Genomic DNA, 72,089 nt, shown 5'->3' with positions numbered 1-72,089 from the left:
ACTTGGTCTTAGTGTATAATTCCTTTTATACATTGTTGAATTGGAGTTGTAAATTTTTGTTGAAAATTTTTGCAACTATGTTCATGAATATTGGTCTGTAATTTTCTTCTCTTGTGATGTTTGGTTTTGTTGTTAAGGTAATGTTGGCTTCATAGGATAAGTTATGAAGTATTCCTTCTACTTCTGTCTTTGGAAGAGATTGTAGAGAATTTGTGTAATTTCTTCCTTAAATGTTTGGTAGAATTAACCAGTGAACCCATCTGGGCCTCATACTTTCTATTTTGAAAAGTTGTTGATTATTGATTCAATGTCTTTAGTAGATATAGGCCTATTCAAATGGTTTCTTCTTGTGTGAGTTTTGATAGATTGAGTCTTTCAAGGAATTGGTCCATTTCATCTAGGTTATCAAATTTGTGGAAATAGAGTTGTTCATAGTATTCCTTTATTGTTCTTGTAATGTTCATGGGATCATTAATGATATCCCTTCTTTCATTACTGATATTAATAATTTGTGTCTTTTTTTCATAGTTAACTTGTATAGAGGCTTATTAATTTTATTGATCTTTCAAAGAATCACCTTTTCATTTCATTACTTTCTTTTTATTTTCTCTTCAATTTCATTGGTTTCTGTTCTACTATTTATTATTTCTTTTCTTCTGCTTATTTTGGACTTAATTTGCTTGTCTTTTTCTAGTTTTCTATGGTGGAAACTAAGATTATTGATTTTAGAACTTTCTTATTTTCCAATATATGCATCCAGTACTATAAGTTCCCCTCTATGCATCGTTTTCACTACATCTTCAAAATTTTGATAAGTTGTACATTCATTTTCATTTAGCTCAAAATATTTTTGAATTTCTCTTGAAATTTCTCCTTTGATGCACAGGTTATTGAGAAGTGTCTTGTTTAATCTCCAAGTATTTGGGGATTTTCCAGATATCTTTCTGTCACTGGTTTCTAGTTTGATTACATTGTGGTCTGAGAGCAGACACTGTATGATTTCTATTATTTTGAATTTGTGAAGGTATGTGTTATGGCCCAGAATGTGGTCTGTCTTGGTGAATGTTCTATGTGAACTTGAGAAGAATGTATATTTTGCTTTTGTTTGATGAGATAGTCTATAAATGTCAATTATATACAGTTGATTAGTGATACTGTTCAGTTCAACTATGTACTTACTGATTTTCTGTCTTCTGTGTCTGTCCATTTCTGATAAAGGGGTGTTCAAGTCTCCAACTACGATAGTGGCTTCATCTATTTCTCCTTACAATTTTATCAGTTTTTGCCCACATATTTTGACACTTGATTGTTAGGCATAGATACATTAAGGATTATTATGTAAATCAAAACCTTCCTCCAGAGAACTAAGTCAAAGTCTACATTTTCTGTATCAATAAATGCTTTCTGTCAAAAATATATATGAAATATTCCAATTTTCATATATCTTAAATCACACAGAACTATCAGTAATCCTTAACCCTTGCATTTTTCTTAATTTTTTTTTCTAAACTCTATTAGCTATCCTAATGCTTATCTTATAAACAGCCTGAGAGTCTCAAACTAAAATGTAGACATCTATACCTTCAGTAATATTTAATTTTTAATATTTCAGGCAACAGGGCTTTTTAACCTGTCAGTATTTGATATCTGAAATGATTTTAAGAATCCATGAGTCGAGTCTAAAATGATGACACTGGAAGTCAGGATTTTTTGATAGATTTTGTAACTCAGAACCCAAATTTTATTCTTCAAAATGTGTAGATATAATTTTCAGGTCAAATAGGTCTCCTAGCAGCAAAGATCATATCACAGTTATATTGAGTCAAGTCCCAGACCTCAAGAAAGTCCATTCTCCTAATCAGTGCCAAACTGTCTCACTTTTAAGGTTTTTTTTTTTGTTTTTTTTTTTTTTTTTTTTTTTTTTAGTAAGCTCTATACCCAACATGGGGCTTAAACTCATAACCCTGAGACCAAGAGTTGAACATTCCACCAACTGAGCCATCCAGGTGCCCCCACCCCAGACTTTCTCACTTTTAAGGTATCTGTGAATGAGACAGAGGGAGAGAGTTTTAATACAGGGTTGAGTACTTTTTTATGCCAAGCTAAGCACTCTAAATGCATTAGTTCATTCCTTAAATAACCGTTTTAGATAAATTCTGTTACTCTTCCTAGTTTACAGAGGAGGGAACTGAAGTTTAAAGAGGTTATATATGCTGTCTTAGGACACATGCCTTAAAAGTGGCCAAGCAAAGATTTGAACCTGTATCTGACTCCAGCAGAGCTCAGCTATGTTCGATCAAGTACTGCTTTGCTCAGCAGCAATCCTGGATCTATAGGAATGCAGGATAACAGACAGCCTGGATCAATAATTGCAAAATAAGAGTGGAATCCCTATGCTTTTGCTGTTAAATATGACTCTACCAAGGTGCAGGCATATTACTTGAAATTAACATGACACTTGTTCTACAACCCAACCCACAGGTGTCCCTTACTATTTGTAAAGAAAAGCAGTGTTCTTATACATTGCATTCTTACCAACACTGCTTGCTGGATCATCTGCTTTTGCTACTAAGCCCAGCTCTTTCTGCACCCTTTGAGCACCCACTTGTATTTTGTTATCTAGCCCATCATCAGAACCAAACTGCTTTTACAAATTCAGTTGGCTCCTCCACTCAAGACTTCCTGCCTTTAGACAAAGAGACTGACACTCTCTTTCAGAGCTTTCAGAGCTCTCCCAGTATCCTTGCTAAGCCACAGAGCAGACCCTGATTTTGTCCTCATCCCAGTTTTAAGTCCTTCTAAACTTAAGAGGAAAAGGATAGTAAATAGGTCCCCCCACCCTTGTTTTCTTTTTGAGAGAGAGCATGCATGCACGCAAGCAGGGGAGGGGTAGAGGGAAAGGGAGAGAGAGAAAATCCCAAGCAGGCTGCATGCCCAGCACAGAGCCCGATTCGTGACTCGATCTCACAGTTGTGAGATCATGTCTTGAACCGAAATCAAGAGTCAGATGCATAATTGACTGAGCCACCCTGGTGCCCCAGGTTTCCCTTTTTACTAAAGCCAATCATTAGTACGCCCTACTGGCCCACCATATTGAGAGGATTCTAAGACTGTCTAGGCTCACTGGAAAAGAGAATGATGTTTGGCTAGCCATCTGTGGTGGGGTCAGAGAGAAGCAGCACATGTTAACAGGAACTTGCAGTCCCTTAAGGGATTGCTCAAGCACTCCAATTATTGCCTCATGAATTCTCATGGTTCATGAGGAACATGTTAGCAAAGTAAAGTAAAAGGAGCCTGGGTACCATATGTCACTATCTTCTTTTAAACTTTCACTTTTATTCCCAAGGCAATTAATTTAAAAATTCAACAAAAACCCTCTTCCCAGGGTGACTAAAAAGATTTTTTTCCAGAGGTTGAAGGTCATTGCCACACTCAAAGAAGACATAGGACTGACTGCCCTTGACCGCAGGATGACAACAGCTCCCTGAGTCAACCACAGAGCATGTTACAAGTGAAGGAGGGCAATCAGCCAGCATTTTAGGATGTGGTTATGACACTAAGCAGAGTGAGCTCCAGAGCCCTGCCACATGTATAATCAATTCTACAAAGTTCAGCAGAAGGAAGGAGAAGTGGTGTGGACAGCTGACAGACCTGGATTCTCATCCATGCTGTTTCACTGACTGAACTACCTGTTACACATTCATAAAGGAGAAGACTCGATATTGTGAAAATGTGAATTTTCTCCAAATTCATCTATAAATTCCAGATGAGAACCCCAAGAGCATTTTGATGAGCCGACTCTAAAACACATATGGAGGAGCCAAGGACAAAAGTTTTGAGGAAAGTCAGGATGCAGAGTTGGAGCAAAAGGAGCAGGGAGATTTCCTAACTAGATATGAAGAGTTTTTGTATCAAAGCTGTAACAAGGCAGTGGTATATTTGTGCGGGATAAATAATTAAAATGATGGAATAAGAGCTGAGTAACAAACACACATGGGTATGGGAGGCTGATATACTTATATGTACCCATTTATTCATTTTATGTGGATAGAACACCTACCATATGTCAGGTACTGCTCTGGGAGAAGGAGCTAAGCAGTAAAAAATGAGGCAAAAATAGATATAAACCTCTGATTTCATAAAAATTTTGTTGGAATGTGGGAGAAATCAAAATAATATGAAAATACTTTGCATGTTAAATAGCAATGTCTTCGGGAAAAGTGAGGAAGTATTAAGGAGAGCTTGAGACTTTATTTGGGGTTGCCAAGGAAGGCCTCCCTAGGAAAGGGACATTTTTATTTATTAAAAAAACTTTTTTTTTTAATGTTTATTTATTTTTGAGAGAGAGGGAGAGACAGAGTGTGAGCCAAGAAGGGGCAGAGAGAGAGAGGGAGACACAGAATCTGAAGCAGGCTCCAGGTTCTGAGCTGTCAGCACAGAGCCCAATGCGGGGCTCAAACCCACGAACCGTGAAGTCATGACCTGAGCCAAAGTCTGGTGCTTAACCCACCGAACCACCCAGGCACCACAGAGAGGGACATTTTTAAAGGATACCTAAGGAAATAAGGAAACAACCGGCTCCCCCAGGCTTGAAAGAGTGGAACCTTTTCATCTAGCCCCAGCTTTTGGTTCTCAAACTCCTGTGATTGTGTAAGCAGCTGAATATATTTTCAGTGGTTAAGGATGTGCCAAGACCTGTCAGTGTCCCAAAGGGGAGGCTCTAAGCATCTAGATTTAGGCTGACCAGATGCCAGATCCTCAGGCGGCAGCTTATAAAAGTATACAAATATATACAGTTCTGAGGGGCCACAGGCAGAAGCCCTGCTGCCCCCCAGAACCAGGTGATAAAGAGGCATCTCCTGGCAACACAAAAATTGGGATTCCAGACAGGGGAATGGGCTCCTCCCTGGGGTGACACTTTTTATTCCAGTGCCATGTGACAGGAACACAGGCTCCCCTAGCCTCAAAAGCCATGTGATCAAGAGGCAAGCATCCACTGGGCAGCAGCTGCAAAAATCAGGGCCCTAGATGCATGTAAAGGGTCCCTCTTGGGAGACACGGTGGCTCTGGAGCACAGCAAAGGGAGCACAAAGATGGCACCTGCCAGCGTCCGTCCCTGGAGAACATTCCAGTGGTTTCCTGAATGCGTATGCTCAATCAGACGCCAGTTTCTCAGGCAGCGTCTTTAATAGAAGCAGGTGAGCCTCCCTCACTTTGTCTGGGAGCCACGGCCACCTCAGGGCCTGGTGGGGATGTGGGCCCTTTTTAAGAGCCCTTTCTCAGATCACTACTGTTTTGTGGGTCTTGGGACATGAGCCCCTCTGATTTTCAAAATTAGATTTTTTTTTTTTTTGGAGGTTCATCTCTCAAGTGTGTGTCTTCAAAGCTGGGATTCATGATGTGGGGTTTGAGCCCTTTGCTCCTCAGGGAGAAGCTCTGGGTTTTGAGTTCCCATCCAAGTGTGGGTCCCAGTGCCAGGGACAGGATTTATGGTGAGACTGTGTCTCAGCCTCTCTCACCCAGTTTTCTTCTCATTTACCCAATGTATAATCATCACTCAGCCAGCCTTGAGGGATTTTTAAGAGGAGACTGTTCCATATGTAGCTGTAGACTCAGTCTGTGGAGGAGGTGACTTCAGGATCTATGTTGCCAGATGATTTGTAATTGGCTTCTCTGCATCAGTAGGATGGCCTTGGTCCAAGGGGCCATTCTCGCAAGGGAACAGTGTGACAGACAGAATCCTATTTATAGTGCAAGTGTCCCAATGTACAATTAGGGAGTGTGGGTCACTTCCATCTAGATTATGCCTTCTTTTGATGTACAGGCATGATAGAACTCACCATCCATCCATTACGTTCCTGAAAGGTCTCTCACAAAACAGAGGGTGCTTTCAGAATTCCTAGGAAAGTGAGCTGGATGTATATTGAACTTTGGTATTCTTCTGAGCTCATCTTACCCTTTAACTTGTTATATCTACTCAGAGACAATTGGGAAAGTTCTTCCTCTGCTCAGTTCTCACTGGGGTTTTAGTGATTCTATTTCCCTGTCCCCATTAGGAAATAACTATGTCTTAAATAGCTGGCCAAAGAAGAAGATGAAATGAATTAGAGTTTAAATAAGATCTTCTGAGTTTAATTTTTTTTAGTAGGTAAAACCTTCCTTATATTTTACATGAGAGGGGACTTATTAAAAAACCTGAAAACTCTATTTTTTCTTTTAAAAAAAATTTTTTTTAACATTTATTTATTTTTGAGACAGAGAGAGACAGAGCATGAATGGGGGAGGGTCAGAGAGAGGGAGACACAGAATCTGAAACAGGCTCCAGGCTCTGAGCTGTCAGCACAGAGACTGATGTGGGGCTCAAACTCACGGACCGCGAGATCATGACCTGAGCCGAAGTCAGCTGCTTAACTGACTGAGCCACAAAACTCTGTTTTTTCAAGTAGTCTCAATAATTTGATAGGTCTAGGAGAATGGCTGGGCTATTCAGTTTGAAGCAGGCTGATTTTCTAGGGTCCAGATCACATAGCCAAGAGTTTATAGAGATTCCGGCACCTCTGACAATCATGAAAAGGCGACTTCTACACAAAATGCCATGGCGTGGGTGCAGGGACAGCCTCTGACCAGGCTAAAACCCTACAATTAGAGATTCATTACTTTGGCTGAAGATTTTTAACACTCAGCAAATAAAAAAACAAAACAAAACACATGTCAGAGTTGGCATGGTCAATGTGATGAATTTATCAAAACCTTTAATGAGAGCAGGTCTTGATATTGATGGATGGAACAAAACAGACAGCTAGGCACTGAGAGAAGGGATTGACAATGGCAGGGAAGTCAGGGCAGGGGAAGGGGAGCTTGGAAGGAAGGCTGAGAAAGGGCAGCTGGGGATGGGGAAGGGTGTAAGAACATGAAAGATAAATTTCACCTGTTTTGTTCATTTGTTTATTCAACAAAGATTAGCTAAGAATCTACTTTGTTGATTGAGAAGCACGGGGGCTGGGGAAGAAATAATCATGCTCGTAGGGGGTGCAGGTGTAGGGGAGAGGCAGCCATATCAGCTGGTGTGGAAAGCACAATGTACAAACTCATAAAATGGGGCAGAGAGGGTGGTGTGATCCCAGAAGAAGTATGTGGGGGATGGAGTGACAGAGAGCCATCTCAGAGACACTGATGTTTGCATTTGGTTTTAGGACAAATCGAAAGGTTTACCTGGAGGGCTATAGACAGGAGCAGCCTCTGTAAGCTGAGGGGTAGTCTGGGCAAAGGGCATAGAGATGAACAAGAGTTTATGTAGGAGGTTAAGATGAGCCATTCCACGAGGCTGGAAATCGTGAGGTGCATGGGGCGGCTGGGGAAGCCGGTGAAACCCAGGCCAAAACACTGTGGCAGCCCTTCATCCTTCTTACAGTGCTTGAACTTGATTCTGTAATTGATAGGGAGCTTCTGACTGAGCAAGGGGCTGGCCAGATTTGCATTATTGAGAAATGGCTTCTGGCACATTCTACAGCTTGAGGCTACGCTGAAAAGAGGAATAGGACTGCCTAAAAGCTGTGTCTATAGGCAGATATACACAAGCCTCAAGCAGTTGTACAGTTGTGTCTAAGTTGCTAGTGTGTGACTTTTAAGCTCTACAATTCAAAGCCTCACAAAACCAGGAAGAGATAATAGAACAAAATAATGCAATGATTTAAATCTTGAATGAGTTATACAGGTTTATGCACAAGTGTTATTATCTGTATATTCATACTGAACATTTTCAGGTTGTTATTATCACGTTTGAATAGTCCATCAACACGAGACACAAGAAATAACAATAAAGTGAAAGTTTGTTAAGCCCACTCAAAAGTAAATGTAATCCTAAGACTGAACACTTCAAGTGTGCCAAATAAAAGACTCTAATGTTTAGTAAAAACTTGTTTTTTAAAAATTTTTTTAATGTTTATTTTTGAGAGAGAGAGAGAGAGCACAAGTAGGGGAGGGGCAGAGAGAGAGGGAGACACAGAATCTGAAACAGGCTTGAGGCTCTGAGCTGTCAGCACAGAGTCCAACACGGGGCTCGAACCCACAAGCCATGAGATCATGGACCTGAGCTGAAGTCAGATGCTTAACCGACTGAGCCACCCAGGTGCCCCAGTAAAAACTTGGTTTTAATACAAAACATGATTTTTAGATGCAGTTTCACAAAATGATATGATTTCCCAATCCAAAAGACACAGTCTGATTTGAGGTTGCGTTGTCCCTGCTGAAGCCAGGAGCTTTCTGTCATTTCCCACCCTCATCTGGAATGTTTCCATGGCTCAGACTCAGTGAGGTATGAGCTCGTGGACCAAGGCTCCTGTGACAGTCATACTACGCCAAGGGTAAGAGGCAGATCATGGGAAAAGAAATGTTTAAAAGGGAACAATGTTGCAAACAGAGAGAGAGAGAGACAGAGAGAGAGACAGAGAGGGAGAGGCAAGCCAGATCCTCTTACTCTGATTACGAGATAAAGTCACAGCAGGTGCTGGGACTTAGGTCAAAATTATAAATAGAATGGAAATTCTAATGAGACTAGCAAAGGATGCTGAAGTTGAGAGCTAAGACCAGCTTATGGAGGCCTCGTGATCTCAGATAGCATTTTTTCATGATAGCACTTTCCTCATTTCCCAGCTCTACTTTCCTCTCCTCCTGCCTTTATACTTCATTTCAACAATTATTTACCCTCCTATGCACATTGTTAGATTTAGGCTGACTATTCCAATGAGTCTACCAAGGTGTTTATTTATCCCTTCTTTTGTCCAAAACAAGATTTAAGTTGGAGCTACGTGGTAAGTCCCTTTAGGACAGGGGAGGTATGGTACTTATATTGGTTTCCTGATAGTTCACGACCTACTGTGCATTAGGCGCTTTGTACAGAATGGCTGAAGATAACTTGGCTTCTGAGAGGTTTGATTTCCTGCTCTGCCACTCACAGCATGTGACCTGAGGCAAGGAGTTTAACCCCACTAAACCTCAGCTATCTCACTGTGTTCTTATAATACATGAAATAATATATTTTTAAAAGATCCCCAGTACCTAGCACATAGTATGAGCTTAATAATTGGGTAATATTATTATAATTGTGTATAGTTTTAAAATTACAATAAACAGTAAAACAATTTTATTCCGTTATACCACTCCTACAAGTAGATCATGTTATTTTTACAAAATGAGACCAAAATACTCTACCTAACAGAATTAACAACACACTAATTTTAGTGGGTATTCAAGTGAATAAAAAAGTCATGGTTATACTACCCAAAGAAGTGACAGAAGAAGGAATTGATTTTTAGATAACCTGAGAAGTTCACTGGAGTTACAGAGGGCCCCAACCCAGACTGTTAGTAATGAAAACAATCCTGCCTATTTGCACTTTTCAAAGGACTTCCCCACTTCACAAAGCCTCATTATTTGATGGCTGACAAGATCTGAATTCTCTAGGAAATATCTATAATGTCGTTGGCACACAGGCAATTTTCTCAGTGTCCTTGATTACTGGAAACAAGGGCATTCTGTTTGGGCCTCAGGTTCCCTATGCAACTTCAGATAGAATCTACTTTTCTCCTATCAGTCCCAATCCTTCTTCAGAAAGTAAGAACCATGGAATGACTAAGAATATGGGCTTTGAAATGATTTTGGGTCACCCTGGGGGATCTTACCAGGCTCTGGGACGAAAAGCTTGTATTCAGCTTTTAATTTGGACTTCACACAACCTTGTGAAGTAGGTAAGTATTATTTCTCCCTCTTTCCAAGAGCGGAAATTCAGGTGCAAAGATGAAATAGTTTCTGTAAGACCACACAGCTCATATGTGGAAAGGCTGGGGTTTGAACCCAGGTTGGTCTCCAAAAGCTAGCTCATAACCGCTATGCAAAGCTGCCTTCCCTAATACCTGGGTGTGCCAGTCACCAGCTGGTTGACACTGGATGAGGCATTAAATCTCCCAGAGCTTTCTTATTTGCACAACTTAGGTAATATTTTATAAGGCTTTTGTGAGAATAAATTTAGGTGGCATTTATGGATGAGTGTGTGTATCTACTAATGGGCAGCTCTTGAGGTTTGAGTGGGAGTTTTGAAGAGAGACATCTTAGGTAGTCAAATCCTGCTCACACTTCCCCATGGCACCAAGGATCACAAAACCACAGGGGACCGTGTGGTGATGGAGAGCAAGCATGTGTCTAGCACCTACCTCAGTGCTTGGCCCAGACTGGGTGCCCATTAAATGTCTGCTGGATGAATTGATTCAGCATCCGTGTTACTTGCGATTCAGATGCAGCAGGAGAAATAGTTTCTCACCTCCAGAAACGGAGTCCTAAACACAAGGAGACAAGGCAACAGAAAATAAAATAGTTTAATATGTGAGCGAGAGTCAGGAAGGCAGTTGGTAAAGGACTCTGGGCACTGAATCTTGGAGGATACCTGGGAGTCCGTTATGTGAAGACAGGAACATGTATAGATATCAGTATGTTCAAAGGCACTTGGACATGAGGCCATTGTAAGAAGTACAAATTGTTCTGTGAGGACAGAACATGTGGTGAGTAGTGAGGGGTGGTGAGGTGTGGTCCTAGCTCTGAATGCTGCCCTGAGGAATTGGGATTGCATCCTGAGGGTAATGTGTGGAGCCTGGACCTTAATACAGGCAATGTCAAGAGCACATTTCCATTTTGGAAAATTTAGTGTGCAGTATGGTTGGATTAGGAAGAGGTTGAATATACAAGTTAAAGGGTTATGATAGTAGAAAAGACATTTAGCTATTGCAGCAGGGATGGGAAGGTGGAAATGGATTTTAACTGTATTTAGGAGGTGGAGTTAATTGGACATAAAGTCAGGTTACAAAGAAAAGGAGGAATGCTGTCTAAGGTACCCACTTCATTTGAGCAATTACATATATGGTGGTTCCATTTATAATACTAGCTACCATTTATGGAGTGCTTTATTATATACCTGGCATACTGCTTTGCATGCATTATTCCATTTCATCCTCATATCAGTCTGCAAAGTAGTGATCATCTCCATTTTATGGATGAAAAATGTGGGGTTCAGAGCAATTAGGAAGCTTGCCAATATTTCATATGGAGCAAATGGAGTTGGGATTTGAACTCGGTATTTGTCTCCCAAGCCCATGCCATCAGTCACTGTGGCAGGTACAGACACTTCCTGTGCTGAGGGACCAGGAAGAGAAGGTTTGGAGAAGGGACGGGAGAAGATGGTGATCACATGGCATAAGTATGTTCCCACATAAACCTAACCTGGCAAGTTCTGTGCTGGGTTTTGCTTGCATGGAAGCAGCATTTCTCTTATCTGGGGGTATTGGTGAGTGGGGGGGGGGTAGGAGGTGCCAGGAAGGTGCTCCCTATCAGCATCCTGCTGACATCATGGTGCTCTCCTGCCTCCTCCAGAGTAGCTGTTGATAAAAGAGAGATTAAGGAGAAGGATTCTTCAGGTCAGTGTTTCCAGCTTTAATGGAAATGCCAACAGAAAAAGAGGCCCAGCATCTGAAGCTATAGGCAAGGGAGCCCAGGGCTCCAGGGAGGTAGACACAGCCAACATTTCTTGGTTAAGGACATTACCCCCATAGTCTCCTTTAACTGCTGAAATCAGAGCAAATAAACATGCTGCCACAGCAACCAATAAATACATATTGGTGGAACGGATGTCAGTGAAACGTAAGCAATGAGCTGATAGTTGGTTCTTTTGGCATTTGGCCAATTCAAGAGCCAATTCGGAGCCAATTCGGAGCCAATTCAAGAATGTGTGTGAATCCTAGGGTGAGGCAGGCATAATTTCAGAGGCTCCAAGCAGACCTTTCCCCTGTCCCTGTCCTTTTAGCTGCAGAGACCTGCTGCTCTTTATTCTAAACAAGGGCCCACTTACAGCCTCATTAGTCATTTTGTGTCTTTAGGCTCCTTTCTTGTGAACACTTTTTGAGGGAAGGGTGGGAGAGAATACAGTGCCTGTCAGCAGGGAGAGGAAGGAAGCCTGACTTGGGAAATGCACACTAACTGATCAGGGTTTAACCATTATGCTGTTTTTATGCAGTTCAGTACGGGTTGCTCAGTAAATGACGGGCTGATAGAAATTTATTTCACGAATTTATTTATCTTTCTTTGCCATAACTTAGGCTAACTAGAGAAAAAAACATATCTGGAACCATGACTTCTCAGTGTCCCTCCGTGTGCTTGAACTTCAGCACTGTTAGGAGGGTCATTTATGACTCTACCATCGAAACTCCAACATCTTTGAAGGTATACTGTTGTTACGTGGACACGTTAGTACTTTTGCTTTCTCACCCTATGGCATGTGTTTGTGTACATGGAGGGGTATTGGGCAGGATGGAGAGTGTCAAGAATTAATGGGGGGCGCCTGGGTGGCGCAGTCGGTTAAGCGTCCGACTTCAGCCAGGTCACGATCTCGCGGTCCGTGAGTTCGAGCCCCGTGTCGGGCTCTGGGCTGATGGCTCGGAGCCTGGAGCCTGTTTCGGATTCTGTGTCTCCCTCTCTCTCTGCCCCTCCCCCGTTCATGCTCTGTCTCTCTCTGTCCCAAAAATAAATAAATGTTGAAAAAAAAAATTAAAAAAAAAAAAAAAAGAATTAATGGGCATTGCCCAAGAAAATGAATCAGTTGACTATTTAGTGAGCACTATCTACCTGGAAGTAAAAATAACTGTGGAGCAGAAAATCTTATTATCACACATATCATAATTACTATCTGGGACACAAAATGACAAGAATGTGTGCCGTGTCCATTTGGCTACTGGTTTTTCTATTCCCTGCCCCCAGGCAACCTAGGAGGAGTCTCATTCTTTCCCCTTGCAAAAGTGCCAAGGATTTCTGCTTCAGCAGTGATTGGGGGCTCCCCCACCTTGGTGTTTTACTAACCACACCACCCACAGCAAGCCACGAATCTGAGGAGCTAGGCAAAGAGTCCGAATCTTCTGGTGGTATTCCCAGGAGCTAGGACACAGGGAATGAACCAATCAGATTATCAACATCAGGCCACATTTGTCCCTTTCCCCCAATCCTTTTTAATTGGGCAAAGTATTTATCTTAAAATATAGCATGTATGGGGTGCCTGAATGGCTCCGTTGGTTAAGCGTCTGACTCTTGATTTTAGCTCAGGTCATGATCTCACGGTTAGTGAGTTTGAGCCCCGCATTGGGCTCTGCTCTAACGGCACAGAGCCTGCTTGGGATTCTCCCTCTCCTTCTCTCTCTCTGCCCCTCCTGTGCTCTCTCTCTCTCTCTCTCTCTCAATAAATAAATAAAATAAAAAAAAATCTAGCAAGTATGATACAAATCAGACATCTAACAATAATATCTATAAAAAAATCATCAAAGAAATCAGTATTTCTGTCCAGCGTTAACAGAGGATTAACATAGCTCCTTTTCCTAAGAGTTTTTCTTTAAACTAGGCAGCAGTAACCAAGGATAAAACAACCATGACCACAACAGTGGTGTTAAAGGTTAAACAACCTTCTACTGCCCTTGTTTATGTTTTATCATCAGGTGAGCCTTCCTTCCCTTCAAAGGCCTGTACAAATGGCTGGCGACTTTCAATCATCAAATCAAAGCCCTTTGTCACAATCATTTCTTTGGTGTAATGCAAGATATGCTGTGAGTAATTTGATCGGCTCCGTCATTTCCATAATTAGAACAAGAGCAGTCTTCGTGAAGTATGTGCTCATACCATGGTGTGAAGTCACACAGAAGTGAGCGCACAAAGCCCTTAAGTTGTATGGACCTAACATAGGAGCTATTTTTAGAAATAAATTTATTTATTTACTTACTTGTCTCTAGCAGTTTGTCCACCACCCAGCTAGACATCTTTACCTTTCTACTCTCCATTTGGCGTATCTCTTGATGACCAATGAAATGCAAGTCAGAGCGTTTCACTTTAAACACATTATTTCGCTGTGTTTAGATAACACACTGTTATCTATGGGCAGTGAGTGATGGTAGAGACAGAATAGGATATGTAGCCAACCTGTATATAACCTTGGGTAAGGCCAATAAATCCTGTGAGTCTCTGTTTGTTCATCTGTGAAATGGGGGATAAAATATATGTAAAGTGCCTGGCAGTTGATAGACATTGGCTGTGATTTATTATCCATTTGGAGCTATATGAGCTTGCGTTTATCGTTTGTTACTTTGAAAATCTTCATGGCTGTTTCATGGGCAGTTCCCAGACAATTGTTAAGTTCCTCTAAAGACAGCTTTCATTTATTTTGCATCACTTCCTAGGTCTTTTGTTAATAGACAGAGGTCTGGCTCACTGGATTCTTCATCATACAATGCTATGGTTGACTGCATTTCAGTCTAAATAATTTTCTTCTTTAGACTGAAACCTAGTTACTAGGTTTCTATGTTTGAAGACCTCTAAGCTTAGTTACAGGAGGCCGAAACAGAAAAAGCAGCTCTGGGAGATCCCTTTATTTCCTACATCATTCCTATCCCCTTCTAGCTGAGAAAGCGGAGTTTAACCAGTCCTTCCTGTTGTTCCCACCTCCGTATCTTAGCTCTAAGATCTAGGCCATCTTGGGCAAGCGGACAAAGCTTAGTTTTTGTCTGAAAGGGGGGTGTCCCTTGCTGGGTGTATCTTGCTCAGAGCATTCTAATTTATTTATGGGACTAAAGAGTTGGGTGAAGGGGGTGGAGGGTAGTCTGAAGGCACGTATTTTTAATGTGATTCTGGGGCCTAGTAGCGGAGAGCTTCCTGCCCCCAACCGGCCTTTATCCTCCTCATTTACATATTGCTTCCTGGCAGCCAATCACCAATTATTTAGCTTGATTCCCTCCCATTCCTGAGAAAGGCGCACCTGCCTAAAGCTAACATTTTCATGACAGGTTTAGGAGATTCAAGTTGGAGTTCTGTTAAGGGATGACTGTGTACCCACATATTCTGGTATAGTCTTTTTTCTTAAAGTATTAACTTGTCATTTTAGAGCTAAACTCTTCCTCCCAACTCCCATTTACAAAATAAGGAATAATCACAGCACTCGATGTATTTCACGGACCCAGCAGGTAATATCTGCTGAAAGGAAAAGTGCTTTTATAAATTCTAGTGTTATTTTTGTTTTATCTGTTTACATATAACAGCTATACACAATTTTCATGTTCTCGATGTTCTGTGCGGTAGTAAAACTCCTGTTCCCAACACATCTTGATGGCAGTTGCCCAGAAGATTCCTGTTTTGTCTTGTAAGCAGTATCAAGCTTAACAACGGTGAGTTGTTTATAGTAATTCTTTATTTCAATATGGGCTTCTGATGTTTTAAGTTCAGAAAATAGTCTCTGTGCTAATTCTCTAGTCATATGAGGAGTCAAATGAGGAGGCTCATTTCTGATGATTGCTTAATCTTCATCCCCCGGAGAATCTTTGCACCAGAAGAAAAAGTCAAAAGGCATTCCACACCAACTTGTCAGAGCACGTCTCCTTTGCTTTGCTCTTTTTTGGTTTTGCTCTTGAAGTCTTCTGGCATGACTGAAGCCTGGGAAGCAGCATGATTTGAGATGAAAATGCTGTAGTTGTCAGCATTAAATGCTGTAGATGCATTTCTAGCCTCAAAATTATATGGAGATAGAACCTGGTCAGTTCAGGGGTGGCTTGTCCACCTTATCGTAGAGTCTCAAGTTTAGATAAATGGCACCATTTCACACTGTATTGTATCAGATTTTAGGAGAAACATTTCCTTCAGGGTAGAACTTGCTATCAAACCTATAAACAGCTCACTGTGCAATAATAATGGGAGAAGACATTTTGCTAAAACACGAGCAACTGAGCCTCTTGTTTTCAAAAAGTAATTAGAAAATCCTCTCCTTTTTCTTTTTATCCTAGTAGATCAAATTTCTGACTGAAAGGAATTGAAAGTTTTGTTTTGCTTTGTTTTACATGCAACTCCCACCGGGAGTTACCAAGTGGAATTTATTCTTTATGTGAGAAGGATAAAGTCACAAGACGAACAGTGAGGGGGCAGAGAGAGGTTTTGAACATATTAGAATATTGAACCCCCAAAACTCAGTTTTTAACATGTTTCAGCAGACCGACTATATGAACAAGAGGTGGTACAACATGGTGGTTAAGAGCACAGACTAGGTTTGTAGTTTGACCCACTTACTGGCTGTGTGACAGCAGGTAAGGTATTTAATCCCTCTGTGCCTCAGTTTCTTTGCCTGTAGAATGAGGATAACAGTACCGCCACTACCAATACCTACCTCAGAGGGCTGTTGCAGTGATTAATGACTTAATATTTATAAAGTGCTTAGAATTGTACCTTGGCACATAGGATGTGTAGGCTGCCACTATCACCACAGACGTAGGACTCTTTATTATAAAGACTGAAAGATGGCTTTTCTGTAATTATGCTGGAAGTTCCTTTAGGTCCCGGCTTCCTATCTTATGGTTTTAAATTTAAACCAGCATTTCTTCTGTTTTAGTGAATGAAGGCCCAATTCCACCTGAAAACCTCAATTCTAACCATTACCTAAAAGCCTGAATTGGTAAGTTACGCACTATATCAGGAAAGTATTTTCCAAGACTCACTTGATGATTAAAGTTAACTGATAAACAAATTGCAGAACAAACAGGTATATTCAATCATTAAAATACAGTATTTTTTGGATCATGGTAAGAGTGTGTTGTAATTATATACATGCCAGCTTGTGATTCTCAGTGTGTGTGATTATTTGATCAGTCCGTGTCTTCCGAATTAGACTTTAAACTCCACGAGGAAAGGTACTGTGTTTTGCTTACCATTAAATTTTAGCAACCAGTGTCTGATGTATAGTAGGCATTCAAAAGTAGCTGTCAAATGTATGAATGAATGAATGAATGCATGGCTTGGTAATTACCAAATGATACTTTGAAAGCCATTGTGTTTATATAATAGACTCCTAAGAAATTCCCATGTAGTTACTAGGGTTATTCATACTGTTAGTGTTTCTAATAAGAAAATAGAAGGCTGACAGAGAAAGTAAAGTACAGAGAAATTCATTAATTCAGCAAAGAGGTGGGCTTGAGGATGAGCTTCCAGTCTTCTGAGTCCCAGTGTGGGTATCTTTCCACTAAGATGAAAAGGAGAATCAAGAAATGCCACCTTCTTTCCCTCTTCAATCTTTTTCTTACTTCTCCCCTATAATCATTCCATGACTTGCATTCTATAGATGCGGAAGGAAGAAAGGAGAAAACCTTGAGACGTTTGGTTAGTACTCTCCTTCTGGAAGGAAAGTAGACATCAAAGTACAGAATTGCTACATACCTATGACGCACAGCTCTGTCTCTTAGGGCTCAAGTCCTTGTGACAATTTCTGACATTCTGATAAAGTTAGAGTATGCTGCTGGCCCCCAGGCAGGTGGCTCCAACATCAAAGGGTTGGTATCAGCAGTGACAATTTAAAATGAATGTGCCATTTTCCTAAAAAATTACCATGTAGGCAAATGTATAACTTTTTATTTAGCTCCTGAAAATACTGTACATAGAAAGACATTCTTAACCATCTGGAAACTATTTTGAGGAAATTAAAGTTTAGGAGCTCAACTATATCAGTGATTCCCTCTTGCCTTTATTATTATTATTATTTCCCTGTTGCCTTGCCCTTAAATCAGGTCTTAAAACTTGTTTCCTATAAAATAGCTTCCAACAAATTTGTAAGTCAAACTCTTTGCCCTTTCTCCTCTTTGACTTTCAGACATTCTTCTGGTTTTGTTCCAAGTTACGTGTATGTATCATAGACATAAATGTTCTTTCTTTTTTCTTTTCTTTTCTTTTCTTTTTTTGTACTCTTAGCACATGTGGAGATGATTTAGTTTCTGAAAGAAAATTCTTTGGACACCTACTTTTTACAAAATCCAAATCCTGTGGAATCAGAGTGAGGTTTTTCTGTCTCAAAGTGTAAACCAGAAGCATAATCAAACAAAATTTTTAAAACATCAAATTAGGCCATTAGAGCAATGTTCTCTATCACTAAGATGAGAATTTAATGTTAGACAACTTACAGTCATTACTATTACTCCATGCACAACTCTACCCAGTTTGGTTATGTCACATGGAGATGTGATTATCTGTTGGACCTGTTGGCTCTCTGGTTTCAGTTCAGCCTCTGTGCTGGATTAAGTTTCCATGAAACCATGATTAACTAAAATGCTTCAGGAATGATGACTTGTGTTTCACTTAATTTTTTTGGTTAGCTGAAGTTTAACCAGAAAATGTTTGGCTTTAATCCTTGCTTAAAAACGTTCTAAAATCATTTCATTTTCTTGCACCAAAAGGATAGCACAGTGGAAGAGTCTGTCATTGGTAGTTAAAAATATTACAAGTCCCATGGGGTCATTTTCTGATTATTAGAAAATGTTCCAGATGGAGGGAGACCTGAGAGGTTGAAGTGAACATGGAAATTAGTTAAAAACTAGACCCCTGGGGTCAAATAGCTGGTTACCTCTATTTTTAAAGAATGGACAATAAACTACTATTTGTTGAGCACCTTCTATTTATTTGCCAGGCCTTAGACTCTCCACTTCAGGAGCCCAGTTATGGTGGAGGAGAAAGGAATATACTTACCAATAATGACTGCACAATGTGATAAGTGCTTAAGAAAGTATGCAGCAAGTGCTGTTGTAGCACAGAGCAGGGAACTACTGATGGCCCGAGGAAGTCAAAGACCTCATCATGGGGCAGATGATGGTCTGGGTCTTGACACATGCTTAGGAGTTAAGTGAAGAGGAGGTGGGGCATCCTTGGCCGAGGGAGCAGACTTTGAAATAGACAGAGATGTAAATGAGAAATATCTGTCTAGGGACTGGTGTGTATGCCTGTGTGTCAGGGCAGGGAGATGAGTCTGCACAGCAGGCTGGGGGAGACTATAAAGGGCCATTTATAGAATTCAAGTGCTATTTTATAAGTAACATATAATAGTGGAGTTAAACAATCTGATTTGTGTTTTAGAAAGTTACCCTGGCAATGGTGGGAAAGAGCATTAGAAGGAGGAAGAGACTATTTTGATGAACTCGTTACTATTTCTAAAAAATCTTTTACTGTTTTACTGTTTTACTGACCTGAATTATAGTTTGAAACATTATTTTACCTTTAAGTAGGAAAACATTTCTCTTTTCTTCTCTCATTTAGGTTCTCATAATATTCTCTCATAATATTATTATGATCTTCCCTTTGAATATTGAGGAACTGAGGCACGATAGCCATGTCACTTCCTCAAGGTTCTGAATGGAATCCATTGAGAAATTGACTCAAAGCCAGGTCTCAAAGTTTTTTCCAGCAATTGCTAGACCACACTCCCCACTATTACAGCATATTTATGATATAATTAACTTTCGGAAAGCCATATGGCTTTTGTTACAAAGACTAAAGGAATGTGCTTTTCATAACGAATGGCATATGGCCTCCAATAGCTCTTTGCTTGCATGTTTTAACAAAATGAACATGTACATAAATTAGATGCCTCAGGTCAGTTAGCAAACTGAGGTTGATTTTCTCCTGCTCTCCCTAATTACAATTGCATTTCTAACAAATATGAAGGAGTTTTTTTGGCAGCCTGTGGGTGTAAACATGCATAGTGTGGCTCAGATAATCCTTTTCTCCGATGGCATTGCCCCTTTAAAGAGTCAGCATTTGTCTCTTAGTCACGGTGGAGTGTGCAGAAATAGGCGCATTTCTGATGAAGCTGCATGCTTTTAGAAGAGTGGGAAAACTAGTTGACTTGAATGATACAGTAGGCAGAAGGAACAGCCGAATGAGAACCACTGAGCTGAAAGCTGACATTTCCCTTTCGCCATTTTAAGTGACGCAGGGTTGATAGATACATGATAGATGCTCACGTGCCGAACTAATTTAATAGCAGTTAATCGCAAGTGCTCACACTTAATCTCCCCGATATTTAGAAGCCTTTCTATTTTAAGTAACATGCCTTAAAGTTCTGCCCTCTTAGTTCACACTGTGTCTCATCCTATTGTTGATTTAGCAGGTTTTCTGGTAGAGTCTGAGAATGAGCTCCTTGCAACTTTCACATTATCGTATTACAGTATTCACCACTGATTATTTGTACTCAAGGTCAATGACATTATCTCATTGGAATTCCCTGGACTCTGAATTCATAAGATAGTCCAAAATGCTCTTGTCTGTAATGGAAAAATACAGCACAATTACTGTAAGTCAGTCGGTTCATAAAAGATCTGCGTTTTAAATGTAGCTACTAATCCTGTTGGCAAATCTCTTACTTTTTTTTTTTTTAGTGCTTGTGTTTATATTATAGTAATAATTCAATTTTTTGTTAATTAAGTGGAAGTATATCAGCAATAAAAGGAAATTTAAAATAAAAACATTTCTTAAGGAACTAAAGTAAATAAGTAAAAATACATTTTAATTAATGTTAAAATATTTAAACCCTTTTATTCAAAACCTTAATTTCCTAAGAGCAAAACCCACATAATTTAAGATAATTTATTCATGAAGAATAAAACAAATATGTTAAATAATAAATTAAACTTTAGGTCTGTCTTTTTCCCATCTAAAATGACTCCCTCAAATCTTGTTCATACAAAAGGAAAGCGCTTTTAACTTGTGTTCTAATTCCTCTTATATTTACTATAATATGTATTCCTTTTTTGGACAAGTTATAGCTTCTCCTTTCATAAAATAATATCTTCCATTATGTTATAATTACAAACTGTGGACTCATAGGATCAATGAATCATAGGGCTGGATAGAATGAGCCTTCAGCAATCATCCCTGCCCCCAGGACATCTCTAAACCATGAATTGAATAACAAGGTGAGTAAGAGACACCTCTAGCCAGAAATATGGCTTTAGCTAGATGAAGAAAAAAGGTAAACCGGGGAACTCTTTTCCTCTTTAGCAAAAATACTTCTTCCTTCCTTTTTTTTTTTCCCAAAGTGTACTCACCCCGAGCTGATATTATTAGGCTAATAATCCCACGAAAAAACTTGTTGTGTGTGAAAGTGTGGAATCATTTAGACTTACTTCTAATTTGAGAATTGAATGCTAGGATCTGTAAGACTCCAGACAGTGATGTTTGAGAATGAACGATTCTGCCCCTATCTGTTTAACCATCATTTATTGCATGACTGCAAAATATAAACAACAGTATGAGGGTACAAGATTTGTAAACAAATTATTGCTGCATAATCTATAGAAAGCTGAAAAAAAAAACAATTTGGAAGAGAAACATAACACAAGTCAGTTGGAGGTTGGAAGAAAATGTTCTTTTCTTAACTGCCACGATTCACTCCTGTTAAGGCCACGCCCATCTTGCTTAGAGGCTCGGTAGCAGGTGGAGATAGTTGTATTAGAGAACATGCTTCCAGACACTGAGCAGTATGGCTGTCTGTGTAGAGAAGTTTAGGACCGACCAAACATGGACACAAAACAAGAGACCTGGTGTCTCTTTTGCTCAGGCCCATGGTGCTGGAAGGAGGGGCAAGTGTCACAGTCTTCCTACTGCCAAGAAGCTCCGTAGCCTCCAATGCGATCAGAAGTGGCATGGTCAACAGTACAAGAAAGCCCATTTGGGCACAGCCCTGAAGGCCAACCATTTTGGAGGTGCTCCCCATGCAAAGGGAATTGTGCTGTAAGAAGTGGGGGTTGAAACCAAACACCAAATACTGCCATCAGGAAGTATGTCAGGGTCCAGCTGATCAAGAATGGCAAAAACACAATCACAGCCTTTCTACCCTATGATGGTTGTTTGAATTTTATTGAGGAAAGCAATGAAGTTCTGGTTGCTAGATTTGGTCACAAAGGTCGTGCTGTCGGTGACATTCCTGGAGTTTGCTTTAAGGTTCTCAAAGTAGCCAGTGTGCCTCTTTTGGCTTTATACAAAGGCAAGAAGTAAAGACTAAGATTATAAGTTTTGATGGTGAATATATGACTGTAATAAATTATCATATGCCAAAAAAAAAAAAAAAAGAGAGAGAGACCTGGCTCACTAGAATTATTTTGAATACTTGGGTTAATTTGAATTTTATAGTCTAAAAAGGGTATGATTTGCAAAGACATAAACAACTTGTTTCTCCAGATTTTCAAATCCTGTGCCAAATGACTTAAACAAACAAATATGGTTGTAATATAGATAGGGGAAATGGCAAGACCGACCAATCACGGCTGGCTTCAAAGGAAAATGGATCTTGTCCCTTGAAGATTTATTTTGTTCTGTTGAGTACCGTATTGGGTCTGAATATATTAAGGTGGCCTTAGTATGAATTTTTTGAATGTTAGACATGCAGAGAGCTGAGCTCAAGTTGGGAAGAGAAAGGAAAAGAGGGCGAGAGGAGGAAAGTAGCCAAGGAAGCAGTTGTGATGCTGGATAACTACAGAGGGTGAGGGCAGTGAGGGAAAATTCCCAGGTATCGGGGTGACTGAAGAACCCTTAGGAGCAAGAATGTTTTCTATGTGATGAGAATGTTTGCGTTTCTGCCGTTGTAAATGATTCCAACTCCTCAGCCTTTAGTAAAGTCTGTCATAAGTCTTTGTGCTTTGTGGGCTTCTTTTTGTTTTCAGATTGAAAATTATGGGAAAGGCCTCATTCCACGTGGTGTGGGATAGGGTGAGCACAAGCAGGAAGAGCCATCACATGAACAAATTAAGCAGAAGCAGGCATTCAGAGGCAAGGAAGCCCTGAAAACATACCAACAACAGCTTCCTCCTCCCCGCCCCCAAATGTGTAGAACTTTTGGAGAGGACTTTGGTCTTCTACAACCCATGGGATGTTTGAATCAAGGAGGAAGTAGATTCCAGCTGATATTTGGGTTACATCAATATGGCCTGAAATGATTATAATTAACTAAGGGAGGAAGTAGAGGTGAAAAAATTTGATTTCTTGGGCTTCACTTTCTTTTTTTTTTTTTTTTAATTTTTTTTTCAACGTTTATTTATTTTATTTTTGGGACGGAGAGAGACAGAGCATGAACAGGGGAGGGGCAGAGAGAGAGGGAGACACAGAATCGGAAACAGGCTCCAGGCTCTGAGCCATCAGCCCAGAGCCCGACGTGGGGCTCGAACTCCCGGACCGTGAGATCGTGACCTGGCTGAAGTCGGACGCTTAACCGACTGCGCCACCCAGGCGCCCCTTGGGCTTCACTTTCTATTGTAGTCTTAATTATCGGCAGCACGTGATGCTGTTGGCATTTTCTTCTACAAACGTACCAGTCTTTAGCATTTATTTTGATTTTTCAAGTCAAGTTCAAGCTAGTCAGTTATGCATCTGGTAAACCAAAAGATATTGCTGAAATCTGTGGCAACCATTTTGAAACTATTTTGTGCATTTGCATTTATTGGAAGTGTAATTATAGGCTGTCTTGCTTTGTAGCATTCCAAATGGCATGCAGGGGAATTTGTTTGTATGTGGAAATATATATATGAAGTAGTGCTGTATGTGGCTTGAAGACTGGCATCTACATGTTTGAAGATGCCCACATTTTTTTGGCTTATCATCACTAGTAAATAATGGCCATGGGCCATAGTGAAAAAGTATCAATGACCCATTGCTTGAACTTCCTTTGAAAAGGGCAAATTTCTGTTTTCTCCAACAGAGATCCATGGGGGATGGGAAGTGGGGGGAAGTTACAGGGAGGGAGGGAGGCAAACCATAAGAGACTTAAGTACTGAGAACAAACTGAGGGTTGATGGGAGGTGGGGGAGACAGGAAAGTGGGTGATGGGCTTTGATGGGAAAGTGGGTGATAGGTGATGGGCTTTGAGGAGGGCACCTGTTGGGGAGAGCACTGGGTGTTGTATGGAAACCAATCTGACAATAAATTACATTAAAACAAAATAAAAATAAATAAATTAAAAAAATAAAATGAAAGGGAAAATTTCGCAACTGTCTAAAATGAAGATGAATCTAAAGCTTAACTTGTTTATGTTAAGTTAAAGTTGTTGTTTATGTACTTCCATTATGCTACATTGTTAGAAAAATTGCACATGATTGGAAGAGAGAGAGAAAAAAAGATGGGCAAAGAAAAGCAGAGATGTTGTAAGATAATGGCATGGATAACATGCTTAATTCTTTGTTGGGGAAGTCTCTCATACCCTATTTTTAACAGATATGCCTTGCTCTGCCATATCTTGATATTCTAATAGGGTCTTAAGGGAAAATTTATTTGATGGAGCAACTCCTATAAGGTATATCTCACCATTTGAGAACCTTCCAGAAAAAACTGAAGTGTATAAGCAGAACAAGTGCCTTGACTGCTTATCTACATTTAGCCATAACTATGCTATTCTAATGGTTATGGGAAAGGATAAGGGCCAAGTTCTTGTCTGACTTTGAATCTAGTCGAGTCCTTACATGCTATGAAGCTTCAGGGCAAAGCTTAATTTTCCCAAGACTCATAGAACCTACTGTTTAGTGATACAAAATTATAATTCTGCTTAAAAAAAAAAACACAGTTGAACTGATTTCATAAAAATCTAAAATTGAAGCCAAATATTAGGTGATTTTAATCCAAACAAATATAACTCATAAAAACTTAAGAATTGTTGTATTAAATTTGGAAACTATATCTTTTGTTACTTTTTTTTTTTTAATTATTTTTTCAACGTTTATTTATTTTTGGGACAGAGAGAGACAGAGCATGAACGGGGGAGGGGCAGAGAGAGAGAGAGAGAGAGAGAGAGAGAGACACAGAATCGGAAACAGGCTCCAGGCTCTGAGCCATCAGCCCAGAGCCTGATGCGGGGCTCGAACTCACAGACCGCGAGATCATGACCTGGTGAAGTCGGACGCTTAACCGACTGCGCCACCCAGGCGCCCCTTTCTTTTGTTACTTTTCAAGGTGAGTCTGGGAACTGTTTAGACCACATAAAGTCACCTTGTTCCAGGCTTTGGAGACCACCTCACTGTGTTGCTTACAAGATCCTAAGTATGTACTCAAAAATCTGTTCTAATCTCATGTTATCCAACCTTTATTATTAGAAGGGTGCGTGCCTGCGTGTGTGTGTGTGTAGAAAACTATTTTATACTTCCCCTTATTGAACTTCATCTTCCTAAATTGGGCCTCTTTCCTGTAAGCATTTGGGGGCATTCTCATTTCTTCCAACTTATTATTTAATTCTTCCCAGACTGTTGACATTCACAAAATAGAAAGAATACCATGTACAAATGTAATCATTGATGAAATGGTGATGTGGGTAGGATAAGTAAATCCTATAGCATGGCACTGGTGCCCTCCCTCTAGGGCAATATGGGTTGGTTAATCATCACTCTATGGGCACAGTTGTTCAGCCAGTTTAAAATTATTTATTCAAGAAATATTTATTGAGTGCTCCCTGTGAGCCAGGTTTTATGCTCGGTGTTGGAAACGATGAATGATACTGTTCCTGACCTTCAAGCACCTCAACAGCACAAAAGGCACGGGAATGAAGAGTTGGTATGAAGTGTGATAGTGTCAGAGGTATACATTAGGTATACATAAGAGACTAAGACCCTGCCTAGTATTGTCTGAAAGAATAAACTAAAGAGTAAATTGGTGCGGCCACTGTGGAAAACAGTATGGAGGTTCCTTGAACAATTAAAAATAGAAATACCATGTGATCCAATAATCCAACTACTAAGTATTTACCCAAAGAAAATGAAAATACTAATTTGAAAAGATATATGCACCTCTATGTTTATTGCAGTATTATTTACAATAGTCAAGATATGGAAGTAACCTAAGGGTTCATTGATAGATGAATGAATAAAGAAGTTGTGATACACACACACACACACTAAAATGAAATATTATACAATGGAATAATATATATTATTGCAATGAAATATATATGAAGTGTATATAAATAAACAGTGATGTCAATCAAACATCACTGTTTATATATATACACTTCGTATATATTTCATTGCAATAACATATGTATACAATATATATATATTGGAATATTACACTGCCATAAAGAAGGATGGGGGTCTTGCCATTTGTGACAGCATGGATGGATCTAAGGGGTATTATACTAAGTGAAATAAGTCAGAATGAGAAGGACAGATACCATATGATTTCACTCATATGTGGAATATAAAAAATAAAACAAATGAATAAACAAACAAAAACAGAATTAGGCCTATAAATATAGAGAAAAAACTGATGGTTGCTAGAGGGAAGGGGGAGGACGGGTGAAATGGTTGAAGGGGAGTGGGAGATACAGCCTTCTAGGTATGGAGTGAATAAATCATGGAAATAAAAGGTACAACATAGAGAAATTAGTCAGTGGTATTGCGTTAGTGTTGTATGGTGACAGATGGTAGCTACACTCGTGGTGGGCTCAACATAACATATAGAAATGTTGTATCACTATGTTGTACATCTGAATGTAACATTGTGTATCCACTATATACCACAAGAAATTAAAAAAAGAATAAACTGGGGAGAGTAAGAACTTTCTGTATTTGTTCAAAATGTATTCCACTTATTGTATAAATTTTAGAAACACTTAATCACATTACCAAGGAAATCCTATCAGAATGTTGACTGTAATTGCATTGAACCTTTAATTTTATAAATTCAATATTCTCACCTAGAACTATGATATAGCTCTCACTTAATTCCCATGTATTTTAAAATGATGAGTTTTAGGTATATTGTTTTTTGTTGGTCCTGAGAATAGAACTTTTTTCATACTTTATAAATGCTTTTTTTGTGTTTCCAAGAAATCTGTGTGTCTTGACTACTTTATACCCGTTTTTCAGTTGGATTCTATGAAGACTGATTCCTAAATCAAAGTCTTTAAGTGCGGATAATGATAATTTAATCCTTTTTAAAGAATGTCCTAGTTGTGTATTTCATCACACTCCAGATCTTTTAAAATATTGTAATATAAACACTTGCCATTAGTCACATTCGCTTGCATTTCAAACACCTACATACGGTCCAGCTTCCCAGGATACTTAAGCAGACTTAAATTTCAGCAGGAAGTAGAGATAGGCAGTTTTGTACTTCACATCCCATGGCAATGCAGCTTTCTCCTTTTCCAAGATGTGCTTACTGCTTAGTGATATCACAGATGTTATTGACATTTTACTTTTTTTTTTTAAATATAAGACACATAATTGGAAAATTTAAAAATTATTGAAACTAAGAATAGATATAAGAGTGAGAAAATATGGAGTGTAAAAATATGGAGAAACTCTTTCATGAGACCAGTTTATGATGGAGGTGATGTAATTCACAAATGCTTCATCAGGGATACATATGGATGTTAGCAGAGTTATGTAATCTTGATCAACAGATATGACACGTGGTTCTGTCCTATCATACGTTCTTTTCCATCTATGCCCCTATTTCCTGAAATAGGACTCACTGTAATGGCAGTAGCAGGCATCCTTATTTTAGTTTTTCAAACATGGAGGGCATATGTACATATTTACATTTTAGAAAGGTCACACTGATGGCATGGTGAAGGATGAATAGAGGTAGACAAAACTGACAAGAGTCTGTCTGGTTAGGGACTGAAGTAATATTGTAAAATAAGAAGTAGAGCAGATCTCTGAGGTGTGAGGAGGTAGAATCAGTTTTTCTGACTGGGTGACTAAGAGGCCTGTGATACTAATATTGGGACCAGAAGAAGAGAAGCAGGTATGGGAGAGGAGATAGTGGGTTCAGCTGTGCACCCTTTGGGTTTGAGATGCCTGTGTGATACCAAGTAGCGATGGTAGCAAACTGAAACTTTGTAACCATTAAACAGTACGACCCCCCCCCCCCCCATTTTCCCTTACCGCGAACCCCTGGCAACCACCATTTTATTTTCTGTCTCCATGAATTTGACTACTCTAAGCACCTCATATAAGTGAATCATACAATATTTGGCACTTTCTGTCTGGCTTATCGCAATAGGCATAATGTCTTCAAGGCTTATCCATGCTCTAGCATATTAAAGAATTCCCTTCCTTTTAAAGGTTGAATAATATTCTGGTGTATGTATTTGCCACATTTGGTTATCCATTCATCCGTCAGTGGCCACTTGGATTGCTTCCACCTTTTGGCTATTGTGAATAATGCTACTGTAAACATTGGTGTACAAATATCTGTTCTGGATCTTTGCTTTCAATTCTGCTGGGTCTATACCCAGAAGCAGAAGTGTTGGATTATATAACAATTCTATGTTTAATTTCTTGAGGAACTGCCATGCTGTTTTCCACAAGAACTGTACCATTTTACTTTCCACCAGCAATGCGTAAGTATTCCAATTTCTTCACATTCTCAGTGACACTTGTTATTTTCTGTTATTTATTTATTTATTTATTTATTTATTTATTTATTTAATAGCCATCCTAAGGGGTGTGAAGTGGTACCTCATTATGATTTTGATTTGCATTTCCCTAATGATTAGTGATATTGAGCATCTTGCCATGTGTCTGTTGGCCACTTGTATATCTTCTTTGGAGAAATGTCTATCTGAGTCCTTTGCCCATTTTAAAAACATGGTTATTTATTTTGAGAGTGAGAGAGAGCGAGAGAGAGAGAGAGTGCACACGGGAGAGGGGCAGAGAGAGAGAATCCCAAACGGGTTCCACGCTACCAGCACAGAGTCTGATGTGGGGGCTTGATCCCATGGACCATGAGATCACAACGTAAGCTGAAATTGAGTGTGATGACTGAGTCACCCAGGTACCCCTGCCCATTTTTTAGTAAGGTTGTTTTTGTTGTTGTTGTTGTTGTTACTGAGTAGTAAAGAAGATTTACAGTCCCTAAGGAGAGGGATCAAATTCTGGTCATTCACAGAATTTTGATTTCCATTATTTGCAACAAATAACCTTATTCCTTTAGAAAACAGCATATGAAAAGTTGAATTAAAATATGATTAAGTGGAACTCATTTTAGGTACATTTGACAAAGATTTAATATTTCTAGCTATCTTTGCCTAGCCAGATGCTTGAGATAATTTTTCGACAAAATCAATCAATGCGTATATCTGTTTTGTCCACATTCATAACTATTTCTGAACTCACTCAGAAGTTCTAAGAACTACTGCAGACTCTCGTCTTGTCTACAAAAATACCAGATAAATATATACAAATGACAGTGTTTTTCCATTTTCAGGATATATTTGGCATTAAATTCAAGACAAAAGAAGACACAGACACTAGCTTGTGGTTTGAGTCCCCCAACCCTCACGAAGGTGTTTGTTGCCATTGCTCTATGCACATCTGAATCTGTTTAGAATTTGAGAATAGAGGTGAGAAAGAATGTTGTTTTTCTATTTTTTGACATTTTTGTGGTGGTATAGATATTTTTATTAAATCCAGCCATAAAATTTCCTTTTTCTGAAGAGATAACACATGAAGTATTTTAAGAGTAAACTATTTAACTAACTATGCTTATATGCGCTAAATAAATCTGCACTCAATTGTTTGTAATTGGTTTAGCTGGCTGATTTGTGGGCAATAAATTTTAATAGATTTCTATGATATTCAGCTATTTCTACATCAACAAAAGGAACCATATTATTTTAAGATGCCCCAGAGTATAAAGTAGTGTTTATAGAGGCACTCAGTAAAATGCTGCTTTGTAAATGTCCTAGAATCATTTTCATATGTTATCGTTTATTTATTCCCAAGCAGATTGTAAGCAACTCAAAGGAGCTGTTTTTAATCCCATTTTATTGCATAATATAATGGTCTTTGTACAGTGATAGCTAAATAAATGTTGCTGACTGATTGATCTGGCACTAACTGAAACTCTTTTATTGGCTATTCAAAAGTTGTTTTAAATTTGGGGTGGAAGGAAAAGAGACTTTAAAATGTATAGTATTTCTGTTAGATAACTAATGCTTTAATGCTTTCTGAGGATTTCAAATATAATGGGTGAGTAGACCCATGGGTTCTATGTTGTAAGCATTCCGAATTGCTCTTTGGCCATATCCTATCCAGTTTTATTTACCATAACATTAATGAAATCAACATTCATCAGCCTGTGGCAGACAATTCTATTTTTAAAATTCACTTGCTCTTCTTATGCTATACTCTGAGTTTTTCTTAGTGGTATCTGCAGTTTTGTCCCTGCCACGGCACTTGGTTAGAGCTGGGAAAATCTTCAGTCTAATAAGGTTGGGAGATCACTTTTCTCACCTCTTATAACTTGGAGAGAACCAGGTGTTTCTGTACCAACAAAGTGAGATATGTATTTTTTATTCTCTGGAAACTACACTTTCCAATATGGTACCCACATGTTACAGCTTAGTACTCAAAATGTGGCTAATCCAAATTGAGATATGCTATAAGTGTAACATACACAATGGATTTCAAAGACAGCGCCGAAAGGGAAAACATCTTCATTTTTAAGATACTTATTCCAGGTTGAAATGACATTATTTTGCATATATTGGGTTAAATAAAATATATTATTAACCTCTCACTTCTTTCCCCTTTGTTTTAATGTAGCTGTTAGAAAATTTAAAGTTACGTATGTGGCTCAGATTAAATTTCTGTTGGACAGGACTGCTCTAAAGCAGGATTTCTCAACTCCACCGGTGTTGATGATATGGGTCAAGTAACTTTGTTGTAAGGAGCTGTTCTTTGCATTGTAGGATGTTTAGCAGCATGTCTGGCCTCTACTCACTAAATGCCAGTAAACTCCACCCTCTTCAGCTATGACAACCAAGAGCGTTTCCAGACATTTTTCCAAATATCCCCTGGGGGGCAAGGTCGACACAGGTTGAGAACCATCCTTGAGTGTGTAAAATAGCAATTGTAGTGGCATTCCCTAGAATGTTGCTTTGTACACGTTCTAAGATTCTTTAGTAGGTTTAAAGATTATTTTATCCACTACATCACACACAATTTATGGGACCTATTTTTAACCTCACTTTGATGCATAATATATAGTGTTCTGTGCACAGGGGGAAGTCAATAATTGAACTTGATTTTTTCAACTTTTTCAGTCCTAATTTTCACCACCCCCAACTTCTCTAGGCAGTTAGTTCACAAAGTAGAAGGGGCTGTTGGTCATACATTAGTCCTTTCAAATCTTGGCATTTAGTGACTGCTGTCAACAGTGCTGTTTTCAGATCCATGAGCAGTGCTATGAGTCAATCAATCAGACCAGACTTATCGCAGGGACAAAGCCTGCATCACCATCGGTATACAAACTGTCTGGGGAAGTGTTGAAGACCAGCCGGGACCCCTGAAAGAGCCCAAAGATACTATAATAGAAGCTCGCTAATTTTAGAAGAAATGATATTCATTTTGGTCACAGCTGTTGGCATTCCAAGTGGTTCTTGTTCTGTCTATTGAAATGAGGAGGCTGTGTTAGAGGTTTGGTTCAGTCTGAGGATTTGGTGACATCATTTAGAGAATCATTTAGGCTGTCAGTGAATATGTTTTATGTATAGTGAATAACTATTTAAAACTGGTTTATGAGGAAAGGGATGGGATTCCAAAAGCTGACTGGGGGTTGGTTCTAGAAAAAAGTGCCTCATTTATGAGAGGATTTTCTTAAATTGAAGTGGGGACATTGTTTTGCTGAAGAGCATCCAATGTCACTGGCCACTTGTATATAGAAATCTGGGGGCCATGGCAAGATTTGCTGGCCACATAGCTTTATCTCTGACTCTTTCCTTTCTTCCTCATATTTCAAGCATTTGAGTGACTTGCTACCAATTTATATGGTCACAGTGATGGCATTGTCTTTTGAATACCATAGTTGTGATATATTTTTAACTTAAGAAAGCCCCTCCATCCAGTGCCACAAACTTTGTAAATCTCATGTGGCTTTTTGCAGGGCGCCCTAGCAATTCTGTCTCACATTGGTTAGTGGGTCAGTTTCTGGCTCATATTGTGGCTTATTTCCTGATATGCTGAGAAGCCACTCTGAATGTGATCATGGCCTATTTATCACAGTCAAATCTATGGGTAACTCTGGTTGAACTCAGTTAAATTTAGCCCATATTTTACAAAAGAGAAAATTTCAGGGTGCCTAGATGGTTCAGTCGGTTATGTGTCTGACTTTTGGTTTTGGCTCAGGTCATAATCTCATGGTCGAGCCTCACATCGGGGCTGTGTTGACAGCACAGAGCCTGCTTGGGATTTTCTCCCTCTCCCTCTCTCTCTGCCCCCCTCCCCACTGCTTGTTCTCTCTCTCAAAATAAATAAGTAAATTAAAAAAATTTTTTTTTAAAAAGAGAAATTTTCTATTCCCTGAAAGGCCTAGATTCCTTGGCTCCTTGATCTTTCTTCTAAACTATGTGCTAATTTCCTTAAGGCCAATATTTATTACCAGGGCTTTAAGCATAGCTAATTCACTATTGACCCCTGACGTATATACTTTGTTACTGAGTGGAGAAAAGTGTTCAGGAAAAACTCTACCCAGAATACAGCCTTTTTCACTTAGAATTTAAAAGTTGGAGAGCTTCAAATCAGGCTGCATGTAACAGTTAGTTGTTCTTTTGATTATGACCTTAAATTATTAGTGTACTTATTTCTGCCAATAGACCCAGAGTGCAGTAAGTGAAGGAACCATGTCTTCACTCAAAAACGTTTGCAGTAAGCACTTTAATGTATCAGAAGGCAGTAAGTTTTTCACGGTATTGGAAAAGCAAGGAAGCCAGATACAACATGGCTTCACATGATTTCACTTTCTGGACTTGTTGACGATAAACCATGTTGCTATCACGCAGACCTGGCTTTTAACAAATATGAAACACAAAAGAGCAAGCCGTGTCCACTTGCCCTGCTAGAAGTAATCTAATTAGGGTACTTGAATTTACCTCCTGACTTCGTAGGTCTTCTTCTTTTTTAAAAATAAATCTTGAAATGATGTTTTTAACTTTAGAACAATAAAAAAATCCCACTCATCCCCTGTCCCCTCAGCCCAAAACACTGTCATTATTGCTTTTTGAGCTACATGAGGAAAAGACTAATTTAGAAATCATCATTGGAAAACAGTGAGACTGGGAAATTTAATCAAGTAAATTTAGTGTCAGGCATTCTGCAAATGGGCTATGGTCTAAACTTGGACATAAATCAAACGCATTTGGAAGTCACTTATACTTGGCTGCATAAAATACAATTTTGTGTAATTTGAATACTTTGGCCAATATTAATCTGTAACTGGCAATATGATTTTTTAAATAGTAGGGTTTCATCAAAGTCTCAGGGGCCACAAAGTGCTATTTTACTCTGAATTTTAGTAAATTATAGAGTATCCTTTTTTGAGCAAGCAAATAAGCAATAATAGAAATTATCCACCCTATCTGGACCACCCTATTTTGTTTCTACCATTTTACTCAGTCCTCAAATTCCAGAAAATTGTTTATTAAAAACTTCACTTGCTCAAAGAGAGATTTATCAAATGTGCCTGCTAAGTACAAGTACATTCAAGTTTTTTGTTTTTTTTGTTTTGTTTTGTTTTGTTTTTTGAGAGAGAGAGAGAGAGAGAGAGAGCGAGCAGGGGGCGGGGGAAGAGAGCACAAACTGGGCAGAGGGAGAGTGAGAGAGAGAATCTTAAGCAGTTCCACACCCAGTGGAGAGCCCAGTGTGGGGCTCAAACTCAATACCATGAGATCATGACCTGAGTTGAAGTCAAGTGTCAGATGCTTAACCGACTGAGCTACCCAGGCACCCCTATTCAAGTTTTTTGAACTCTGATTACCTGAGCCACTTGTTTTGTCTCAAATCCTGTTTTGCATTGTTTTGCTTTATGTTGCAATGAGCCACTTCATAGGTGTATGTTTTATTTTCATTCCACCTCCATGGCTAATCAAGATTATAAAGCACCTGAAGATCAATGCCCAGTAGCTTTGATATAGTTTGTATTCCCTATGGCACTGAGGAGATCATTGTAAGCACATAGCAGACCGAATAATATTGAATCGCCAATATTAATTTCGTAAAGAAAGGGCTTTTCATTGGTTTTGTTCCTTATTATATCTTTGATGCTTATAACAGTCCCTGACATAGTATAAGTAGCCAGCAAATAGTTTTTGAATGAATGAATGAATTGACCCCAGTGATAATTTATACTAATTAGGTCTTAAAAATGCAGAGGATAGTTCATACTGGCACTATTGACAAGTGTTACTAAAGTTTTGAGTATTATTCACTGCTTTTTCTCACTGATTTAGTGGACTTTTTAGATCAATACTATATAAATTACTTGATACCCCCCCTCCCCCGCATTTTAATTTTGCGTTAGTCTGAACCTGGCCTTAGAATCTTCATTCCAAAGAAATTTGCAATCAAAGAAAACAGGGAAACATCCCCCTGCCCCTAGGACCGTGAGCACTCTCTCAGGCAGAGCTGGGGAAAGGACAAGAGGCACCAGCTCAAAGTAAAAGTAATCCCATTTTTCTTGATGTGAGAGTGGGAGATAATTCCCTCTTTAAGCTCCATTGGGTAAAAGAAAGTTGGTTTAACTTTTTTCCTTATCTGTTGTTTATCTATGTATCTGCCTACCTACCTACCTACCTACCATCTATCATCTATCAAGAGAGGGCCAAGGGTTGCACTTGCTCACTGTTTGCAGGGACAGCTATTCAAACCACGTAATATGTATTCAACTTTGTGCATGTCACTCATTATATAATCATAGCAAAATTTATTAAATTCTTACTAAGTATGCTAGCCATTTTGACTTACATGGAAAAAAAAATCTCATGCAACCCTTAAAACAATTCCTGAGGTTGATACTATTTTTTTATCACCTCTAGTTTGAAGGTAAGGGAACTGAGGCTCCGAGCAGTCAAAGTACAAGATTCAGAGGCTAGTAACACATGAGCATCCTCTCTCTGCCCGCAAAAGCAGCTCCTTACCCTTCGCGGCTTCTCGCTCCCCAAATTCACCTCTCCGTGCCTTGTGCCTGCTGAATTCTGCTGAATTCAGGTTGTGCAAATTGTTGTGTTAATCCTCCAATCAGTTTTCTAGGTGTGTAGGATGGTTTAGTCTTTGGCTGTATTTCATTGATGCGAGACACACAAAAAACTTCCATGCTGTTCTGCCATCTTGGCTCCTCTCTAATAACACATGACCAAAGTGAGATTTCAAACTGGGAGATATGATTCCAGAGTGTGGACTTTTAATACTAGGATAAAATGCTTTAGTGGCACTTATATTATTGTTTTTGCTTTTCTTACTTGATTGTGAGATTCTTTAGGGCATGAAAGGAATCTTGTTCATCTTTGTATTCCTCACAATACCTTTCGCATACCAACACCTTGAACATAGTGGATGCCTAGGAAATGTATGAGATGGAAGACAGTGCTTTTATTTTATTTATTTATTTTTTCAACGTTTATTTATTTTTGGGACAGAGAGAGACAGAGCATGAACGGGGGAGGGGCAGAGAGAGAGGGAGACACAGAATCGGAAACAGGCTCCAGGCTCCAAGCCATCAGCCCAGAGCCTGACGCGGGCTCGAACTCCCGGACCGCGAGATCGTGACCTGGCTGAAGTTGGACGCTTAACCGACTGCGCCACCCAGGCGCCCCGGAAGACAGTGCTTTTAGAGTTGAAACATGGAGACCTATGTGCCATAGCAATTAACAAATGACCCTGTGTTTTCTCTGAATCTCACTGACTTGGATGCATTTACCCATATATTTTTAATTTTTAGCAAGTTAAAAAAATATAGAAGTAAGAAGAAAGCTCAAAAATACTATGACTCACTTTTGAGTCATCTTAATTTACCACTTACTTTTTATCTTCTTTTCTTCATAGCAGGTAGTGTGAAAACCAGCTTGGGAATACTGGTAGTTAAGAATGTGGGATTTGTTTGCTTTTGCCTTGGAAAATAGAATCTGCTGCACATGATTGAGTGAGCTTTGACCTGGGGGTACTCAAAGAGAAGGTAAATTGTGGCTGTTGTTACAGAGGTGGTGAAAATATTCTATGAAAACATTTGGATGAGTTGGACTTGAGAATATTTTTTCCTTCGCTTTGGAGTCAGACAGATGGGAACTGGCCAAGAAGGGTTGTGTAAAGTGGCCTTCTCTAACCTGGGCGTCTGCCAGTGAGGTCCTGGGGCAGTTAAGTTTTTCTATTGATTTCAGATTTCCCATATCTTGTATCATAGTTACATTATATGGCTATGAGCATCGGTAGCAGCATCTCTGCAAGATGATAATGATCATCATTGTCTGAGGAGCCACTAATGTGATTGGTTATAGTCCAAGAGGTTGACTAAGCCGTGTTCACCGGAAGGCTTACTGCATTAAAAGGCAATGCATATTTATGCATATACTCTTCTATTCTGCCCCTGCTATTATATCCTTGGGTGAGGGAGCAAAGCCAAGGTCTTTTGTAAAGATTCAACCTCTTTCTCCATCTGAATTTGCTGGTTCTCAGATTGTCATTTGTGATAGGAAATAGGATATCCTGTTCAGGCCTGCTAAGGTAGTCCCCCAAATCTAAGACTGGAAGCTATCTTTTGGTATTTAAGGTCTTTGATCAACTCTTAGTAGCTTGGAGCTCATTGAGTATATGCTTCCTCATTAGTGTGCAGGGAAGAAGGATGTTTGGTAGAACAGGATTTGGATATTTTTGGATTTCTGGTTATCATACTATCTAAACTGTATCAGTTTTATCTTCTATAAATATTGTCAAAGTTTATGATATTATTTTGGATGCTTCAGGGTTAATAAAATATAGATAATTTCTATCTTAACGCATATTGATAAAGAATAGTGGGAGTAACGTAATTACATGATGGTGGTTTGGCAAGTACAGACTCAAAATAAGTAGGTTTTTGGTGGATGGGTTTATAGTAACAGGATTAATTTGTTGTATAGCCCAAGGTTATTGTTCTTTCATTCCTGAAGTTCTTGCTAGTGCAAATAGATAGAGAAGTTCCCTGTATAAGATGCATTTTACATCAGAATTCTGTGTTGATTATGGAATGTTGGTGAGGTAGAAAGAGAACAGGTCTGAGGGTCAAGAAACCTGGGTTTCTCTCATCAACTCATTTTTTTTTTTTTTTTGGATTGGGACAAGGGACAACGTTTTTGTGTCCCCATCTGCAAAGTAGAATAACTGACTCTGATTTCTATGTTGCTTTTCCCCTTCCAGTGCTCTGTGCTTGATGTGTCCCTGTTTGAAGGCAAGCCCATCTTAGACTGAAATGCACTTGCTGGAGAAAAGATTGGATTTCAGAAGTGGAAAATTTGTATTGCTCCTAATATTCCCTTGTCCCTCCTTCTTTCTCCCTTTTGGTGAAATGTGGATGGCATAGTAAGGAAACTGTGATTCAATAGATTAATGTCCTTAGCTTTGTGGAAATCATTTCTCTTCTTCTTCTTCCCCTGGTCAGCTAAAGGTCAGTGCCATTAGCTTGTTTATCACACTCTCCTTTTCCATTCCTCAGCCTCTCCCTTAATTAAGATCTCAGTGATAGGCTAGTTGATTGTCAAAAAGTTCCAGAAATGGCTTGGTGTTAGTTGTAACACCCTACATGGGTGACAGTGGGAGCTCCAGGGGTCTATTATGAGGGTCAACCAGCCACGATGGACAGAATGTATTCCTGGAATGAGGCCCAATGCAACATAACATGGACAAAAAAATGTTAAGTGTATGTTCCATTTGAGGCATAGGACTCTCTCCAGAAATAAATGCATGTGGCTGGCATGCGCTTCTGAGGTTTGTGGGAGCACCAAGGTGGAAATGCTGGACACTTAAAGAGTCAGAGCCCATATATACTGACTCCTTCGTTTCTCACTCTGTGAGTAAAAATAGCCTTAAGACCTGGTGATGATCTCAGTCAGTCCTTGCTTGTCCTTCTCTTCTTCTATGAGCTATTGTTTATTCTGTAGAATTTTTATGAAGTCTCTTATAAGCAGGGTACCTAATGAAGTTTTATTTTAAAACTACCACACAAACTTTACAGGAATTTGTCTCCACATTTAAATCTGGTCCAAGATAGACTCCCCCTCCACCTATTTACATTAGTTAGAGAAGAGTACTCCTGTGTACTTTTTGGCAATGCAGTGTGCAAGTACAGTTAACACCTCCAATTTTGGTCAAGCTGGATCTTCTGATATATTTCTCAATTAGAAACAAGCTAACAGGGGCGCCTGGGTAGCTTATTCAGTTGAGCGTCCAACTCTTGATTTCTTCTCAGGTCATGATCCCAGGTTTCATGAGTTCGAGCCCTGAATCAGGCTTTGCTTGGGATTCTCTCTCTCTCTCTCTCTCTCTCTCTCTCTCTCTCTCTCTCCCCCCCCCCCCCCGTCTCTTCTCCGCTCACACTCATGCTCTCTCTCAAAATAAATACATAAAAACTTTAAAAGAAACAAACTAAGAAATCAAAACACACAGATTTTTTTTTTCCTCATGAGGAGTGAGTGTTGAAATGAGAGGTTTTTTGTTTTGTTTTGTTTTTTCTTTTCAGAACCTTACAGGATAAATAGACTGTTCCATCTCCATTAGATTTTAAATCCTATGGAGGAATTATTCATGCTTTCCTGTTTGTTGAGTGGGTTGTCCATGGTCACATGATGACTCCAGTTCAAGGATGATGTTCCATGTGGTGCTACCACTTCCTTCAACAGTCACAGGCACATCTGGCTTTAGCCTAAGGCACACAAATCTTCTGGAGGTTTGAGGGAACAGCAAGACCACAGCTGAAAGGACATAAAAGTGAGAAAGCTCTTGAGATTCTCTAGACAGCCAAATATTTACCGTGTGTCTTTCTGAATACGGTGTTGGGCTTGTTGCAAAGTAAACACCTCAAGGCCAGGCTTGCATCAACCTGAAAGAGTGGAACATTTTCCTAGTGATTCAGTTCTTTTCAACAAGGATTTATTGAGCTACCCAACACTGTTTGCAATGGAAAATACAAAAGAAGTCCAGCAATTGAGGGCATGATCACAGCTCTTGAGCAAATTTTGATCTGCCTGAGAAAACAAAATTTAACGATAAAAAGTATAATGCAGTATTTAATTGATTTTGAAGGGCAGATACCTTCCAACTTCCTAACATTTTTCACGCCATGGTGCACACAGAAAAAAAAAATACTTAAATAGTATATGGATAAATTTGGAAGTAATTGAGGGTTACATATATGGGATTTGAGTGAAAACAAAAACAAAAACAAAAACATTTTTATACTGTGCAATTGTGGTAAGAAAAATGTAATGCAAAAATATTAGAGGATATATCAAATATTGAATTTGTGGAAACTTTCCAAAAAATTTTTTTTCAAATATTTTAAGGAGACTTGAAATTGCTTTTATGAACATAATCATTTTTTTTAACATTTATGTTTGAAATGGCTGCATATAATTCCTGATCAAGACATTCTAATGATGCTAACTTCAGAGTTTTGAGAACCACCATTAGTGAGAAAATTGGTTCAAACACATATGTGAAACAAAGTTTAAAACAAATTTTAACACAATTGGAAAGTTGATATTAGCTGAAATTATATTTAAAGACTGTAACAGCTCTTCCTTTGCTTTTACTGACAAATGAAGTTAATTTTCCAGGTTTTTCAAACAATAATGAAACATTAATTTGTAGAATTCTTGTGAAGTTTTTTATCGAGATGAAATTCATAGAACACATGATTAGCCATGTTATTTTATTTTATCTTAGTTTTTAATGTTTACTTATTTTTGAGAGAGAGACATGGAGTGTGAATTGGGGAGGGGCAGAGAGAGAACTGAAACATTATACCTGTTGAACAGCAATTCTTCATTTTCCCCTTCCTCGTTCTACTTTTTGTTTCAATGAATTTGACTATTTTAGATACTTCATATAAATGAAATTATGCAGTATTTGTCTTTCTGTGACTGTTTTTTTTCAGTTAACATAATGTCTTCAAGATTCATTCATGTTGTCACATATGGCAGAACTTCCTTTTTTTTTTTTTTAAGGCTGAATGATATTCCATTGTGTGACTATATCACATTTTAAAAATCTTTTCATCTATTGGTGGATACTTAGGTTGTTTCCACATGTTGGCTATTGTGAATAATACAGCAATAAGCATGTATCTCATTGAGATCCTGATTTTAGTTCTTTGGAAAAATAGTCAAAAGTGGGATTGCTGGATCATGTGTATGGTAATTATATTTTAATTTTTTATACTGCTTCTCATAGTGGCTGCACTATTTTGCATTCTCACCATCAGAATAGAAGAGTTCCATTTTTTCCGTATCTTTGCCAACACTTATCTTATGGTTTTTTGATAATGGATGACCTAAAAGGTGTGAGATGGTATCTTGTGATTTTGATTTGTATTTCCTTGATAATTAGGAATGTTGAGAATCTTTTCATATACCTGTTGGCCATTTAAATGGCTTTTTTGGAGAAAAGTCTATTCAAGTCCTTTGCTCATTTTAAACCAGGTTATTTGGTTTTTTGCTATTGAGTTGTAGGGGTTCCTTCCTTATATATTTGAATATTAACCCCTTATCAGATATATAATTTGTATTTTCTTCCATTCCAAGGTTGCCTTTCACTCTGTTAATTTTTTTTTTCTCTGTAGAGGCTTTTAAATTTAATGTAATCCCACTTGTCTATTTTTGCTTTTGTTACCTGTGCTTTTGGCATCATATTCAAGAAATCATTACAAGACCAATATCATGAAACTTACCCCTATATTTTCTTCTAGGGGGTTTACAGTTTCTGGCCTTACATTTAAGTCTTTTTTGGGTTGATTTTTGTGTATGGTGCAAGATTGAGGGTCTCAATTTCATTCTTTTATGTGGATATTGTTTTCCCAGAATCATTTGTTGAAGAGATTATTCTTTGTCCACTGAGTATTCCTGGCACCCTGTTGAAGATCAGTTGTCCATATTTGCATGGATTTATTTCTGGGCTGTCTATTTTGTTCCATAGGTCTCTATGTGTATCCTTATGCTAGTACCACACTGCCTTTTGATTACTTTAGCTTTGTAGTAAGTTTTGAAATCAGGAAATGTGCATGTTCCAACTTTGTTTTTACTTTTCAATATTGTATTGGCTATTCTGGCCCCTTGCAATTCCATATGAATTTGAGGATTGAATTTGCATTTCTACAAAAAAGAACTTTGAAATTTTGATAGGGATTGCATTGAATCTGTAGATAGTTTTGAAAAGTATTGCCATCTTTATACTGTTTTCTTCTAATCCATGAATATGGGATGTCTTTCCATTTATTTAGGTCTTCTTTAATATCTTTCAGCAGTGTTTTATAGTTTTTCAGTGTACAAGTCTATCATCTCTGTGATTAACTTTATTTCAAGGTAGTTTATTCTTTTGGATGTTATTACAAATGGAATTTTTTGGATCTTGTGCCCTGAAAATTTGCTGAGTTTCTTACATCTAGTAGGGTTTTTTTTTTGGTGGAGGGGGGAGGGGTAGATCACCTTTCAGATTTTCTCTCTGTATAATCATGTCATCTACAATAGAGATAGTTTTACTTCTTTCTTTCTAATTTGGACTCTTATTTCTTTTTTCTTGCCTAATTGTTCTGTCTAGGGTCCCAATACAATGTTGAATAGCAGTGGTAAAAGCAGGCATCCTTTTCTTGTTCCTGATCTTTGGAGGAAAGTACCATATTAGTTGTTGATTTTTCATAAATGTTGAAGTCTACATTATGTTGAGGAAATTCCTTCCTGTTCGTAGTTTACTGAGTGTATTTTATTGTAAAAGGATATTGAATTTTGTCAAATGCTTTTTCTGTGTCTAATGAGGTAGTCATGTGTTTTTTTAGCTTTATTAATGTGGTATATTACATTTATTGTTTTTCTTATGTTGAATTGCCTTAGCAGTCCTGGGTTAAATCTCACTTGATGGTGATATATAATCCTTTTATTTATTTATTTATTTATTTATTTATTTATTTATTTATTTTTTCAACGTTTATTTATTTTTGGGACAGAGAGAGACAGAGCATGAACGGGGGAGGGGCAGAGAGAGAGGGAGACACAGAATTGGAAACAGGCTCCAGGCTCTGAGCCATCAGCCCAGAGCCTGACGCGGGGCTCGAACTCACGGACCGCGAGATCGTGACCTGGTTGAAGTCGGACGCTTAACCGACTGCGCCACCCAGGCGCCCCGATATATAATCCTTTTAATGTGCTGATGGATTTTTTGATAGTATTTTGTAGAGGATTTTCACATTTATGTTCATAAGGGATATTGGTTTATAGTTTTCTTTTCTTGTGGTTTCTAGCTTTGGTAACAGTGTAATGCTGATTTCATTGAATGTATTAGGAAGTATCCCCTCCTTTTCTATATTTTATGGAAGAGTTGAGCAGAACTGGTGTTAAGTCTTCTTTAAATATTTGGTAGAATTCATCATTGAAGCTATTTTGTCCTAGAATCTACTTTTTTGGGAGGCTTTTGATTACTGACTCAATGTTTTTTACTTATTGTAGGTCTATTGAGATTTTCTATTTCTTCCTGAGTCAATTTTGGTAATTTCAGGTTTGTAGGAATTTGTCCCTTTCATTTAGATTATCTAATTTGTTGGTGTACAGTTGTTCATAGTGTTCTCTTGTAGTCCTTTCCATTTCTATGAGGTTTGAAGTAATTTCTCCACTTTCGTTTCTGATTTTAGTTATTTGCATTTTTTCCTCTTTTTTTCTGTAGCTAAAAATGTGTCAATTTTGTTGATCTTATCAAAGAACCCACCTTTGATATTGTTGTTTTTCTATTCTCTATTTTGCTTATCTCCATTTTAATCTTTCTTATTTATTTCCTTATGCTAGCTTTGGGTTGACTTTGCTCTTATTTTCTAGTTTTTAAGATACAGATTCTTCCCTCCCTGTCCCCGCCACCACCCTGCTCCACAGGATTGTTTAAGGGTTACAGTTACCATTGGTTTAGACACTTTCCCAAACCATTTTTTTCCAGAAATAATATTCCTTGTTATATGTGGTCACTAGATTCTCTATTCCATTATCTCTGTGGACAGCCAGTGATCTGGCAGAAATTTCCTTAAATTCCTTGATTCAGTAAGAAAAGAAGAAAGTAAAAGGGTGCCTTGGTGGCTCAGTTGGTTAAGCATCCGACTTCAGCTCAGGTCCTGATTTTGTGGTTCGTGAGTTTGAGCCCTGCGTCAGGCTCTGTGCTGACAGCTTAGAGCCTGGAGCCTGCTGCAGACTCTGTGTGTATCTCTCTCTCTCTACCCTTCACCCACTTGTGCTCTCTCTGTCTCTCTCTAAAATAAATAAACATTAAAAAACTTAAAAAAAAGAAGAAGAAAAAAAAGCTGTTTGACTCTATAAATCCTTTGACAGATTCCATCAGGGAAGCTAGCTTCAGCCTAGAGGATTATAAAATAATGGCCACCCTCTGTGGTTGTCCCTTGGTGATCTACCAGAGAGATCAAAATGTACAAGCCACTGATGTTTGGGGTATAAAATCTTTATATCCCACCTGGGTACCAGCAAGCCAGATTTGGAAATTAGGCCATTGTAGTCATAGCTGCCTGTTGCAAAGCTGTAGTAGTAGGAGATAGTATTTGCTAAGCGAAATGTCAGTATTCACTGGAATTTATTAGCCTCTTCTTAAAAATTTTGTCCTTATTTTTTTATTTTTCCCAAGTTTTAATTTGAATTTGAGTTAGTTAACATACAGTGTAATTAGCCCCCTTCTTAATTGCACACCCCTGCCTTGGATGCTGTAGGTGTGGAACTAGACCCCAGAGTTCCCAAATAGTTGATTCTGATGGTTCTTGCCAAGGATTGTTTTGGAAGAGGTACTGATTCCTGGAGCTTCCTATTCTGATATTTTCTGTAGTGTCACTCTTCACATGATGTCTTTTAAATAAATATCCTGCAACTGGGTTGTATAATATTAAAAAGTTAAGATCAACCTTAAGTGGACAAAGTATCCAAAATAGGTGAAGACAGAAATTTGGGTCTGCTGCTTAGATATAAGCCTTCCAGGAGTTCCTGTCCCATCTAATTTCCCATCTCTGACCCCACCACTAGCCCAGTCTTGGACTACCCTTTGCAACTGTTTCATCCCTTATGGATGATGGCTAGTCCAAAGCTGGCTACTGACACAGATGACCTGGCAGTAGAGGACCCTCCTCATTGTGCTGTGCATGCCGGGTGGAGCAGCACATGCTAGAAACAACTAGTCATGATGCTTCTTATGGGAACCAAGGGGATTGTAGCTGCTCATGGCCAGAAGTGGTAAGCCTGGAACACTCCAGTTACTTGAGGTCACCCCAGTTACCTCAAGCTGTCTCTGGATGCCCCAAGTGGTGAAGAGACTGATTATGACCAGTGTAATCCATTCTTAGGCCATAAATGTGTTTGGCATACTGTTTGGGAAGCCCTGGGTAGGCAATAATGCTAAAAAGATTTGGTTTTGTTTTTAAGCTAAACACGATATGAATAAAACATATGATCTTACTTCATGGATAAGTAACACTCATAAGCCTGTATACTTGGTAAAGAGAAGATTTGGGGTTCAGACCTGTAGCTGTCTTACTAAAACCCTCATTTGTCTCCTCTGTGCTGTGCTGCCTCTGTCTTGGCGAGTGTAGGGATGTTGAAGACCAGAGTGATCAAAGAGGGCTTCCTGGAGTATTGTAGTTACTACTTACCATTGTGTTTACTACTCCAAGTAGGCCAAGTAGATCTTGGGGCAGCAGAGAGCAGGAGGGGGTGCATTTTACGTGAAGAGAGCTGCAGACATTTCCAAAGGTATTAGAATAGCGTTTACAAATAAATTTGGGGAAGAGAAGTGAGGGTAGTGCCTCATCATGTATAATTCTCTTCAATCTAAGTGGGATGTTTTCAGCTTTATGGTGTCTTATAACATTTCGTTCCTCACTAAACTGATGTATCTGTTCTTTAAAGCATGAAGTTCAAATGGTGGAGGGGAAAGTGTCCCGAGTAGAAGTCAGAGAACCTAGTTCTTGACAATGATGGGCAAGTCATTCTTCTCTATTCTGATATCCCTTCAACACTCTCAAATTTGCTTCATCTGCTTCTCAGAGTGATTGACCCAAAGCAGGCCTCAAAGTTCTTTTGTGGATTCACTGCTGGGAATATTAATTGATTGATTTTAGTACTTTAGCCCGTGGATGTGTAAAATAAATTAAGCCAATAGCCAATCAAGGCTACAAATGAGAGCAATAGACCTTTCCAAAGTGTATTGCATTGTTTCAAAATCTGTACAAATAATCTTCCTCTGTTGATAATCCATTGATTATCAAAAATAATGTTGGTGTGGTTGTCTACAAGTAATACCATTATTGTTTATTTTAAAAGAACAATTCTTAATCATTGGTGTGTGACCTTTGTAATCTCTTGGTGGGCTTACCAGGAGTAGAGGGTTTTCAGTATGCGGCAGTTAGCAACATGACTGCTCTGAGAATCCATCCTTTTTGTCTGTTGTTTTTGCCCTTTGTCTCCAAAAGTTGTGGCTTCAAAGGAACAAGAGGCCTTATTAGCAGTGGTAAAGGCACTAGAGTGAACGGCATGTCATTGTTGGCAGGCCTAAGCTTTGGGAAAGTTCCTGGCCACAGAAGGAAGCGCTGCTCCCTTTATTGCTTGTTTTAGGCGAATTATTATGTTCAGTGCAATGAATAGTTATGGTTGGAGTAGGAAGCTGGGAAGTGTGTTTAAATTAGAATCAGATGACTAAGGGCAAGTGAGTACACATATTTCACACGCTTTCTCCAGTGAGGTGGAGCAGATTATACATATGGGTTTAGAGACAAGAAAATAATTTCTAGAAATTGATCAAAGCTCAATATTTTAATACCATAGCATGAAGGAATTCATACTTAGGGAACAAGAATGTAGCTTGATCCTTGGTTCCTTCAGAAGTGAGTAGCTGCCGTTGTGGCTCCTGTGGATTGTCCCTGCCAGGGGATTCTTCCTGCCATCCCCCTTGTGCTGGCTTTTAGGTCCTTCACTTGCTTATTACCTCCTCTAGTGAAGAGGATTGGAAGCCAGCACTGGGAACAGGGCAGGAAGAGCAACCCCTGGTTGGAAATTTAGTTTCTCATTTTTAGTTATGAGACAGGGTTTGCAGTGGAGGAAACTGATGCTCGTAACATAATGTGTGGTTCGGGAGGCAATCAACAGGTAATTTACCCATGCTGCCCTTCTTTCTCTCCTGCCATGCCCCGCATGATCGGGACCTGACTGTATAGCATTCTCTTATGCTCTGGAAGATGCCCTTTGAGGGTATATGGAAGGGGGAAGAGGAAGCTTTCCTCAGTCTTTCTTGATATGGATCCCACTCTTTTAAGTGTATAGTGTTCTCTTGGCTGCGCTGTTATTATCAGACCAGTGGCTTTCGTCTTTTATAATTACGACGGAAATGGGTGCAGAGAAAACAGATTGCAATTTGGAGAGTTGTTACCGAGTTTCTTTGCGAAGTGGTAGCTGTTTTAGGAGATGAAAATGCTAGTTTCCAGTACTGGCCTGCTGCTGACCTTTGGCTCCTAGTTAAGAGTTATGATTTTGCCCTGGTCTGGAGTTATCTGTTCTCATTTCTGTCCATGGGAACTACTTTTAAAATATTTTAACTGACATACATCTTCCTGTCTATTGTTATCGACAGGTACATTCTGGTGACTTGGGTCTTTGTGGGCAGATTGGTCAGTAAGTCACAACTTTGTAGATTCTGTCTTTAAATATCATGATAATGGTGATGGCAGTAATGAAGATGATAAAGATAAATGAAACCTGCAGCCCAAACTAACCTGTTCTTGAAGTCTGGACATTCACTGGACGTTATGGAGACTGAGGGGAGCGGAGCATTACTGGAGTTAGATAGACTGAGTGAGCCACTTCCCTCTCTGTGACCTTGGGCAAGTTATTTAACCCTGTGAGGCCAAAGGCTCCTGATCTGAAAAATAGGGATTCTAATAGGGGAGATATTTAGAGTGGTCGTTTGTCATTCTTTTTGGTTGTCCAGCATGTGGACTCTCCTTCCTGTGTTTAAGGCGTGCTTTCACCATATAACATCAGCTACTTGCTCTCTCAGCCTCCCTTGCATCTAGGATGCAGGTCAGAAGGAACCTGTCACAGGGATGATGGCAGGAGGACTGAGTTCCGAGTTCCCAAGGCAGCCGTGGCAGCAGGGACGGCAGTGCCAGTGGTGGCATTCAGGAGCCAGGGTTAGGACCGTCCACAGTACAGCCTGCACTAGCCACTTCCCAGAGCAGCGGTGGCCACCTCATCAAACCAGTGTAGTGGGCTGATTTTAGGTGGTGTTCCTGTCTGTAGAATCCCCAAAGTGGTTCTCTTGCCCTTCTGGAAATCCTGTGAGCTGCCTGGTATCCTTAAATTAGCCAAAATTGGTTGTTATAGCTTGCACTACAAGTTGTGCTTGGCATACTGTCTCAGAGAGGTGAATATTAAATGAGATAATACAAGCGCTTGGCACATGGCAAGATCCCTGGTGGGTACTCAATGAATACTATGTTAATAATAGAAACACTAGTAGTAGTAGTAGCAGTAAGTAAGTAGTGAGTGACCAGAAATTAGATCTGAAAACAGACCTAAGGTGGTACTTTTTAGGGAAAGATTTTCAAGGTAATTGCTGGAAGGAATATATAAATACAAACTTAATTTTTATAGAATTAACTGGAAGGGACTGACTGGATTTAGTCCAGCTTTCTCATTTGCAGGTAAAGAAGGCTCAAGGATGTTGAGTGAATTACTCACTACCACCACCAGCGAGTAAGTGGCAGAACTGAGCTGGAACCAGAGTTTTATAACTTCGGAGTTTTTTGTTCTTTACCCCACACACTGCTTGCAGCTATTTCAATTTAAGGATTTAATAAACATACGTGTCTGGTGTGGGTTAGGTCCTCTGAGGGACTGTAAAAGAGCTATGGGTGCTACTTGGCCTTGTTCAGTGTTGTTTCTCTTTATCATAGTTGAACCTGGCGGGGCAAAACGTACACATAAGGAGAGCAAATGGAGACCGGAGTAGAAGGGCACAGCACAAGCTGATCCCTGTGGCTATGGGGCTAAAGCCAGGGAAGGTCTCATGGAGAGGATAAGAATTTGAAGTGGGTGTGCGGGGGTGACATTTATTTTATTTTAAAGTGTAACGCCAAAGTAAGACATTTGCTTGTGGGTTCATGTGTTTGTTCTTGAGAGAGCATCAGGGCGGAACTTTTAAAAATACCATGGAAATTATAGGATATGGATTATGATGCCTAAATAAAACAAGGTTTTAAAATCTCTGTTGTAAATTCTTAGAGGGACATTCTATGGATTGTTTGTCTTAACCATTTTTGGAAATTTAAGTCAAATTCATCACGAATTGAAAACATTAATGCAACTCTCTTCATGGCATTTTTATGTCGTTTGGTGCTTTTAAGGAACATTCGTGTGTGTGGCCTTTGGTCACTATGACAGCAGTGAAACATAGGTAGGCTAGACATCTTTTTAAATTTGAAGATGAGGAAACTGAAGCTGGGTGTGGTGAAATGGCCTGCCTGCACCATGAAGCAAGTTGGTTTATTTAAGAAAATGAAGTTCAGGCGTCTTGACTTCTAGTCTAAAAGTCTATCTGCTGAGAATCTCCAAAAAATTCCTATGTCAAAAAGCAACTTTAGGAAAATTGTATACCGCGGTAATAGCCTCTATTTTCATTTCTTGGATATGCCCCTCTCCCTATTTCAAAGCTGGTTTACCCCTGAGAATAGAAGAATTTCTATACACATCTCCAGTTGTCAGTTGCCTAAATGATGGTTATGAAATCAGTGCATCGGGTTACGGACTGCTAACTGTCTTAGGCGCTTCAGGCTATAGAGATGTCATGAACTGGATCTTATGGGGACTGAAGATGCTCGCTGAGCCTGATATTTCCTTCTGGAGTATGTTGATGTAAGTGGTGATAGGTTGTAGTTTTTTTCTTTTTGAGCTAGACAATCTCACATCTAGAACTCTTCTCAAGAGACAGCACTGACATAATTCTGTCAAAAGGTGAAGAAAGTCATTTTCTGCTTGCTAGCCAAAGAAGATAATGAGAAGGAGAATCTGAAACTTGGAATCTCTAATCCATAGGTAGAGAGTGCCAAGAATCAGTCATGCCTCTCTCTCTCTCTCTCTTTTTTGTCTTAAGAACATGTCCCCTTTTCTCTCCCCCTCTCTTTCTCCCTCCTTTCTTACCTCCCTCCCTCCCCCGTTTTCTCTCCTCCTCTCTCTTTCACTAATGAGATTTTCCTTCGCTGGAAACTATATCCTATTATAACATTGTTGTCCAATCTAGTTCTTATTTTGGCTTTTCAGCAGCATTTAACACTGTAGATCGCTCTGCCCTCAGCTTGAAACACTCTCCTGGTTTCCTTTCTCTACTGGCTCTCCGACTTTCTCTCCATTCTTCCTTAATTCCCTTTTAGGTTCTTGTTCTTCTGTGTAGCCATTAAAAGTTGGAATTCCTGAAGGCTCAGTCCTGGGCCCCGCTTGTTCTTTTCTGGCTCTTCTTTTTCCTTTGACAAGCTCTCTGACCAAGGTTGAATTCTTGTCTATGTGGCTGTGGCTTGAAAATTTATTTCTCCAGTTTAGGTCTCTCCTTTGAATGCTAGCACACATGTATCTTTACGTATCCACTTGATGGTCTCAAAAACACCTTAAATTCAACACGAATAAGACAAATGAACCATGTTGCAATTGCAGTGACCTGGCATTCATTATGCTCTCTCAAACCCCATATCTAGTCCATCAGCCACTGTGACATTCTCCACAGGCATCCACTTCTCTCCGTTTCTGTTGCTACCACTGGTCGAGACTTAAGTTGCCTCTCACCTGGAAGATGGCAGGAGCCTCCCAGCAGTCTGCTGGCATCTTTTCAGCCTTCTTAAGTTGTTACAGGTAACCCATCCGGTCTAGGTTGTGACAATATTGACATAAAGAGCCTTAAATATATTCAAGTCCAGGCACCCAATAAGCACATGGTAAATACTTGTTAGCTATTGTGTTTCCCCTGTGATGTAGGATGCCTGTAGTAGGGAGAGGTCATCATGCTAGCATTACTTCTAACCTCAGTTTCCATCTTCTCCTTCTTCAAACTTCAGAGCACAGGCCAGAGAAATTTTGTTTTTGCAACTATATCAGGGACAAAATAAAGTGCGAACTGGTTGAAATAATCAGTGATTCGTAGTTTCTGTCCTAGCTCAAAAGATACAGGGAGAAGAGCAAGAGCAATTATAGCTTTCATCTAAGTTTACATACAGATGAGATAAACTAATACGTAATTGTAGGTATGTTGTGCACACCAAGAACACACACACACACACATAGTAAATACTTGTTGAATAATGAATGAAACAAAGCCAGCTCCTTATCAAGTTTGTATGAATTATTAGCTGCTTGTATAACCCGTTTGTAGATCAGCAGACAATGAAATCAAAACAAAGCAAATTTTTTTAAGATGCATTCTTAAAGAATAGTTTTTAAAAATTATTTTAGGAATACACTTATCCCTCACAAATTCTTAGAATCAAATAGGACTCTATTTCTTAAACTCGTTTCTACTCTGTCCCTCCAGTTGCAATCTTCAGAGGGAAGTATCCTTCTTTTCCACTTTATAGATTAGGAAACTGAGACATATCCAAGTTGAGTTTAGACTTGAATCTAAAATTTATAAAACCAAATTGAGAAAAAGGCAAATAATTACACAACAGGAAATTTCCTTTGTGATATTTCATACGGGTAATCCCGCGAGGTCAATGATGGTATGAAAAATACACAGCCAAGATGCAATATTTTTAAGTGTTCAGTTTTCCCTAGATTGATCTCTAGATTCAATGCATTCCCAGTCAAAATCTCAGGAGCTTATTTTGGTAGAAATTGAGAAAATGATTTTAAAGTGTATATAAAAATGAAAAGAACCTAGTTTGACCAAAATTGTGTACTTATATGGGGCAATTGTATATTTGCAAGGAGAAAGTAAACCTTGGTTCTTACCTCAAACCCTATACAAAATGGTTCTTAAACCTAAGAACAGAAATGATAAAAATTCTAGAAGAGGGGCGCCTGGGTGGCGCAGTCGGTTAAGCGTCCGACTTCAGCCAGGTCACGATCTTGCGGTCCGTGAGTTCGAGCCCCGCATCAGGCTCTGGGCTGATGGCTCAGAGCCTGGAGCCTGTTTCCGATTCTGTGTCTCCCTCTCTCTCTGCCCCTCCCCCGTTCATGCTCTGTCTCTCTCTGTCCCAAATAAATAAATAAACGTTGAAAAAAAAATTAAAAAAAAAAATTCTAGAAGAAAATAGGAAAAAAACCTTGTGTCCTTGGGGTAGGTTCTTGGATTGACACAAAAATCTTGAATATTAAAGAAAAAAAAATTCGACTATTAAATTAAAAGCCATTGCTCTCAGGGGCACCTGGGTGGCTAAGTCAATTAAGCATCTGATCCTTGATTTTGGCTCAGGTCATAATCTCACAGTTTGTGAGGTCGAGCCCCACACTGGGCTCTGTGCTTGACAATGTGGAGCCTGCTTGGGATGCACTCTGCCTCTCCCCAACTCACATGCAAATACACTCTTTCTCTCTCTCTCTTTCAAAATAAATAAATAAATAAAACTTAAAAAAAAAAAAAAGCCTTGCTCTTCAAGTGACACCCTTAGCAAAATGAAAAGATAAGCCATAGAATGGGAGAACATTTTGCCATGTATATACGTTAGTTATCTATTGCCACACAACCAGTCAGCCCCAAACTTAGCAACTTGAAACAATGAACATTTATTATCTCGCATTTTTCCAAGGGCTAAGAATCTGGGACATTGCAGGTAAGCTGGTGGTTGGGGTTGTAGTCATGTGAAGGCTTGACTGGGGGAAGATTCACTTCCAAGCCCACTTATGTGGCTGTTGGCAGAATATCCACCAGCATATCTCAGTTCCTAGTCATGTGAGTTTCTCCATAGGTTGCCTGCCTGTTTTCAGGGTATGGCAGCTGAGTTTTCCTTAACTGAGTAGCTCAGGAGAGAGCATGAGAGAACACACTGGAAACAGCAGCTGCAGTCTTTTTATGCCCTACTCTCCAAAGAGGTATCTCATAACTGTCATATTCTATTCACTAGAAGTGAGACCCTGAATCCAGCCCACATTCAAGGGGAGTTTAACTAAGTTTCACCTCTTGAAGGAAGGAATATCCAAGAATTTGTGGACCAACCTTGAAAGCAACAATAACAGATAGCCTACAAAGAATTTGTGTATAGGATATACAGAGGACACTTAAATGCTTTGATAGGCAAACAACTCTATAAAAAATGAATAAAAGAATTGAACAGGAACTTCACAAAAGAAGATATTATCATATCTAATAAGCACATGAAAGGATGTTCGACATCATTGGTCACTGGGGAAATGCAAATGAAAACCATTATACATCTACCAGAAATGGCTAACATTAAAAACATTGAACATTTTGACTAAATGTTGGCAAGGATGTGGAGAAATTGGAACACAACATTGCTGGTGGGAATGTGAAATAGTGTAACTACTTTGGAAGACTGTCAGTTTCTTAAAAAGTTAAGCATATACCTAATGTATGGCCAACCCACACCACTGTGGGGTGTACCACAAGATAGGTACCCAAGAAAAATGAAAACAGATGATAGCATAAAGGTTTGTACACATATGTTCACAGCAACTTTATTCACGATAGCTAAGAGAACTGGAAATCACCCAACTGTCCATCGACAGGTAATGGAGAAACTCAATGTGGTACATCCATGCAATGGAGTACTTACTACCCAACAATACAAAGGAACAAATTACTATTACACAAAACAACATGGATGAATCTCAAAATCATTATGCTAAGGGAAAGAATTCAGACACAAAAGACAACATACTTTGTGAATCCAAATATATAAAAATCTAGGAAGTGGAAATTGATCAAAAGTGACCAAAGCAGGGGTACCTGGGTGGCTCTGTCGGTTAAGAGTCCAACTTCAGCTCAGGTCATGATCTCACAGTCCGTGAGTCCCCGCATCAGACTCTGTGCTGACAGCTGAGAGCCTGGAGCCTGCTTCAGATTCTGTGTCTCCCTCTCTCTCTGTCCCTCCCCTGCTCTCACCTGTCTCTGTCTCTCTCAAAAATAAATAAAGATTAAAAAAATTTTTTTTTAAAGTGACCAAAGCAGATCAGTTTTTGCTTTGGGCTGTGGGTACAGGGAAGAGGAGAAGAACACAAGGAATCTTTGGGGATGGGTGGAACTATTTTGTATCTTGATTGTCAGTGTGGTTTCAGGAGCATATACATCTGTCAAAACCTATTGATTTGTATACCTTACATGGTGAGGTTTTCTGAATATGAATTCTATCTCAATGAAGTTGACTTTAATTTTTTTTTTTTCAACGTTTATTTATTTTTTTTTGGGACAGAGAGAGACAGAGCATGAACGGGCGAGGGGCAGAGAGAGAGGGAGACACAGAATCGGAAACAGGCTCCAGGCTCCGAGCCATCAGCCCAGAGCCCGACGCGGGGCTCGAACTCACGGACCGTGAGATCGTGACCTGGTTGAAGTCAGACGCTTAACCGACTGCGCCACCCAGGCGCCCCAATGAAGTTGACTTTAAAAAGATGAAATGGGGGAATGTAAAAATAATTTTACATTTTAAAATTATTAAATATCACTTTCTATGAGTACACTCACCATTTGCATAACTTGTGGCTTGGCAGAGCATTGAAATGATCTGATTTTTGGTGTTCTGGTCTGTGCGATATGTGTTTTTGGCAGAGTTGTAGCCAATGGGGGTGGGGGTGAGGTTGTTCTGTGCTCGATTAGGCAATCTCTGAGGCTCCTTCCAGGTGATGCATAGTCCTGTCTCCTGTCCCCACCTGGACAAGAGCCCAGGCCTTGGAATTTGACAGACATGGATTTGATTCTGGCTCTGCTATTTCTAGCAGTGTGACCATGGGCCAGTTACTGTCTCAGTTTCCTCAGAGGTAAAATAAGGATATTAATCCTACACTGAAGTGAGTTGACATATAAAACATTCAACACACAAAAAATAAGGCACAGAGAAGCTGTTCAATAAATATTCATTTTTTTCCCCTTCCCTTCCAGAAATGTCTTAACACTATCAAGTTGGAAATTATGAGCCCAGGACCATCAACAATTTTCGAGATTTGTCAATGAAATCCGTGTCCTTTGACTGTGTGGGCAAAGTATAATGGCAAACTGATTAATAAAAATATATTGAAGGACATTGGGCACCTGGATGGCTCAGTCGGTTGAACGTCCAACTTCAGCTCAGGTCATGATCTCACGGATCAAGAGTTGAGCCCTATGTTGGGAGCCCCGTGTCCGGGTGCAGAGCCTAGAGCCTGCTTCAGATTCTGTCTCCCTCTCTCTCTGCCCCTCCCTGTCTTGCTCTGACTCTCTCTCTCTCTCTCTGTCTCTCTCTCTCTCAAAAATAAATAAACATTAAAAAATATATTGAAGGACAAAAGTAAAATAAGAGTTGGGCACCTGGAAGGCTCAGTCAGTTAAACATCTGACTCTTGATTTCAGCTCAAGTCATGAACTCACGGTTTCTGAGTTCAAGCCCCACGTTAGGCTCTGGTCTGACAGTGCGAGCGTGCTTGGGATTCTCTGTCTCCCTCTCTGCCCCTCCTCCACTCATGCTTTTGCTCTCTCTCAAATAAAAAAAATTTTTTAAAAAAGTAAAATAAGGGTTATATCTTCTCTTTATTTTAAATCCTTTCTTTTTTTGAATCAGTACTTCAAATTCCAGACACAAAAGTTACTTCTTCGAAATAGAAGGCTCTGTAGTTTATATACATATCACTAGTTTATTGATGAGCCTAACTTTAAAAGTGGAAGATTATGGGACAGTTAGTCCCATTAGTGCCCTTGGCCGTGAAACTATAAAAGGAAACCTGAAGCAAAGGCTCACAATGAAACAGAAGCTCAGTGGCAGTGTTATACCATCCATTTTACCTCTTTTGATGTTTTCAGGGTTTTTTCCCCCAAATTGGTGAATATTACCTATGCCTATCCTGATCTAAAACATATATGAACTGTGTAATGTTTGTATTGGAAAAAGCAAATAGTAGATATTGGATATGGAGTGAAAAATGCAAGAAAAATCATTTAGAAAATAGGTTATTTATTTGACTTATTTTAATTGGTTTTATTACAGTTTGTTGAATATTTCACTGAAGAATTTCAAATGTTAATTAGGGTTGTTTTTCTCATCTCATCAATCAGAGCACACATCCAGGAGTGTGTTTTTGCTAGTTGGTGCAATAGCTTATTGTCAGTTATGTTAAGACCCATTTCACCCAATTAAATGGGAGTAAATGTTCCTTAAAAACAAGTTCAGCTTTCAGCAAATTATTTAATTCAGCTAGTAGATATTGAATGCCTACATTGTGTGGTTTGTGGTTGACTCAAAGTCTCCCTGTTTCTGTTCCATCCTCCACTTCTTTCTCATGTCATTTCCTTTTGTTCACCTTTCTCTGTTACAACACACGCCCCCATTGGGAAGCAGGTTGGGACTTATATTTCCAGCGGACACCCGCACTTGTGAGTGCCCTGTATACCCAAGTGACAGCGTGCAGTTGGAGTAGAAGCAAACTACAAGTCCAGTTTCCCTCATGTCTCATGTCTTCTTGTACCTCTTCTTCTCATCTAAATAGGTACAAGGCGTTGGAAATGGATGCAGGTGGAGTTTAGGACCCTGCCTTGGGCACATTACCAGGTAATGAATACACTGTCCACCTAAGGCTTCAACTGCCTAGCAACTTCTCTGTTGGTGAGCACAACCATAGTGGTAACTGCCAACGAGCCAGGGGCCCCATGTAGATTTCAGGGACTTTAGAATGGAAAAACATCATATTCACACTGAACCACCCTTTCCTTTCCAGTTTTTCCATTAGAGTGAATGGAGGTTATAACCAGGACCAATCTTCTGAAACATTGAGAGGGAATTCAGTGCCTCAGCTTTGCAAAGACATAAATATCCCCCTCTGAGGTTGAAAATGGAACAACCAGACCGTAAATTTGAGCTCTGTGATGTTTGCCCCAGCCTCTAAGGAACATGCAATGAACCTTGTGTAAATAGAAAGCTGAATAGCTTGTTTTGTCTGGGATGACTTATGGGTAGGGCTGCCTTCAAATGACAGAAGTAGACCAGATGACCCCTCAAATTCTCCCCGAAGCCCTTTATTTATAAGCCCTTGGCAGGACATTCCAGGTTTTCCCCAATTGTCTCCAAACCATCTGCCCAAACTCATGAACTTGATTCTCTCCTGTAAAATTTCTATTTCTGTCAATTTGATATTTTCATAATAGCCCATTCATCAACCCCTTTCTCCTCCATAGAACTTATTTATTTATTCAACAAATGTTTACTCAGTCAGTACTTACTCTGTGCCAGGCACTGTTCTAGGTGCTGGGAATCAACTGGTAAACAAGACAAAATTCTCTGCTTTGTAGAGTTTACATTCTAGTGGAAGAAACATTGAGTAAGATAATTAAAATATAGATTCGATAGTGGTTAATACTAAAGAGAACATCTAAAGCAGGAAAAGGGAAAATGAAACTTTGGGGGGTGGCAAGTGTTGAAATTTTACATAAGGTTGGCAGGGAAGCTCCCACTGAGAAAGTGGTTTTTGGATAAAGACCTGAAGGAAGTGAGGGGGTGAGCCACTTGTATATCTACTGGGGGAGAATTCTAGGCAGAGGGAACAGCACATGCAAAGTCCTTGAGGTGAGAACACACAGGGTGTCCCTGTAACTTTGCCCTCCACATATGCTTTTCCTGTCATGCACCTCTTCTTTCCAAACTGTACTTCTTTGTTTTTACATGTTTATTTATTTTTGAAAGAGAGCATGCATGTGCATGAGTGGGGAAGGGGAGAGGATCCCAAGCAGGCTCTGGGCTGACAGTGCTTTGTGAGTTTGAGCGCTGCATCGGGCTCTCTGCTGTCCGCACAGAGCCCACTTCAGACCCTCTGCCTCCCTCTCTCTGCCTCTCCCCAACACACTCTCTCTCTCTCTCTCTCTCTCTCTCTCTCTCTCTCTCTTTCTTTCTCTCACAAAAATAAATGAACATTAAAAAAAAATAAAAAAAATCAGTGACAAGCAGATTGAACTAAAGCACTGTTAGAGGTACCATTAAACTATGCAGAACATATAATGAAACTTCAGGTATATTTTGGGTAGTTTCATTTTATTATTTAACAAAAGGAAAATTTAGGTTTAAGAGAAAGTCTTCTTTTAGTTTGTTAAGACATGTTTGATGGTTAAAGTCTTAGGTCTGGACTTTTCACGTTTTCAGATAATTTAAGATTTTTTAAAAAATTTATTTTTATTTATTTTAGAGAGAGAGAGTGAGTTGGGGAGAGAAGCAGAGAGAGAGAGAGAGAGAGAGAGAGAGAGAGAGAGAATCTTAAGGAGGCTCCATGCTTAGCGTGGAGCCCTATGCAGGGCTCAATCCCACAGCCCTGGGATCATGACCTGAGCTGAAATCAAGAGTCCGATGCTCAACAGACTGAGCCACCCAGGTGCCCCTAAGGTCTTTTCTTTTACTCCAGCCATTATTCTCACTTTTTCCTCCATGTGGCCTTTGTGAGCAGTCATCCTCAGGGTGGGTCCTCTCATCCATGCAGCTGTGAGCTAAATCTCCACTAGGAGAACCCCTTTCAAGAGCCACGAAGAGAGAATCTTATTGGGACTTTCAGAAATTTGTGTCATAGAGAGTACCAAGAAATCTTCAGATAGGCAAAAACATTTTTCAGTAAGTGACTTCTAGGACTGTGTGCCCAGTTGAAGATATCTCAATGATGTCATGTCAGGAAATGAAGCTCTGTGCTTAGGATGCTGCATTGTTTATACATTGGATTCCTGGAGCATTATGTCGCACCAACTATTATGACTTTGTGTTACTTCAGTTCCCTCTCTAGATATTTTTGAACTTTGTCTCTTGCCTTCCCTGGAGTAAAGGGCTCTCCTACCCCCTATTTACTCCATCCATTTATTTAACCAATATTTATTTGCATCTGTGATATGCCCTGGGACTATGCAGAGATGAAATGACAGTTTCTGCTCCCTCAAATTCATAAGGCTACAGGACAGATTGGCAGGAAATTTCAACACAGTATAAGAGCCACTATAGTGGGGATTTTGCCAATGGAAGCAGAAAGAAAAGGATGCCTTAAGCTTATATGGGGAGTCCCCAGGAAAGACTTCCCCAAAGAAAGCCATGGTTAGCCAAAACTAAAATTAAGTAGGAATTACTTGGAAAATTCCAAGTGAGGGAAGGGTGGGATGGTAGGAGATTCCAGTCAAGGAAATACAGGCTGATTTAATCAGGGACTGGTAAATTGTTTGGGATGACTATGGCTCAGTGCACAAGGGAAGAATGGTAGGAGAGGAAGCAGGATGAGTATGTGGACATTTCTTTGTGAATGGCATAGTATGCTTAGATTTTATCTCATAGGGAACAAATGGAAGAGTTTTAAAGAGGATAATGACTGAAATATAGTTGAATATGAAAGATAATTATTTTGGAATGGATTTCCAGGAAGAGGGTGGTGAGACTAGAGGCCAGAAGACCAGTTAATAAGCGATCACTACTAGTCAGTGGCAGAGCCAGATTCAAATCCGGGTGACCTGTCCCCAGAGTGAGTGCTCTTAACCACCACCTAGGCTGCCTGTCTTGCACAGACTTAAGGAGTAGAGGTATAGGATGCCACATAATTAGGTTAAAAACTCTGCTCTGACCCTCAGGAGCAGTGGGATTATTGGCAGTTCACTTAATCTCTCTTTGCTTCAGTTTTCTGATCTATAAAATGGGAGAATGCAAATATAGTACCAACTGTGTGATTTTGTATGCTGTATATTTATAAAGTTCTAATGACAGTGCCCGATATACAGTAAGCGTTATGTAAATGTGGGTGATGGGGATGGGGATGGTTATGGGATGATGATGATGGCAGTTGTGTCCCACAGCAGTTCCCATTGTTGGCAGCTGAGCTGGAGTTGAGATGTTGTGTCATCAGTTGCCAGTATGTAATGGATTTCTGGACATTGTTGGAACTGATCGTTTACTCTGGATAGAAAACTGGAGTCATTTCTCAAATTCTCCAATATATTGGCAGTATATTGGCAATGAGTTTCCAGAACACTAGGTACACCCATATCCAGAAGCACGTTGAATTTTTTCAGAAGGCAATATAAATGTTTACCTGATTATCCCCTGTGGCAAGGTTCTCAAACACTGCTGTGCACCAGAATCACCTAGAGGATTTGTTAAGACAGACTGCAGGATCCTACCTTTAGAATTTGTGATTCAGTAGATCTGGGGTGGGATTTTCTTTTTAAGGATTTCTTTTTAAACAAGTTCTAGGGTGTTCTGGTGCTGCTGGTACGGGGCCCAGACTTGGAGAACCTTTGCCCTGTGAGGTGCTCTGCTGCCTTGCATTGGAGAGAGTGAATGGGACACCGCATGCCTGACTTCCTGCTACCTTCCAGACCCTCCTGCTGAGCAACTCTGGCTTCCCTCACTGTGTCAGATGCACGGGCTTTGCCAGCTCCTAGTGTGTGCACGCTGCTTGGATCTTTTCTTCTTCTGCATAACCAAGAGCTTGGACCGCATCCCTAGGCCTACAGAATCAGAATTCCGTACTTCTGCATTTTATCAGAATTAGATACTGCCAATACCCCTTTCAGTTCCAACACTGTGGGATTCCAGACTCCCTTCATGGGCAGCTCCCCTGCTCCTTCTGAGGCTAGGTGCTGTCTTCCTAGAGGCAGACCTCCTTGGCAGAGTTCTTCCCCTTTTGGACCTGCTTATATCTGTGGCCCGGGCCTTTTCCACCCAGGAGGTGGAAAATAATCAGCCAACTCAGCTGGAGTCTCACTGGTAGGCATCCATGTTGCTAACACCCTCTTTCAGCCCCGTGTTCTGACACCACCTTCCTGTTCACGCCCCATCTCTTTGGTGTCCCAGAGTATGTTTGCTTGACCTGCTCCATCTGTCTCTGCCTTTTGCCATGTACTCTTTTCTAGCAGGCAACCACGGGCCTGACCACCTACACCTACAATAGGCTAGCAGACCTTCGTCACCTGGTGACTCGTGCTCAGCTGGAAGTTTGGGGCAGGACCAGTATAGATGCGTATGGCTGAGGAGCTAGCTAGCCAGCCAATTAGAAAGCATTTACGTGCACATCTATACGCCAGCTTTGTTCTAGGCACTGGGGACACAGCACTAAAAAGCCACAGACCCTGCCTTCAAGGGAAATATTTCCCAGTGGGGCAGAAGGCAGAAAATAAATATACAAACCACAAATAAAGATGAAGATTTCACATAGTGCTCACCAGGAGGGAATCCATGAATCCCTGCTCTGCAAATGGCTTCTTTCTTACACGCTCTATAAGCCTGTGAAAGCGGCATCATTATCCTCATCTTACAAAGAAGAGATCCGAACTGAAGCTCAGAGGTTAAATAACTTACTGAGGGAATACATAAATACTGGAAATCCAGTTCCCACAAGTAGGGAACGCCAAAGTGTGTTGGTGAATTACAGTAAATTGCTGAGGAGTGTTTACAAAATGATTTGCTAGATAGATGATAGGTAGGTTTTGGTCATATATTATGACTATATATATATTATATATTATATATATATGTGTATATATATATATAATATATATATATATATATAATTGTTATGTAATGTGTGTATATATAAACACACCAGGAAAAGATCTGGATGGACATGCACCCAGAAATTCCACTGGGAATATGTCTCTGGAGAGGAGTGTGAGATTGGTAGGAAGAAAGGAGGACTCCCTCTTTGCCTGATGTTGTTCTGTGTTGTTTGAGTTGCTTAAAATGAGCTCATATTCATATATTACTTAACTAAGAAAAGAAATTAAAAATTTAAGAAACATTCTTCTTGTCAATATCCTTATCCAGTCAGTGTGCTGGAGAGGGATTTGAATGTGGATCTAGTATGCTTTTAACTACACCACATGTCATTCCTGGGCAGACATGGAGGCACCATCACACTCTGTCTTGGGCAGAGGAAGTGTGGGTAGAACGCCCTGATGGGAGAGGCGAGGACATCAGAGTCTGGTTTACGTGATTCTGCTACCCATTTCTCTTTCATGCTCACTGGAATCACCCGCTGATGTGCCTACAGCTCTTTGTTTCTGAAGAAAACAGGTAACCCTCTGTGACATTTTTCATTTGTGATTTTGGTTTTGCATCCTATAGCTAACTAAAGGATCACAAACCGAAGTTTATCAACATCACTAGTTCATCTGGATAATGAATGCAAAATGAACTATTTTGGCAACTCAGTGATTCTGATAACTGCAGTCAGCCTGGGTATGATGGGTTTGTGTATCATTCTCTAACTCAGATTTCCAGGATCTGGCTCCTGCCATTTGGCGAGTTTGCTGGCTGCACCTGTCTGCAGTGCTGTGCTGGGATGAGTCCCTGGAACGAAAGCCTGATGGAAATGACAGGGCAATTCTCAGGATGAGATAGAGGGAGAAATTTAATATACTTCAGGGTGGTGAGCGGCTTCCGTATCATAAAACACTTAATTTTTGAGATGGGGCAGGTAGGATTTCAATGGCATGGTACATAATCACCCTCTAGAGGGACAGCATGGACATTTCAGTGTCAGAAAAAAAAATATCTCTATTCTATCATGGTTAATTGTTATTAATAATTTAAATGTTGCCTTACCATATTATATATCTTTGCCAACATCTAGTGACCTGCATAAGGAAGTCCTTAAGTACTAGGTTTTTGGTCTAAATAATGCTTCCTTTAAAAAAAGGGTAAAAAGTCAAATTGAATCCTAACAAATAATTTTTTCACTGGGTTCTATTAGAATACCTCTTTTTTATTTTTTATTTTTTAGAGAGAGAAAGAGAGCGTGCCAGTGGGAGAAAGGGGCAGCAGGGGAGAGAGAGAATCTTAAGCACGCTCCATGTTCAGCGCAAGCGGGATGCAGGGCTCCATCCCATGACCCTGGGATCGTGACCTGAGCTGAAATCAAGTGTCTGATGCTCAACTGACTGAGCCACCTAGTTGCCTCTAGTATATCTCTTTTTGAGGCTTTCAAATATGTTAGAATGATAGATGGAAATATTAATCTTAGCAACATACCAGTGATGGTGGCAGACCAAGTGTACTGTCTCTGTTCAATAAAACAAATACTTTTTTTTTTTTAAATGTTTTATTTATTTTTGAGACAGAGAGAGAGACAGAGCACAAGCAGGGGAGGGGCAGAGAGAGAAGGAGACACAGAATCTGAAGCAGGCTCCAGGCTCCGAGCCGTCAGCACAGAGCCCGACGCAGAGCTCGGACCCACAAACTGTGAGATCGTGACCTGAGCCGAAGTTGGACACTTAACCAACTGAGCCACCCAGGCGCCCCCAATATAACAAATACTTAATGAGTTCCTATCAGATCAGGGCATAGCAGTAGGTGCTGTGGAAGTAAAAAAACAAAAACAAAAACCTCTTTCTTTTTTAACATTTAATAGGGATATTAAACAATCACATATTTTTATAATGCAAATTAAATATTTAAAATATCATGAGCATTACAAAATGCAGTGGAGGCCAAGGAGAGGGAGTGTTTCATCTGGTTGTGGAGATTTAGAGGGATGTTAAGGGAAGGAGGGGGAGGATAAAGTTTCAAGTGTGGCTGAGGGAAGGGCCATCTGTTCTGGAGTCGGGGAAGGCAATGCTTTGGCTCCGTGAGAAGTCACTGCAGGACACAACCACAATGAGGCTGGTCTCAAAACGCTTCTCATTCCCAAACTGGCTGTCTACCAGCTCCCACAGACGCTGTGTCTCGGAGGGAGCCGTCACACCCCGGAGCTTAACGTATGTGAAATGCCATACCCTTGTACCCTCCTCAAACCATTCCAAAGCTGGAGTTTTTGATGAATGGACATGTCCATTGGTAGTGTATAGAAGGCAGCTTTGGCCCTTTCGAACCACCGGTGCTGCACATCTGCTGGGGTTAAAATAAGCCTAGAAAAGCTGGGCTTCTGCCATCTTCTGGAGCTAGTCCGGTGAGGTGGGGGGTATGGCTGTGACTGGGAAAGCTTGCATTGAGGAGAAGGGAGGCACTGGTCACTCAGTGCAAGGGTGATATTTATGAAGGGATGTGGGGCACAGAGCTGTCAGGGCTAAAGCCGAAATGTCATTGATGCTGATTTCTAGAAGTGAGGTTGGTCTGCAGTAAGCATGCTTAAGTGACAAACATCTTTAGTGTACAGATTCATGTTTAGGAGAAGCCTTGCCTCCCTAGTTTGTGAGTGAGGACACTTCAGAAGTCATTCAGGAAACCCTGTTTCCCATAAAAGTGAGCACGAAGGTTGTTTCTGGCCATTCCCACAATAGGTGTGAGGCAGTCTACACGAGAAATGGTTCTCAGGAGAAGCGTCAGTCCCCTAAGCTTGCTCTTTTCATCCAAGTCACCAAGAAGACACTGAACAGCACATTTCTGCCTTTATAACAATTCGCAGTAGAGCTAGGAGGCCCAAAGCACCCAGGTGTTGGACACGGTGTCGAGAAAGGTGGTTAAACTTTTACTCTTGGGTTGAGATGGGAACAGAAGTGTGCATCCTTCAGCAATGAACCCAGGGACCATCTGGAAGGAGAGAAATCATGAGTCTTGTCATATCACCGCAGGTCATGGATGTTTCTTGTGTGCGTGTGATAAAGTCTCTATATCTATATTGGCTTATTTGTTTGCTTTTTAAAACAAATAAGTATAAAATGTATTAGGAGGTGCCTTAGGTGTCCTCTGTGGAAGGGAGTAAGAAATGAGGGAGGTACCAGATACCAGGGTCTCCTCATTAGTTCCTCTTACATTTTACCTGAAAGCTTAAATGTGTTCTCTAAGCTTTATTTAATTTTCTGCATACATCTAGCATCGATGCTTTTTTTTTTACTACCTTTATTGATTGTAACTAATCATCAAGTCTAATTGATTTATAAATTATTTTGTATCATTTTGAGGTGCTACGTTTTTAAAATAATTTTTTTATTTTTGATTCCAAAAATAGGCTTTTGGTTTCAAAAGACAGGTAATTTTTTGTAAATATTCTTAAGAAAAATCGGTAACTCTGACATTTTTCAGTTGTGATTTTGATTCCCACTCTATCATTAACTAGTTTCAAGAATTGCGAACTAAAGTTTACCAACACCGATAGTTAATCCGGATAATGGATGCAAGATGAACTATTTTGACAACTGAGTGATTCTGATAATTGTGTAACTCCAAAAAGCACTTTAGTCAGCGGGCAACAGAAAACCAAGATGGAGAGTTTGGTGAAGTGAAAATGTTAAATTATTTTCTAGCACTGATGCTAGCATTTAATTACCTAGTACTTTCCCTTATATCAATTCTTTCTTTATATCTTCAAAATAATAATTTCTGGGTTCTGCAGTTTGTTCCAAGGAAAATAACTTAATCTCCCTTCTTTAAAGCCAAATCAGAATGTGATCCACATGTTTCCTTTATTAACCCGAATTTATCCGGTGTGTGAAATTTAACCCCAGCGGCTATAAGCACAACCTTCTGACATTTATTGTCTTGCTGAAAGGTGAGCAGAGAAATAGCTTTGCTGTTGCCTCCATGATTTTAGAGATTATCTCTGGTTGACAACTGACCTGGACCCTAATGCTTTTTTAGGTGGTTGTGTTTGTCTAGACAGAACTGGGCAGAGATAGCATCATTCCCATCGCGCCTGATTGAACTTGGCCTTGGATGATATCACAGACAGGGTTGGAACCTTTCACAGTAGATTACATCAATTTAACCATTATTTCAAGATTTTATCTTTTTGTTTGAACAGCTTAGCTCCAGAGATAACATTTTATAGACCCATCCTCCTTCTACACAAATGTTACTGCCATTTGGTCCTGTTCTGATGTCTCTCCCATAGACAATGGATTTTACTGAGTCATCCTTGGTCTGGTTTTCCCTGATCCTCACTGGGTTATTTGTGATAGAGCTGGGGCTAGCAGTGAAATCTCTGATTCGACCACTGATTTTATCTGTGCAAAGCAGACCAGAATAGACAAGGATGAAACTGTTTATAGAAACTCTCAGCTTCACCTCTGTGCTGGGAAGAATAGGCTTAGACTATATTAGGATGATAAATATACGGGGAGGGGTGTTGGGGGGTTTGTTGACATCTAGTTTGATTATAATTACATGGTTACCTTTAGTGTTATTTGGATAGGATAAAATCTCTAAAGTAACATCCACAGAAGTAAATAGCTATTGATTAAGCAGTTTTCTCTGGTTCTTTCACCCAGATCTCTGAACAAAATCTGGTGGTAAGGGTTAGGCCATGATACTTGGGTTCCTGGTGAGAGGGTGCCAACTTTTCATTCTTGAGATTGTGTTTAGTCCCCACTTCTTATTTGGCAACAGAGAACAACTCCCCTGGGTTAACAGAGTCAGAGTCAATTTGGAAGGTCAAAATTTAATCTATTTAGAGCGAGAAGAGCCAATTTTGATAATTTAAGAAAAGCTTATTTTCTTTGAGCATAGACTGTCCAAGAAGACTCAAATTCTGTGCATGGCTGTGCTATTTTGCTTTGGCTGGCTGACTTATAGGTTCTGGTTTCAATAGCTCCCCCCACCCAAAGTAAAAATATTGACACATATGAATTCAATGAGATGACTAGGGAAAGGGAGTGGATAGGATGGTAGGCAGCAGATTCTACAATTCCATAAACATCCTGCTGTTGGAGAGGTCTTGGGTATGACTAATGTCTTCTAGTGGCAAAGGGAAGTGCCCTGGGTAGCCAGTGGAGCTCTCCACTGTTGTTCTGCTCTGTTGCTTCTTTCCTTCTCTGAAATCTCTGGGCCGTGCCACTGCCACCTAGCCACAAAGTGCCACATGCGTGCTCACTTCCTGGCCAGCAGTGTTCTGGTTCTCATGGGGCTCTGGTTCTCAGTGATGCCTCCAGACTTGCTGGGGCTTATGCATATATCCCACCCCTAGGACCCAGAAGACATGCCAGGATATTCTGGCCTCCATCCAGCCCAACTGAACCCTCAATAAAAATCTGAGCTTAAAATGGGAGCATCCCTCTGTGAACCAGCGGACTGTTCACTTGATACAGGAATTAAGGAACCTGAGTTCTCTCCCCAAATCCGATCTGGATTTGGACTCTCTGCTTTTAGAGTACTGATTAATTATGGGTCATATTGCACAGCTCATTATAAAGTTGTTCTTTATCCTTAGTGCAACCCTTGTGTCTAACTATTTCAAGAACATTGAGTTCCAGGTACTAAGGTCGGGGGAGGCAGTTGGAACCTCCTAGGTCTTGGCTTCCTATTTTTCTGTGGAAAGACTGCCATTGGTCACTCTCTAGGTGCTCTCTAGGTGCTCTCTGCTTGTTGTTATTGAGTAAGGGCTGTCAGCCAGGTATGGAAGGGCCCTTCTTCTCTGTCCACACACGTTATGGTCTGCTCCTCCAAGTGCTACATTTTAGGGTGGAAGCCTGTGGTTTTCCTGGTGTTGTCCATGACCAGAGGATCAGTATGGCTAACTCTGGGGTTCAGCACCGGGAAGCCCGTGGTTCCTTCTTCAGCCAATATTTCTCAGTAATGAAGCTCATATTTTCATCTGTATCTGCCTTACTCTTTTGTCTTATCCCTTATTAATTTGGAACTCAAGTGGGGAGAACAGAAGTATACTTTATTGGGCCCTTACTACTGTTCCTGGTAGGCAGAGATGAATAAAATTTAGTTTCCACTCTCAGCGAGCTCACAGAACAGTTGTGGGGGCGGTGGAGGTAGAAGCAAAAAGTTGTGAATTGGTGTAATGGGGTTAGGGGAGGGCAATGCAGAGTGGAATTCAGGAGTTCCTGTTCTGGACTCACTCAACCTTGGCTGCATTCCCAGATGGGCCAAGGACTAGATGTGTGACCCTGGGGAAGTTACATTATTTCCATGCCTCATTTTCTCATGGGTAAAATGGGGGCAATAATAATAACCACCTCACAGGGTTGTTGTAAAGCTTCAATGAGATGATAGATGTCAGTCGATTAGCACAGTGTCAAGCCTGCAGAAAACATCTTCTGTTTTAGCCACTGTTACTATAAGTACGATGCATATGCTGTGGAGTCACTCTTCACGTGAGTACTATTATCCACAAAGAGGTAGAACAGAAATTTGTCCATAATATACTTTTTTTTTTTTTTTTGAGAATCACTCTGTAGTTTCTGGTTTGCTTTTTGCTAACAATAGTTTGTGTTAATTGAGTGGTAGTTATTATCCTGATTAGTGTTAGGCAATAGAGGGAAGGACAATTGCTGAGTAAGTATGGCACAAGCCTATATTTGTTTACTGAAACAACTATTTCTCAAGTGCAAGAGAAGAAGAGAATATGGAAAAGAAGAGAAAAAATGAAAAAGGATGAAAACCGAAGAGAAGGGAAGGAGAAGAGGAGAAAAAAGTATGATTCTATTCCTTCCCATAAATACAGTTGTGTAATATTTTATATTAATGTCACTAAAGTAGTGAAATAATGGAAGTGTAATAATTCAGAACTGATATGAGAGTGTCACATCCCAGATTAGGATGGACAGAATACAGGTGGAGAGAGGGGTAAGTGTAAAAGAAGAGGGAAAAAACCCTCATGAAAAAATATGGGAAGGGAATGGAGAACTCCACTACCATTCTCTTTTATTTGTTCATTTTTACTAAGATATCTGTAATCTTCCACTTTTTAAAAATTTTTTTTAAGTTTATTTTTAAGATAGAGAGAAAGTGTGAGTGGGGGAGGGGCAGAGAGAGAGAGGGGGGGAAAGATAGAGAATCCCAAGTAAGCTCTGTGCTGACAGTGTGGAGCCTGATGCAGGACTTGAACCCATGAACCATGAGCTCATGACCTGAGCCAAAGTCAGATGCTTAACCGACTGAGTCATCCAGGCATCCCTGTAATCTTGCACTTTCATCATATCCTTATAAAATTCACATACACATTTTCTCATATGTACCATTTCAGCAAGTCCTTTAAGACTTATCAGTCTTATAAGATGACTTTGTTCATCTTCAGGTTGCTCTTATTTCGGTGTTCTGATACTTCCATGATTTTGTAGTGGGAACAAGGAGGCCCTGTGATAGTCCTCTTTAATAATACCAACACCCAATCATCTGCTTACGACCACCGTCCTCCCACCTTCCCCCTAACTGCTTTATCCCAGCCTCCTTCTAGCTCTTCAACCATGATAAGCACACTTGCTCCTCACTGCGAGGTTCCCTCTGCCTGGAATGTTCATGCCCAGACTTTCACTTCCTTTAGGTCTCTGCCAATGTCATCTTAATGGAGAAGTATTTCCCTAACCATTTTGTCTAAAATAGGACTCATCTCTACCAGTATACCCCTCCATCTTTCCCTTGCTATATTATTCTCCATCTGATATACTGTACATTTACATGTTTCCTTGCTTATTATTGTCTTCCCTTCTTGCTTAGATTGGGTTTCCTAGAAGCAGAGATTGAGGGTAGGATTCAAATGCATACCAAAGGAATTCCGTTCAAGAAGAACCTTCAGGGGAAGAAGAGGAGCAGGAGAGCATGAGGGGAGGCAGTCAGACAAGGAGGTGGTGTCAGGCAAAGTCTAGTCTCAGGAAAGAATTTTTGGTGCACGAATTGTACCTGGATATGAGGAGCTGGCCCTTTGTGCCCTATAAGTTAGTCATTGGCTGTGGACTAGGGAGGGGGCATTGTGATTTCCTGGCTGAGGCAGTACCCCTCAGCTGGGAACAGTTCTCTTGGGAATGGGAACAATTGGGAGCTGGGAGCCAATACACAGGAACAGGGAGAGGATGTGCTGACTCAGTGAAGGGAATCTGAGATAGGGAACGGAATGACATCTTCTACATCTCCGCTACAATAGCATCTCCATGAGATCTGAGTACTTGATCTTTTTTGTGTTCACACTGTGTCTCCAACACACAGAACAGAGCCTGGTACAGAGTAGGTCCTTAACAAACATTTGTTGCATGAATTCATGACGTTGTTGAACTGTCACGGTAATAGTTCTAGAGGTACAACGGTGAATGAGAGAACATGTTTCCTGTCCTCACGGAGCTTATGGTCTAATGGGAATTTCAGACCTAGGCAGTTAAAACACAGTTGGGTAAATGCTGTCATTGGAAAAACAGAGAGAGTTAAGAACACACAGTAGGGGCACTTAAAATCCAGAGTTTGGGAGGAGCAGGTATTACCCACCTTGTGGTCTGATGAAGGGCTGTGTTTTCCAGGGTAATTGGAGGATTCCCTTGAACATCTGGTAATTGGCTTTTTTTCCCCCTTCTAAAGGAACCAGAATGGTATTTAGGTTTACTGCTCAGTAAGTAGGTCTGTTTTATCTATTAAAAAAAACTTTTTAAAGATTTATTTATTTATTTTGGGAGAGGAGGAAGTGAAGAGGCAGAGAGAGACAAAGAGAGAGAGAGAAAATTCCAAGCAGGCTCTGCACTGTCAGTGCAGAGCCCAATGTAGGACTCGAACCTGTGAGCCACGAGATCATGACCTGAGCTGAAATCAAGAGTCAGACGCTTAACTGACTGAGCCCCTGAGGCACCCCTAAGCAGATCTGTTTTAAAAAAGAGACCCCAACTGCCCTAAAGAATACAGCCACAACAATGATTGATACCTTGGCCCTGGTTGATGCTCTGTAAACCCTGGTGATGAATTCCCAGCCTGATCTACTTGAGGGATTCTGATTCTACACTGGATAGACAGAAACAACTGCCTTCCCTAGGTTTTTCCAATTTGTTTTTTTTTTCAGTTGTGTATAAGGTTCCACATATTTTAGGGAATGGTGTGGGTGTGTGTCCATGGGTACAAAAGGTGGTGGGAGATGGCTTGGGTAGTGTCTTCAGTTACAAGATGACTTTCAATATCTGAGTCATATGCCTTAAGATGCTTTCGTAATTCACCTTGGAAAATGGGAAAAATAGTTGTGGTGAAATATAAAAGGGCCATTGAAATGTCACAGAGTGGTTATGTAAGTGTGAATTATATAATGCCTGAAGGTAGCGGCTGGGGAGGGGACATTGTTCAGAAATTTCTAGTAATTTGAAGACATTCAAAACAAAAATGTTCTTGAGCATTATTGTGTTTGTTGCTAGCTTTTGGCAGAGCTATTTTGAGGGCTGTTCACCCTGTGCAGTCTGGGCAGTTAACCTGAACACAGGGGTGGATCTCTGGCTCTGAATATCCACCTCTGCCCCATTCTTGCACTGCTTCTTCGCCCCCTCAGTGGGTGCTCTTGATTGGCTGCTCTCTTACCCACCCCTTGGGACACTTGCCTTGAGGCCTGCCATGTTTAGTGGGGCCCACCCTCCTAATTTATTTTTCTGGCTTTGTGCTTGAATTTCTTCTAGATTTAGAGCTTTGATTAAAGGGTTATAATATATCAGAAAACTAGGTGGTTTGATTTACCAAATACTAAATTTTTGTAAGATGATAGTTCCCTAAATGCTAGTTATTAAATATGTTTTATGTAAGTTTGTTGAATGTTAGAATATTTGTGAAAATAAAGAGTGGGTGCATTATGGTTCACAGATGGAATGCTGACCTAAATAATGGTGATATGGTGTAAATGTGGAGAGTCCTGGATGAGGAGGCAGGAGAGATTGGTTCTTGGTGCTGTTTAGTTGAGCCCTGTGGGAAGTTGTTTGATCTCTCTTGGCCTCAGTTTCTCCATAAGACTAGATAAACATTAAGAATCCTTTTAACTCTATGAGACTGGCTGGTTTCTAGGTCGACATAGCTGGAAAGCTTGCAAAATCAGCAAGGATGTGTTTTTATTCAGGTATCTTAATCTCCAAATTTTGGGTCAAATTTGGACTTGTGAAGAATGAAACCAAGCAATGGAGGCTCCAGACTATGAGACACCCTAACTTAATTTTGATCAAATATTGTTTGTTTTTTTTTTAATGAAATAGATTACTACAATAATAATATGCTTGGGTGGAGGGCACTGGCTCCAGACAGAGAGATTGTTTCTTGGCTCTCCCAGTTCTTATAAGGGAAAGCTAATATTTTCATCAGAACAGGGATATGTTCTCCCTCAGGAAGGCCCATGCCATGTAAGCCAATACATATATTGTCTTGGGGCTTAAAGGGAAAGTCTATATTGGAGACAGTCAGAATTGTTCACATATTTCTTTTTTCTTAAGCAAAAACAGAGCTTCACCAATAAATTTGGGAAGTTGTCATATTTGAATTTCTTTCCTTTTTAGAGGAGAGATGTACAGTAAGGCAAGAAATCCTTTTCCAGGAAGTTTTAACTTTTTTGGTGGTGGGGAGGGAGAATTCGCTTTTGAGGCATAATGGTCATAAAATGTCATTTATATTATGACCCATATTTACAAACTCTGTTCCTTAGCAGATAGGCATGGCTGTTAAGTGACAGCCAGTTACATTAGCTCTTTACAGCCAGAGATGCCATTAGGGCCATTAAGAGTTACTGAGACTAAGAAGAATAGAATAAACAAAAAGAAAACTGGCAATAAACAGAAAGATGTGACCAAGAAGGATTGTCATTTTTTGCCTTTCAGGGTCCTTAAAGGGAAGTTCTATAGGGGCTGAATGGTTAGATTAGGTTAGATGTTGAGGTTATTCCACCAGGCCTAGATCAGAATTACTTTCATACCCTCCTTGTCTTTCCAGCATGCTCAGATACTCCAGGCAGCACCCAGCTGACCTACAGGTAAGGAAACAACCAGGCATATGGACATTTCCCAATGAGGGCTTAAATTTGGCATAGAGACATTTCATACAGTTTCAGGGTTTTTTTTAACATGATAATTTTGACTTAAAAACTAAAAAGAATTGGGGGCGCCTGGGTGGCTCAGTCGGTTGAGTGTCCGACTTCGGCTCAGGTCATGATCTCATGGTCCATGAGTTTGAGCCCTGCGTTGGGCTCTGTGCTGATGGCTCAGAGCCTGGAGTCTGTGTTGGATTCTGTGTCTCCCTCTCTCTGCCCCTCCCCACTCATGCTCCGTCTCTCCCTCTCTCTGTCAAAAATAAATAAACATTAAAAAATTTTTTTTAAAAAGTTAAAAAGAATTCAATTAATTTTAAACATTGCAGTTTATTTAATAGTATAAACTGAGCCTAACTATGCTTTCAGCCATTCTTTTGGGCATGAGTACAGCAAGGTGAGATGACAGGCAAGTAAGGAT

At 39.9% G+C, this 72,089-nt stretch overlaps 1 pseudogene; it reads left to right on the top strand.

The window, feature by feature from the left end:
* The first annotated feature begins 21,358 nt into the window (after positions 1-21,358).
* Positions 21,359-21,955, top strand: LOC121039016 (40S ribosomal protein S23-like; annotated as a pseudogene).
* Positions 21,956-72,089: the final 50,134 nt, after the last annotated feature.

The sequence above is a fragment of the Herpailurus yagouaroundi genome, unplaced genomic scaffold, assembly GCF_014898765.1.
Source record: "Herpailurus yagouaroundi ecotype Mexico unplaced genomic scaffold, PumYag 166, whole genome shotgun sequence".
NCBI lineage: Eukaryota > Metazoa > Chordata > Mammalia > Carnivora > Felidae > Herpailurus > Herpailurus yagouaroundi.
This window is presented reverse-complemented; position numbering and strand designations above follow the sequence as displayed.